The 60,948-nt window shown below is 37.8% G+C and overlaps 3 protein-coding genes and 1 pseudogene across 3 annotated transcripts; all 4 read right to left on the bottom strand.

Annotated features, from left to right (window-relative positions):
- Positions 1 to 12,797: 12,797 nt before the first annotated feature.
- LOC149028531 (mavicyanin-like) lies at positions 12,798 to 15,508 on the bottom strand. Its single transcript, XM_089137437.1, has 2 exons — positions 15,175 to 15,508; positions 12,798 to 13,801 (listed from the first exon to the last, which is right to left on the bottom strand). Exons 1-2 carry the CDS (start codon positions 15,428 to 15,430, stop codon positions 13,428 to 13,430), a joined length of 630 nt encoding a protein of 209 aa, XP_088993563.1. The 5' UTR covers positions 15,431 to 15,508; the 3' UTR covers positions 12,798 to 13,427.
- A 7,779-nt stretch (positions 15,509 to 23,287) lies between these two features.
- On the bottom strand, positions 23,288 to 26,215 carry LOC149028532 (sugar transport protein 13-like). Its single transcript, XM_089148659.1, has 5 exons — positions 26,009 to 26,215; positions 25,487 to 25,812; positions 24,616 to 24,740; positions 24,235 to 24,526; positions 23,288 to 24,151 (listed from the first exon to the last, which is right to left on the bottom strand). Exons 1-5 carry the CDS (start codon positions 26,142 to 26,144, stop codon positions 23,447 to 23,449), a joined length of 1,584 nt encoding a protein of 527 aa, XP_089004785.1. The 5' UTR covers positions 26,145 to 26,215; the 3' UTR covers positions 23,288 to 23,446.
- Positions 26,216 to 32,395: 6,180 nt separating this feature from the next.
- Positions 32,396 to 38,820, bottom strand: LOC149028533 ((-)-germacrene D synthase-like; annotated as a pseudogene).
- Positions 38,821 to 40,522: 1,702 nt separating this feature from the next.
- Positions 40,523 to 43,240, bottom strand: LOC149028534 ((-)-germacrene D synthase-like). The gene is made up of 7 exons (XM_089148669.1): positions 43,097 to 43,240; positions 42,616 to 42,880; positions 42,128 to 42,503; positions 41,724 to 41,942; positions 41,502 to 41,640; positions 41,147 to 41,395; positions 40,523 to 40,810 (listed from the first exon to the last, which is right to left on the bottom strand). Exons 1-7 carry the CDS (start codon positions 43,238 to 43,240, stop codon positions 40,523 to 40,525), a joined length of 1,680 nt encoding a protein of 559 aa, XP_089004795.1.
- Positions 43,241 to 60,948: the final 17,708 nt, after the last annotated feature.

Genomic DNA, 60,948 nt, shown 5'->3' on the forward strand with positions numbered 1-60,948 from the left:
AACCAAAGGTTGAAAATGGTGTTTCTATGCAAAAATTACTATCCATTTCTTTTCCCAATTGAATCACAAGAGAAACCGTATTAATGAACAATCACATTTTTATGAACTCACAGGGTGGGTTAGGTTTTAAGAAAATAAAGGATTACAACTTAGCACTACTACTGAAATAGGGATGGAGACTTCTCACTAATCCATAAGCATTGTGGCTAGAATCTTCAAACAAAGACACTTTAAGGGTAAATCTCTTTTTTATCCCAAAGTCTCCACAAGGAAGGGATCCTGGATATGGAATAACCTTACTAGCATTCTCCCCAAGTTTAAGGCGATGGTCGTCCGAAAAGTAGGGAATGGGAAATAAACATCTTTCTGGTTCGATTCTGGATACTCGCAATAGGAACTAGGTTGACCACTCTACAAGATTTTTCACTACGGCCAAGAAAAGCAATGGTGGCTGAGGTTATACCTACCTTTCAAGAACTTAACAGGGAGTTATCTTCAACTTCCTCTACTTCCCACCCTCTAATCTCCTTACTCAATTTCACTCTCTAACCAACCTGATTCTTGGTCATCCTTCTATTAATAATCATTAATTTAATTTCAATTTTAAAAGTAATTAAATATAATTTATTTTTTAATAAATAAAAATCCCATCTTGGAGATTATACGTTATTTTGAAAGACAAACACATAAAAGTTCCAATCAATTAAGGGCTCCCTCTCCTTGTTTTTGATGTCAATTATCTTCTCATTTTTTCATTACATAAATCTAGGGATTTGAAATGAAATGCAATTTCAAATCTAAGGATTCATTGTTCAAAAAAAATTAATTGTTTGGTTAGCCGCAAATCTATCGAAGTTTATAGAGTTCCATCAGATTATTCAACGTGAATCCATAAATTTCATCCATTTTATATTTAAGGTAGAATCCATGGATTTCACCCAATACCCAAGAATGACTTAATTCACATTTTTAGGGGAAAAAGAGAGAGAGTAAAATCCCTGGTTTTCATGAATCCAAGGATGTTTTACAACCAAACAGGTATAAATCTTTGATTCATGAATCCAAGGACTTCAAATCCTTGGATTCAGATAACCAAACAAGGCCTAAAATAACCACCTCATTATTTGTTTTTGTGACTTTAATCATTAAAATAATTTATCCAATTTTTGATAAAATAATTTTTATTAATAATTTAGTGAAGAATTAGGGACAGATCTAAGACAACCTTTGAGAGAAGGAACTGATGTCTTATTGAAGAAACATAGGCCCCAATTTGTTTTCCTTTCCGAAGTTAAATCTGTTTCAGTTAATGTTAGTAAGCTATGTCACACCCCAACCAACCGGATCCGGTCATACCCGAATACCCGTGGGGCTAATACACCGCAAGATCTAGGTTCAGTGATAATTCCACACAATATATGATATAGTAAAATCAAATGGACAAGAACAAATCAAGTTTCAAATATAAAGTTATCAAAACATAAATAATGAATACAATCATCCATTACTTCAAAACAAAAAGTATAATATCAGAGTTTTGAAAAGAAAAAGGATAATTTTCAATGCAGCGGAAAACTAAACTAAACTAAGTTTCTAATAGAATCCAACCCCATAAGGTCAGTTTTAACACTGACATGAAGCTCCATGTGCATCCACTTCTTCTTCGGTCACTCCTTTAAGAAGATATGCCAGCAAGGAATCCTCCATTTGGAAGAAGTTCTCATAACCTGCAGTATAATTTAATAGAAAAAGACATATAAAAATGAATTGAACTTAGTGAGGTCAACTCAACATCATATCACACATTCATTCACAAGATTTCTACACCACACATATAACATGAGTATCAATACTATAAATAATGATAATGATATGATATATGAATGATTATGATATTATGCTCCTAACTCTATCATGAAGTATCTATGGTAGACACACATTAAGTCATACGCCAGTCTTCTTTGGGCGATCTCAGTCACTCTACCCTCACGGCACTCAAGCACTTCTGTTGGGTTCTTCGCGGTTGTTGGGTAAAGTCCTGCCAAGCCATGGTTGGGGATTAGATCACCACTCTCTCACATCACCATTGGTATAAGATCTGGTGCGTGTCAAAGATAATCCTAGGCCCAATGCAAAGTCATATAGTCCCGTACTACATATGGTCCGGATACTTCCCCTCACTAGTGCTCTGTTGGTTCAATACCTTCCCACCTACGAATGGAATCCTCAACGGGAGGCATCTGTTAGATCACATTCCTTAACCCAGTGGTCATCCACATATAATGGACAGGATAATCTCCATGTCCTCTCACGGGTTGGTTACCGATCTTGAGCGCCCATAAACCCCTTATCTATTATATGCAACCCTACATCTCTATAATGATAGTGGGCCTTCTTAACACACAGGACTCAGCCATTAACATCACAGGTTAATCAACTTCAATATCCCTGCTGAAAGGGTAGTAGTACTCATGAGGTCACCTAACCCAACATTTCTAGACATGCCCTAGGTATGTCAATCGGAATCAAGGGAAAGCGCCAAGGGCACCATAGGAATGCGTCACATACCACATCCTCTGGTATCCTATGGCAGAAATGCCAAAAGGACATTCCCCATTCCCCAATCACAACCTAAGCAATCATATAAAGTCACTAGAGCAATGGGCGAACCCACAACCCTCATAAGCAGCATAAAATAAAATGAGTAATTTAATTCAACATCATCTATATATTTCATATCAATAATTTAGGATTCAACAAGAAAAACTCAATCCATTCAATCTCATCCATCTCATCCATTCTCATATCACCATTCAAAGTTATTAAAAAATAGAAGACATAATAACAAGATAATACTAAAGCAAATCAAGATATCAATTATAAAAAAAACTAATTAACATAATTAAACATGCAAGATAAAGTTAAGTATATTCCTCACCTTCCAACTATATTCTTTTCTCCAAAGTTCAGTAATTCCTTCCCACAGCTTGGTGACTAAAGATATAAGATACATAAACTTATTTATGCAAAAGAAATAATTATCACAAAATAGAGTCAATTTGGGTTTCAAAGGATATCCCAAAATCTTCCCACAAAAATTCAAATCTGAAAACTAGGTTAAAAAGGGTAGTTCTCAACCTTACTAGTGAATGATCTCTAATTCGCCACAAATTCGAAGTCTATATCAAAACAAAACTTTAGGAAAGTCTAATTGGCAGCAAAAGGATCCTACGGGTTCCTTCAATTCGATCCAATTTAATTTATATCAAAAAGCCCTAAGTTGGTTCTCCTAAATCACCCGTGGGTGACCCGGAGAGTCAAATTTCGAAATCTTTTACAAGGGAACATACTATTACTCCCATACTCCAGGGAAACATTAATACAAGAAAACAAAAGCATCCAAGATACCTAACACCCTTCCCTTTCAAAATCTCCACGAAATAAGAGAAGATAAAACTCCCACCAATTGTAATTAAAGAAAAGGGTTTAAGAATTTTCACTTCCTTCAACGTTCCCGCAATGATCTGAGTCGCAGAGCACCTTTGAAAGGATGGAAACCACTCTTCTCCTTGGTTTCTCCTCTTCCCATAGCCACAAACTCGTTCTTGCATAAAGAAATGTGGTTACGGATAAATTAAAACATAAAATAGGGCTTAAAACCCGAAATTCCATTTTTGCCCCTAAACAAAAAATGGGGGTGGAGGTTGGTTCACCCAAACGGCCCAACTTACCGTCCGTGGTTGGACCCCCAAACGGACTCCAAATTCAGTGATATTTGGCTAGTTGGAAAGGTCTTTCGATGATCTTCGATTTGATACCTTATTCGTGTCAATTGGATTCTTCATCGCCAATCTATGAATGTTCTAAAATCACCTTTTTTACCCCAACATGATTAAACTTCTCTCTTCACTTAAACTCTAGGAGAGTTGTTGAGTCATCACAAGGGTCATCCACCAACATTGGTTCCATTTCCAATCCTTCGGGCTAGACTTGAATGGCCCACAGTTGTCGTCAACTCGAGGCCCGGGTTCTCGGTCTTGAAACCACGGGTTAAAGAGGTAGAAATCCAGGGGATTTCCCAAGCTATGTACTCAATGGGATTGTAGTCAGTTTGTTTTGGTCCCGCCAATAGGCAAAGCGGGAGGTCTAATGTTTTGTTGGTGTGCATCTATGAAAGTTGATGTGATTTGGTGTTCGTCTTGGTGTGTGCACCTATTGTGTGGAGATTCTAACAATTTATGGTATTTATATTGGTGTGTATTTGAGCTCTGTTCTATCTATCCAGAAATATCAGTGGCAAACTTTAGAAAACTTGGCTTCTTTCATTGATAAACTTTGGATTATCGAAGGAGACTGGAATTCATATCTATCATCATCGGACAAAAATGGAGGTAGGCCTATTCCAGATGCGCTTCTCTGTCCTATGCAAAAGTTCTTATGTGATTTTAATATGCTCAGTCTCCCAACTATTGGATCCAAATTCACTTGGACAAACAAATAGAAAGGAACGAATCGCATTGAAGGCTTATTGGACAGGTTTCTTTGCAATTTGGAATAGTTTTCTAAATTCCCATAAGCTAGTGTGAAACATCTTACTATGGCCCATTTTGGCCACAAAGCATTGCTTCTCAATATGGAAAAATTGCCAAGTATATATCATTGTCCTTTCAAATTTGAAAATTTTTGGACACAAGAGGAATCATATGAATAGCTACTTCACAATTCTTGGAGTTCTCACATCACTGGATCTCCCTCTTATTCTTTGACAAGAAAACTGGAATCTTTCTCCTAGAGTTTAAAGCATTGGAATAATACTGTGAAATCCCCCAGATTTCTACCCCTTTAACCCGTGGTTTTAAGACCGAGAACCTGGGCCTTGATTCGGCGACAATTGTGGACCATTCAATTCGAGCCCGAAGGATTGGAAATTGAACAAATGTTGGTAGATGACCCTTATAATGACTCAAAAACTCTCCTAAAGTTTAAGTGAAGAGAGAAGATTAGTCTCGATAGTGTAAAAAGGGTAATTTTGGAATATCTTTAGATCAGTGATGGAGAATCTGATTGACGCAAATAATGTACCAAATCGAAGATCGTCGAAAGACCTTTCCAACGAGCCAAAGATCATCAAAATCGGAGTTCGTTTGGGGGTCAACGGACCGAAGTTTGAGCGAGGTGAACCAACCACCCTATCATAGGGGCAAAATGGAAATCGGATAAACCTAAGACTCACCGAAACTCAGAGGCTAGAAAGAGGCGGAGGCGGAGAAAAGGAGAAACGAAAGAGAGGAGCGAATCTGAAGGGGGAGAACGCAAAATCAAGAAAGGTTAGAAGTACAAAGGAGTATTCCCGAGGAATCGAAAGGGAAGGGAGGCAGGGCAGATGTCCCAGTGGGGAGTGATATCCGAGGGATCGGAAAGGGAAAAGATAGGACCCTAGATGAAAAAAGTCCGAGGGGTAAGACCCGCAAAGAAGAAGACCAGGCACCCGGGGGAAAGAGAGCCAAAGGGGCAGAGGTCAAATAATAAAATTGAAGGAGAGGATCCGCAAAGACCAAAGGCATATAAAGAGTTGGGAAAAGGACCAACAGTGAGGTGAAAACACAAACAGAGAGGGGGGGAAGAAGGATAATGAAACCAAATGGCAAGGATAAATGCAGAAAGGTTAAATATCTAGTCACAAGGAGAATGAAATGATCATTGGAGGAAGAATAAAGAAAAGGTGAGGAAAACTAACAAACAGTGTAAGAGGAGACAAGAAGAGCAGAAGGGAATGCGTAAAATGAAGCAAAAGAAACGAGGTCGCGAAAAAGTGATGAAAGGAAGGAGGGAGAGGAGAAAAAACACCGAACAGGGGGGGACAGCCAGGACAATACAGAGGGTGGGAAGGGAAGAAGGGGAAGCCCGGGCAGAAGGAACCAAAGGAGGCGGAGGGAGACAGGGCGGCCGAACAAACAAAGGGCAGCTAGAAGGGGAGAGACCAGAGACACACGGGGGAAAGCGAAGGAGAGTGGGGGAGCAAGAGGCCCAACACAAAGAGGAGGGGAAAAAGAAAGGGCCAGGAACCAAGACCGGGAAAGACCCGGAGAGGACAGGAGAACGCAAAGGGAGAAGGGAAGAAGGGGCCAAAGAGCCCAGAGGACCACAAGGGGGAAGGAGAACAACAGAGCACAGGCGGAGGGGAAAACGGACAAGAGACGAGAAAGACGACAAGAACAAGGAAACAAGGGAGGAGAGAGGGGACCAACCCCAACAGGAAGACACAAAAAGAGAACAAAGAGGAGAGGGAGGGAAGAGGAGAGACGCCAAAGAAGAGGAGAAAGGGCACAAGAGACAGAAGAGAGGAGAAAAAAAAAAGAAAAAAGAAAGAAGGGGGGGAAGAGAAGAAGGGAAGAGGAGGACAGAGGGAAAAAGAAGAAGAGGAGAGGACAAAGGAGGAGGAGAAAAAAGAAAGAAGAAGGGAGAAGAGAGAAGGAAGAGGGGGGACCAAGAGAAAGCAGAGGGGAAAATAATCAAAAGAGAATAAAGAAGGAGATAAATATGGTAAACAGAGAAAAATTATCATAATAGCTAACAGTTGTAGGATTGCACGAACCAGATGGGAACCCAGGATTCGGGATGACGGATCGGTGGGTGGAGTGTGACAAATACTATAGTGAAGAATCTAGATTTTAAAGAAGAAAGGCTAAGACAAGAAATATCCCAGCATGAGCAATTACCCACTAAACTTAGGACAGAGCAGTGGTTCGTAGAAGAAAATCACTTGTTGGCAAAATTAAAACTGGTGCTTCATCAGCAAGCAGAAAAATGGCAACAAAAAGCATGCCTAAACTAGAAACTCCTTGGAGATAGAATACAAGATTCTTTTATCAAAGCATGTTGGTAAGAAGGGCTCGAAATCGAATTAGATCCATCAAACAAAATGGTCTCCAATTATTAGCTTTTCAGAATATTGTGAAAGCCTTCAAAATGCACTTAAAAAGTCTGTATACCTCTTCTTCACCAAGAAGGAATTCTGATTATTCCAACCCAATCAAAAACAGACTTTCAGACTCAGATCGGCAATGGATGTTACATCCACCCAATGAAGAAGAGATTAGGACCGCCGTCTTTAATGCTAATGGCCTTAATTCTCCAGGACCAGATGGTTTCCCAGGAATCTTTTACCAAAAGGGATGGGAAACGATTAAATCTGATGTACAAGCCATGGTTTTTTGCTTCTTCGACACCGGTGCCTTCTCCAAGATTCACAACTCTTACCTTTTTGTCCTTGATACCAAAAGTAGACTCTCTAGAAACAGTAGGAGACTTCAGACCTATAAGCCTGTGCAACATGACTCACAAAATTATCTCCAAAATCATGGTCAATCGCCTGAAGAAGATCCTCCCCAACCTAATCTCCTTTCAACAAAATGGGTTCGTCAAAGGAAAACACATCCAAGATAATATTCTGATTGCTCGTGAATTAATAAACAAAATACACTGATGCAAACATAAGAAAAAAGGAATCATGGCGGTCAAACTGGATATGAGCAAGGCATATGACATGCTAGAATGGAGTTTTCTTGAACAGACATTGAAGGCAATATGGTTTTCCGGATAAATGGATCCAATGGGTCATGTTCTGTGTCACAATTGTGACCTACACCCCTCTGGTCAATGGTTCACCCACTTAGTCTTTCAAACCCTCACGAGGACTAAGACAAGGCGATCCTTTATCTTCTTATTTATTTGTGTTATGTGCGGAGCTCCTGACTTCTCACATGGAATTGCACATCCAAAACAAGAAGTTAAAAGGCATACAACTTAACAAAGGAGGGGAGAGACTCTCACATCTAGTCTTTGTGGATGATATAATTTTGTTTGGACAAGCTACAAAAAAGGAAGCAAAAACTTTTGTTCAGGTCATCAGTGAATATTGTGAGCTCTCAGGTCAAGAACTGAATACTAGAAAAACAAGAACACATTATAGTCCAAACACACCAACAGTGGTGAAAAGAGATTTGTTAACACAGTTTCATATTTCCCCAACATCCATTGATGATATCTATTTGGGGATTCTTCTCTTTCCAGGAAAATTGAAATGAAAACATTGTATAACTCTCCTTGAACGAGTCAATGATCAGCTACAAGGTGGAAATCCAAATATCTGGCTTCTTCGGGGAAATCATTTTTAATCTAGCAGCACTGCCTTCTCACTATATGTCCTACTTTCACCTGCCACTCTCTATCATAGAAGATTTGGAGAAGAAAATGAGAGCATTCTTTTTGCGCAATGAAGAAAAACAACAAAGATCTGTTAACACAGTTTCATATTTCCCCAACATCCATTGATGATATCTATTTGGGGATTCTTCTCTTTCTAGGAAAATTGAAACGAAAACATTGTACAACTCTCCTTGAACGAGTCAACAATCGGATGTAAGATTGGAAATCCAAGTGTCTGGCTTCTCCAGGAAAATCTTTTTTAATCTAGCAGCACTGCCTTCTCACTATATGTCCTGCTTTCACCTGCCACTCTCTATCATAAAAGATTTGGAGAAGAAAATGAGAGCGTTCTTTTGGCGCAATGGAGAAAAGCAATAGATACACACTATTGACTAGCATATTGTCTGCTCACCAAAAGATGTAGGGGGTGTGAACCTCCGAAATCTAAATGATTTTAACCGAGCTCTTCTGTCTCGGAAGGCATGGGATCTACTTCAAAATCCTTAATCACTGTGGGGTCATTTGTTGTTAATACCAATTTCTCCTTCTTGGATGTTCTCCCAACTAAATCAGATTCCTGGGGATGGAAATCACTGTTGATGGGATGAGATCTACCAAAAAAAGGAATCATGTGGCAAATAGGAGATGGACAAGCAATCAATCCATGGAAAAATCACTGGATTCCAAATACAGATCTAGACATTGGCTATAACCCCTTTGCCCACCTCACCCCAACAAAGGTGGAACAACTCATCGATTCTTGTATTCATTCTTGGAATAGAACTATATTGCATCAGTGGTGGCCACCAGACATGGTCAACAAGATTCTCACAATACCAATTCCCCTAACATCACAAGTAGACAGTCTAACTTGGCATGGAACCACTTCTGGAAAATTCACAGTCAAATCGGCATGGCCAATCACTCATCATCTAACACAAAAGTATGTCGTCTGGAACACACTCCGAAAATTGCCACTAATTCAAAGAGCCATTCATTTTCTATGGAAAGTTTTGCATAACAAATTACCAACTATTTCATTGTTACTTCTGAGAGGTTGCTCATGCTTACCTCTATGTCTTCAATGTGGAGAGGGAAACACAACACCTGATCACATCTTCATCCAATGTCCGGTCGCGAAAGTCGTTTGGCAAAATTTTCCCTCCTCTATTATGGCAACTGAAGGAATTCTAGTGGATAAAGTAATGCAATTGGTCAATCAATGGCATGAAGGCACAGAAACAGAGAGTACACTTTCTAGTTTAACCGCTCTTTGGTTACTTTGGAAAGCTTACACCAAATTGATAGACTCAACTGATCAGCCATCTACATATTAGACAATCTTCCAAATCTGGAAAGGAATTCAATTCTACTGTCAGAAAACTCATACAAATCTTCCGAAGAAAAGCGATAAACCCATTAAGTGGGAGGCATCCATTCCTTCCCAAATAAAGTTAAATGTTGATGGCTCTCTTTTCTAGGCTCAAAAAGTTGCGGGATATGGGGGTATAGCCAGAGATCACCAAGGTCATATGCTTTTCTATTTCGGTCACAGCATTGAAGCCCAAGACATCCTAAAAGTTGAAGCTCTAGCCATTCGACAAGCCTTAATCTGGGCAATTGACTTCAAATTGCCCAAGATAGAGGTAGAGTCAAATAATCAACCCATCATTTGTATCTTACAAAATCACCTATTAGATGCACCCTGGAAGGTTTATCCAATCATTGCTGATGTCCTTCACCTCAAGGAATCTTTCGAGACTATCTCCTTCAGACACGTCCTACGTGAAGCAAACATGGTGGCGGATTCTTTAGCTAAAGAAAGCGCTCTCACCCAAGAAGCCTTCTTAACGATCAACACCCCTCCCCCCTTATTTACAAGCTTTTACTTTTTGATACGTTAGGATTTGTAATAGAAGTTTTTCTTTTCAATAAAGAAATTTACTTCCTACCAAAAAAAAAAGGGAGAAATCATAATATAAACCTTGTGCCTAACATGGCCTCAAAGAACTAATTAGAAGGCAAATATCTATATAGCCAACTGGCCCAACCCCATTTAGTTGGAAAACTAGCCCAACAAAATTTTACCTAATCTTTATTTTAATGTCTATCATTTCTTTTTTTTTTGGTAAACAATGTCTATCATTTCAACCTAACAAAAAATTTGATCAAAATTTCCGAAATTATACTTTTGTAGCTTTTTTCTTTATAATTTACTCCCAAAAGTTAGTAGCCATTACTCATATTTTCAGGAAAAATTTGTTAGGAATTTACTCTAAAATTTTAATCCTTGTGCTTCTTTAATCCTTCTTTTAATAATTTTGGTACAAAAAACGGGATCAGTGACCCAAAGGAAAACGAGAAAGCTCAAGCATCATAGTCTACCTAAAGAATCTCCTCGAAACCCGAAAAACAAGAACCTCCACGTGTAATCAGGGTCAAGCGACATCTTGAAAATCCAATCCAAAGCCTTATTAGCAGCACGCCCAATGTGACCACACTTAATATGATTCTCGCTTCAAAGATAAGAAATAAGCTCTAATCTCCTCCACAATTTGACCAAACCTTCTACACTCCCCACACAATGAGGATCCAACAAACCAATTGCCTTGAGGTTTTTTTTTTGGGTAGAAACCTTGAGCTATTTACTTTTCCAACTTTGTTACTAATCCTCATGTTTTTATAATTTATTCTTAAATTCCAAAAAAGGTAAAAAAAAAAAAAATGGTTGCGATAAATTCAAATTGGATTCTAAAGAGACATTTAAAAGCTGATGATTGGCGAATCATAATGTAAGAATAAATTATTTTAAAAAAAATAATAAAATAGGTATTAGGTAAATAGTTCTAAAATTAAAATCTAACCATATATAATCTCTTTTAAGTAAAGTCATCAAGTAGTTTTTTTTTTAAAATACCATAAAATCAAGGAATTTGTCCTAAAAAAAGTAATGATCATGCACTAATTGACAAGTCTGGATCATCTTCATGTATTGCAAGGTGAAAATTATAGTTTATTGTTTCGTGAAGATTTTCTTTTAACGCATTACGTTTCATAAATAATGTTGTGCATTAGACTCCTCCAGTTCACGTTCTTAATCTCATGGAGTTGGTGTTTGGTTTACATTACCAATTAGTGCTATGATTTCTCTTTTTAAACCCTAAAGATGGAGACACGTCCATCAATTAGTGCTATGATCTTTTTCCACCAAAAGAAAATCTCAAAATGTGTGTAAGAACAAGAACCCCACAATGAGTGATGTTTTATCCGTCATTTTTGTTTTATGGAGCCCTACAAATCAAGAGACTCCCTTAATATCTTAACATTTTCACAGTCACATACGTCTCCTAAAATCACCTAACTAGTATGATATGATACTTAAACCTTTTGTATCAAATGCTGATAAATATTCCTTCCACATGTGATAAAGAGATATGAGTGAGTGAAAACCCAAATCAATGAATTAAAAAACTTAGGAAACGTGAACCCAATAACATTTTTTTGTAAGTTTTAGGTACATAAATGGGGTCATAGACCAGAAGAAAAAGAACAACCACTCATTGGAAAAGTCTAAGGAAGTTGCTTGAAGGATCCAAAAAGAACACCAAAGACTCTTTTACCCTTAAAAGGGACCTTCTACATCCAATAAGTGATTGTACTAATGTTCATATGAACATCATTGATCAAGCAGCTCTCAATCGAGTGCAATAACTTAATTGTGAGTAAACTTTTTTTTTTTTTGGTAATCAATTATGAGTAAACTTAACTACAGGTAAGAACCCATTAATACTGAATTTAGCAATGTCCATTACAACAGTCATATAATTGGATGATTGACCCAGTGATAATGTCTTTTAGAACTTTAGCGGTGATCAAATAGATCCGAGTCGAGATCATCTCAAAAATGTGTTTTTTACCTGTGGGCCCCACTATTTTTGTGGTTGGGAAGCCGTCAGGTAGCACTCTGTGCTCCCCCTGATGGGGAGATGATCCCGACTCCTTACGAAAGCTACCCAAGGTGAAACACTAGGGTTAACGAACACTTTTTTCAATCTACCTTGAAGCTAGATTTATAGCTCTTTCAATTCGGTCGATGCTATTCAATAGGGGGGCTTTAGATACAAGTGTTAACCCATGCTTAGCAAAAGGGAAATTATAATATTGCAAATGTCCATGCTATAATATAATATGTTTTTATCATCTTTCAAACAGTTGGGTTTGATAAATCACAAGTGCTTGGATTTTGACGGTTGCATATGTCTCTTAAAATTACCTTAGTACAATACTTGATACCGATATTTTAATCTTTTTATCCAATGCTGATAAATATCTCTTTCTACAAGTTATAAAAGAGACATAACGGGAGTGAAAACCCAAATCAACGAATTAAACAACTTAGGAGACTCACCCCCAGTAACTTTTTTTTTTATTGGGTACATAGACAGGATTTATAGACCCATAGCAAAAGAACAACTCATTGGAAAAGCCTGAGGAATCTGCTTGGAGGATCTCCTCCACCTCAAGAGGAGGATCCAAAAAGAACACCAAGGACTCCATTGGCATTAAAGGGTACCCTCGGCATATTGTGTCCATAGAGACATGATTAATCGAATGCGTCTCAGTTGAGCCCAATAACTTAATTATGAGTAATTAATCTTAACAATACTTACGAACTTACTAATACTGAATTTAAGTAGCTTAGGCCCATTAGCAGAACCAGCCTACTACTCTGGTTTTATGCTGCCCCATTACAAGAGTCATTATAATTGAATGACTGGCCGGGTTACGTCTTTCGGAACTTTGCCTAAACCCGACCGTGTGGTTGGGCTGTCTTCGACCGGGGTCAAATACTGAACCGACGGTGGACCCGGTTGGTACCAATTTTCCCGTATCAATAGGAATCCATGGTATAATGTATGTCATATGCTCTTAAATCATCTTTCGGAAGGTTAGGTTTGATAAATCAGAGGAGCTTATGAATGAAACAAACACAATAATAACACCAAGTCACGGATTACTGAACTAGAAAGTAAAGATTCTGTCAAACCCAATTCACTAACCGGTAAAGTTGGAACAAGAACTCTGCTATTATTTTTCACTATAATAACAATCACATAAAGCAACAGAATGATCACCCCAAAAAAAAAAAACAAACAAGGGGGGAAGAAATGTACTCGAATAGAAACCCAAATAGGTTAACAGAATATTTCCAAACTATCCTAGTAAACAAACACAGAAAGACACAAGCATAATTCCAACACAGCCATCCCAAACTTACCCAAAAGTCCCTTGGATGGATAAGGAGCACTGCTCTTAGGAGTGGACCCTGGAGGTGATTCGGATGGAGAAGCAGCAGGAGAACCATAGGGAGACGAGGCTATAGAAGATTTATTAGGGATGTGGATATCAACCTTCTGTCCTAGCAAACAATGTTGAGGATAGCCACAAAGGAAGTAGTGATGACCAGTCTTGTTGAAGAGGATAGAGTCATTGCCAGAATGGTAGGTTACTAGTGGAGATGAAGCATTGCAATTTTGATAGCTTGCTTGTGTCACTCGCAATACGTTGTGCCTATCCTTGTGATACTCGAAAACTGTAAATGCATCCTCATCATCATCATACACCAAATTGCACTACCATTAAAAAAAAACAATAGAGAAACCACAAGAGTTCCACAGAGACTGAAGAATTACTGAAAATCATGTGAAGTTCACTATGCAAATCCACTTTTCAGTCTAATAATAAATCAATCTTTATCCATCCCAAAAATAAATAAATAAATCAATCAACCTTCAAACAACATTCTGTCCTTGCGGTAGAAAGGTCAGTGTCATCAAATACTATGAGAATTATTAAGATGGATGAACTAAGGTGTTACTTTAAAAGTCCGAAACCAAGCATAAAACATATATATATTCAGAAACAATAATTAGTTTATATAAATGGCACCGAGTGTACTTCCACCAGGAGAGAAATATAAAGCCCCAAAAGGAATGGTGAGTGAAGTAACCCACCTGATAGAACAGTGTCAAAACACCAAGGCAGAAGGCTTAGGACTTGAGCACCTTAAAGATGGTTTCTTCCTTACTCTCCACAAACAAACAAGAATGAAACATAAAACATTGCCACTTCTGGGTGACAAGTGCCATGGGTTCATAGGTTGTGGTGGTGGTGGAAGACAACAAGATACTTTTTGTGAAAAGAGCGGAAGTTGGGGATGGAGACTTCAGCCATGGACACACTAGGAAATTATACATTTTAACCAACAAATACATGTTATAAAGAGAGTAGACTGTAAACTCTACAATTGGAATAGCCAGGTCCATGAGAAAGCCACTAGATATAATTACCGGTTATAGTACCGAATAGTCTTTTTCTTACCTTTTTCCCCTCTTTTGTCTTAAAGAGGAAGAAAAAGTAGAACCACAGCCACTCAAAAGCGACTTTCATCTCAGAAGGGAAAAGAAAGGGGATATGTCGGTGAGAGAATCTGAACAGCAAATGTTTGCAAGAAGATCTGAACAAGACTACTTTTCCACAGAGAAGGGATAAATCAAGAAACAAAAGACTCGAAATCAATACCAAAGACATAATTAAATAAACATTAAAACAAACCAAGTTCCAATTCCCTCGGAAGATTAATTATAAAGCATAGAATTCATCCAAAAAAGTCAAGAAATCATAGAAGAATAAATAAATAAAAACATCTGCAAAAAGCTTAATAGGGCATAGGCAAACAGAGTAGAGAAGCCAAGAAACCAATGCCAGAACACGACTGGGAAGGGAACATACAAAGAGATACTTGAAGAAGAACAGAGAACTATGATTCCACAAAAATTATGAAAAACAAGATAGAAGAAAAAGAACCCAAATCATGAGTTTCTCAGGGAAAAATCCCTTTTCACGTATACAAATAAAACAACAAAACAAATTCCTCAGAGAACATTTCAAGTATGCAAAGCTTACCGACGATATCCCCAACACGGAAGGTCTTACTCTCGGCCCAGGCGGTGTAGTTGTAATTTCCAAGAGTTGTCCAGCCAGTAGATTCCCCAACCTTATATACAGTAGCCAAGGAGACTTTCATGGAAGCCAGAACCAAGAAGAACACAACCATAGCTTTCTGAGCTGAAGCCATGGCTCTGAAACGCAGAGAGACAATTCGTGGCAGCGAGAGACAGTGAGTGAGCTTTTCAAGGAAGGTTCTAGCAGCGAGGGACATCAACTAATACTGATTAGGATTGAGAGGAGAGAAAAAGGAATTAAAATGTTGAACAGAGCTTTCCCACGAGAATTTCTCGGACAACCGCCAACTCTTGATTTTTTGGATTTCCACACCACCGACAGTGGACAGTAATGCCCTTAATGTTTTGCAATATTGACCTATTCCTGTACCAGAGACGACAAAAGTCACGAGACTCGTGTTTAATGATCTGTTGAACCGTTCAAACTACTTATTGATGATCCAACTAATCACACTCTGTCCAATAGTAATCCTAGATAAGGCATTAGAGGGGCTAAGAAGTAAGAACAGCTGATCACTAAAAACCATCCATTAATGGAAATTCTATTTATTACTTTTAAACTAATTTGTGGATTTATGGATATATTTTTAACACAATTATGAGAGACCCTAATAAGTCTGTTATGTAGAGGTGGTAAGAGACTTCTTGGGCTTCACACCTTCCCTAATATATCAAAACTAAATTATCAAGAAAGTAACTCTTAACCATCCAGGATATGGAAAGAGTTCAAAACAGGCACTTTGTGACATGGAGTTTTAATCCCAAGGGGGATTGAGTCAGTGAATAAATTGGAATCTTGTATAAAATAATTATTTCTCTTATATAAAAGAAGGGAAAAATAAATCATGGGTTTTTTTAATGGAGCATAAATTATTGTTTGACTCTTTTAGTGCAATAAATTACGTTTAAGTCATATAGCAACTTACTCCATTATCTAACATTACCTTAATTCAAATTTAAAATCTAGAAGTACCTAAATATCCTTTAGGTTATTTAATAAATGTGATATGACTAAAATACTCCCATACGTTGTTATTATCAACCATATAAATGGATGAAGGAATTAACAATCCGAAGAAAAAAAAAATACCAAAAACCACACTTTACCCCACCCTTGTAACCAAAACCCTAAATTTGAAATCCAAATTCTGCAACTGAGGGGTGATAGCTATGTGAGACAATCCATATTCAATTGCATGGTGGCTATTCCATACCAATTTTTTTCTAGAACAAATTAGCTTACGAGCAGTACAAATGGTTCTTGCTTGATAAACCTACAAGTTACTCAGTGTTTATCGATAGTAACAAAGTGAATAACGAAAGTTCCATTAAAAGGGTTTTTCAGACGTTTAGTAGGGAGGAAGTGAGGAGAATGAGAGATACGATAATTGATTCCATAGTGAAAATTCATATATGTTGAGTTGAAGGAGGGGTTGGATGGTATTAAGGATGCGGCTGATGTTTCCATTGGTGGATCCTCTTAGTAACTAATTTCAATTTCAAATCTAGGTTTTGGTGGTGGTGGTTTTTTCTCTTTTGTGGGTTGAATTTTTACAATGGTTCTGACAGGGAGAAGGCAGAACGTAAAAAAATCCCTTTATCCACCTATATAGTTGATAACAATAAGGTATGAGACTATTTTATTCATATCACCTGTATTAAACAAGCTGAGTTACATTTTGATTCTTTGAAGTTTAAAATTTGAAAGTTGACGATTGGAGATGGCATTAATTGCTATAGTACCTAAATGTTATTTATTCCACCAAAGGGAACAACGAAGTTTATGTACTTAAGAATATCCATGCATAAATTTCTTTTTAAATAAAAAATTTGTCACTCTCAAAAGGAAGATACAGAATCTTATGAATTCCTCTTGTCTTCAACTCCCATCGGTCCCAACTCCCATAACTTCCAAATCCCTCCAATCACACACATGCAAGATAAAATCTCCATCTATCTTTTGTTCGAACTTCGAACATCCCACTCCTGGTGAGGCCTACCCCAACCTATATGAAGAGTTGAAAGAGGGTATAAATTGTGTGATATGCTATTTTGAGGTCCCTTCTGTTCATCATTTTTTATTTCTCTTGTTTGTCTTAGCAGTTTCATTCAATTCTGCCCTGTCTACGGTCGGTATCGAAAATTTTACCATCGACTATCTATTTCACTTTTCATCCACCTGCAAAATTAATGATGTTGATCGAAATTTCAATCTTGACAGTACGCAGCAGGTGCTACGTAACATTCAAGTTCATTTGCTATCTCAGCTCCCTTCTCACATTTTTGTCATCTCTCCCCCTTCACCCATCTTTATCATCCACCATTTACTCCTGTCTCATTTGCTACTACATATCCCCAGTCTATCGTCTCAACTCTGTTCTTTTGTCTTCATGTCAAGTGACATAGCTTTCGGTGCCCTACGTAATTTTCACTAAAAATCAATCCCTATCCAGCTGTTCCAGCTCGCATGACCTAAGCTTAATTAGGTCGGTTAAATTTGTTGCTTCAGTTTGTTAGTTTGTGCATATCTAGCATAGGCTAAACTTTTGATTCTTTGTGTTTTCTCTCTGGTCGTGTTAAAGCGAGCTTAAACCTCAGTTTCCGAATGCTTTGCACCATTTTCTTGACACAATCTGTACGTTAACCAGCCATGCATGTCTCAGTTTTCGAGCTTCTTGTACTTGTCATTAATTTGTATGTGTCACCTTAGCTTCGATTTGCGTCTTTTGCATGCAAGTCTTGTTTGTATGAGAACTCTTTTCACGAGTAGGATATTTGTAAGGTTCACAGTGTAAAGAATGAGGCCTACTTGTAAGTTAGGTTACTTTCCATGGGTTGCATATGAAAACCCCACCATATATGCTGTATAGAATATAGAAGGAGAATGTTCTTGAACTAAATCGGACCACCCTCAATGTACCTTGCTTCAATCCTGCGAGATTTCGAATTTCTTAATGGTTGAGATTGAAATTTGAACCGAATTCTCCATTCGTCGACGGTCTCCCAAATCTCGCAGAAGCTCATCGACCTCGGATACCGATGAAGACATGGGTCTTTTCTTTCCGTGGGGTGGTTTCCAGCATGCGGTTTTTGGTAATGATTCAAGCAAGGTGAAGGAAAAACAGTGGAAAAAAGAGGAATTCGATGAGTTATGTGAAATATGTTATTTATTTGAGTTCCCTTCCTTCTCTCTATGACACTTTTATCATTTTTTTGTATCCCTCTCCAGTCTGTCTCAGATCCTCTTTCACATTTTTGTTATCTCTCCCGCTAGCTTCACCCATCTCTATCATCCACCATTTCCTCCTGTCTCATTTGCTGCATGCTGTGTATCCCCACTCTATCGTCTCCATCTCTCTTCTTTCATCTTCTTGTTAAGTGACAGCTTTCAGGGCCCTACGTAATCTTCATTAAATTCACTCCCTATCCAGCTGTTCCAGCTTGCATGATTTAGGTTAATTAGGTCGGTTAAGTTTGTTACTTCAGTTCGTTAGTAATAGTCTCTATGTCTATAGCGTAGACTAAAGTTTTGATTCTTTGTGATGTGTCTCAGGTCATGTTAAAGCGAGCTCTTTTTTTTTTTGGGTAGATGTTAAAGCGAGCTTAGACCTCAGTCTCAGTTTCAGATAGACAATCTCTTTAACCAGCCAGGTCTCATTTGGCTAGCTCCTTATGCGTCTCATTTGTACGTGCCACCTTAGCTCAAGTTATTTTATTTGAAACAATACCCATCATTAACGAAAAAAACACCCAACACAAGACCACAAGGGATGGGCCAAGCCCAAAACCCCCAGAAAAAAGCGCAACAAACAGGACCAAAAAGCACGGCACCACAGGGGAACAAAATACACGCCCAAAGGTGGACACATAAACACGCCACAACGGACAACACGCCCAAGGGCGGACACAAAGCGTTGGTTGCGCGTGGTTACATCAAAAGTGCCGAGGAGAGTGCGAACGACCTAAGCATCAAGCTGCGAAAAACTGTATCCCCCAGCACAATCGTGCAACCAAATAAATTATTGTTATTTAAAACCAAAAAAGGGAAAAAAAATGCCGCAACCAAAGAGAGAAAGCGGCCGGAAAAACAAACAGACGGCACCCGGCCGAACAAAAAGAAAGAGGCGGAGAAGGAGCAGGAGATCAGCGACGGAGAGGCGAAAGAGGAGAAAGAGATCGAAGCGAGGAGCGGCGGAAGAGGAGACGGGCGAGGCGGGAGGCGGAGACGGAGACGGAAAGACGGGGGGGAAGAGATCGGAAAGGCGGGAGGCGGGAGCGGAGACGGAGACGGGAGGCGGAGGCGGAAGAGGAGATGGAGATGGAGAGGCGGAAAGGAACGGAAGAGGAACAAGGGCGGGAGGTGGAGAGGAGACAAAGACCGGAGGAGACGGGGGAGAAGAGGCAAGGAGATCGAGGAATGGAAGAGACAAGCCCTCCGCCTCAAGCTTTCCACGACCTGGAGATGTTGCAGAGCGGCGAGTGGAGATGTTGTTGAGCGACAAAGCTTTCCTTTTGATATTAGTTCCAAAATACCTTAGCTTCAAGTTGCATCTCTGCAAATGTTGATTATATGAAAACTATTTTTCACGAATAGGATGTTTGATTGAAAGAAAAAAAAACGAATAGGATATTTGTAAGGGGGTTCAAATCCTATGTAACGACCTAAGGAGCTATATACAGCTATAAATATCTAATAGTGTATTTTTTTGTGCATGTGATGCCAAAAATGATAAAGAAACAAGGCCAAACAAAAGATTTGATAGAAAAATGGAAAACTCTGTCTCTCAAAAAAAGTTCATTTAGAAACAACGTTATTCAGCTGTTTTTGTACAAAATATGATTTTATAGTACCAAGAAACTTTAAAATGAAAAAAAAAAAAAAACAGAAAATTTCTAAAATGCCATTGAAAATAGTATAGTGCCTAAAATGCCTTCAAACGATCCCGAAACATGAAAAAATGACATTCATCACTACCAAGCAATGTATCCTTCTCACAAGCTCGTTTCAGATCAACGAGATGAATTTCAATTCATTTCGAGTATGGGACCTCAAGATACCCCATGAGTCACCCCACATGCATTAGTATGCCACGTGTTTTATTTATGCTGCATACTGTTGGATTCATGCTATGTCAAGGATTAAACTTAAACCCCTCAACCATGGTTTGTTTTATGAATCAACCCAAACCCACAAATGATCGAGATTTTTCTTTCCCTTATGCTGCATTTGTTTGTTAGAATAAACGTGAGGTGGGAAAAAAAAGGATGAGAAAATTATTGAAAAAAATGTATTTTTCCATTAAATCATAAATGTGTGGTTTTTTTTGTTGCTTTGGATGGAAAAGTTAACTTGTGCGGGGGTGGCAACCTAAGTTTTCCACGGAAAAAAATTTGTACAGTGAGGTGGCAACACAAGTAAAATTTTTAATCAAGGCCCGATTAAAAAATTGAGTTTTAAACTGCAAAATACCCACGTTTATGCCGTTTTAGCAGACCCCACCCTTTGCTGAAAAAATGGGAAAACCGATCAAAGACCTCACGTGCCATTTCAACTCCACTTCTCTCAGCAAACGCCAGAAAAGACAGCCGAGAAGCAGGCCCGCGAGAGTGAATGTAAATACGAGAGATGAAAAAGCAAAATTCACCTAAAACGAAAAAAAAACGAAGGACCGAAGAAAAAACAGAGGAAAAACAAATAAAGAAATTGCAAATCCTAAAAACCAAAAATTTCTCCTCCTCACTCCAACTACCAGCAATCAAAGAAGCCCACATGTTTTCTATTTCATCACAAAAGAGGGGGAGGGGGGGGGTTTTTCCTTCAACCCACCTGGTGGCTGTGAGGAAGAGGACCATAACGAAACAAAGCCCATAGATATTGAAGAGACCATGGAAGAAGGCGTGAGAGGAGGGAAGAAGATGGAGGAAATGCAAACAGGAAAATCAGGGGGTTCTCTTCGAACGGTAGGGTGGCAACGGTTATACTAGGATTTTTCATTAAACTAGCTTTTAATCAAGCCATAATTAAGAATTTTACCGTGTCAAACTATGGTGCCGCACCACGACAATCATCTGATCCCCCCCCAGACAGAAAATTATGGGATTTTGTGAAAGCAGAGTAATGAAACAACTCCGGATCTCGAATCCTTTCTCCCTGCTTAAGAGTCAAACCTGGTTTTGGTCTAAGGACCTGATCAGGTTCTCCATTTTCCAAACAATATCCTTTATTAAAAAAAAATCCCAGTTTTTATGTCCCACATGAGAAACTTGGTTTGATTAACGTTTATTTCTGGTTTTTCTTCTTCAACGGGATCTCCGGATCCAACTATCAATTTATCATTTTCTGCAGTGGGCAGTAGATTCAACCATTATATTCCATGAAATATTTTCACCCATCCTTCTGAACAAACCCTTGATTTTTCGGATGTCAACATCTAGCGCTCTCTAAAGCTCACCAATCATCAAGATCACAAGATGAGAAACCAAAATGTAGAATAAGGAAAATAGAGATCAAGATATCATCTGACTGTTACTTCTTCAATCCCATCCCTAATCTTGGGGTTAAAGAACATGGTTGGGACTTGGGGTGGCTGAGGTTCTGATGCACTCGAGGTCTCAGAAAGAGACGCTGGGAAAGGAAAAGAACGACTCGAATTTTTTTCCTTTGTTTTTTAGGGAAGAACCAAAATAGTTCACGGTGATTTGGTTGGGTGAGTTGATGGTTGGTTCAAGAGTGGTTTGAATGGTTCAATGAGTATTGACTGAAATAGCGTTTTTTTACCATTAGATTCACCAAGATACACTTGACACATTTTCTTGAGCTTGGACTTGAATGATGCGCATTTAATGTGCAGCACCTGCTGTCAAAAGTCGAGATAGATCTCGACAATCAGTCTTGTAGGTGGTTGAAAGTGAGATAGACGATAGTGCTACAAATTTAATGCGCAGCACTGAGATTGAACTGCATATTCCTTTAGCGGTTGCTCATTTGGTTACTGCAGAGGATTTGAACCCCACAAAGGTCCACTTTATCAACCCACCAACAATGTAAATCATAAGGATAGAGTTTAGCATTGCGCAATTAATGCGCAACACTGAGCTACATATGGTGAGAATGAAATGTGGTTGAGGTCGAAATTTGGACCACTAGTTTCATTTTTTTTTTTCAACCATCCTTACCAATAAGTCAATAACCAAAGAAAAATAATGCAAATGAGTGATCGAGATTTCGACCTCGACCACTCATTCGATCGTGGCCATACGCAGTACTGACGTTGAACCCAAGTGGTAATGGGCCTACTTGTAAGTTTTCCAAAGAGTGCATGGAAAATCTTCCACCATATATGATGTATAGAATATAGAGGGAGAATATTCCTCTGGAGTAAATGGGAGCACCCTGGATACCCGCGAAGGCAGGGGCTTAATTTGACATCTCAACCACCACCTATTTTCACTAGAAGCAATTGAAATGATCTTAGAACACTCCCAAATTACATATCCCTTGTATTACTTCATCATTTGTTTCACTCTCGAGCTCTCTTTTTTTTCTTTGTTTTCGCGTAAACATACAAAAGTAAAATGCTGATAAGCATGAATTCGTAGCTCTTGTTGTAGTTTTATTTAAAAATTCAAAAATCTCGTTTTGATTAATCAGTTGTATTTTTTCTCAAACGTTAAAGGAAGAGATGTGTTTCTTGGAGACAACCCTTAATTGGTGTCTTTTACTTTCTTATATAAAGGTGAAAGGGGTTGTTTATTCTATAGTAGACATTGCTTTGAAATTATTTTTAAAATTTTGTCGATAATGGATTGGTGAATATAACTTTCGGATCCCTTAGTTCGTCGTTATGGAGTGCACCGTATACGATGGAGGGGTTGATTGATCTTGAGGGTGAAAACGCGCTTAGAACCCGTGTGCACTATTTGGGGCGTTTAAATACCTTAAAGAAAGTGTCGAATACCACCAACACGTCTCAACTCCGCCAACTTTGTTCGCGTATCACTTGATGGATGTGCGCTAGTGTTTTTTACAAGAAGACTATTCATGCCATTCGAAATAAGATAAGTTTTCATTCTTATGATTATGTTTCATTTGTCTTGTACGATTGCCCATGTGGTAATGTATTTTCCAACATCTATGTACCTACTAGCTAACTCTAGCCTGACTAGCCAGAGTCTTGGGTTGGGTTTGTTTTGAATCATGTTTCCACAAATATCTACAACTGCGAAGAAGGATTAAAACCATTGCTGTTACCATCCTTGTTAACGTCGTCTATGTAATTGTTCTCATCGCCGTCTTCCATGTACCTCTTCCAGAACCAGTGTTGTCTCCAAACTCGTTCTGTCATCTCCTCAATTGGGATGTTCTTGGTTTCCGGAAGTAGAAAGAAAACGAAGAAGGACATGATGAACACCCATCCAGAGAAGAAGAAGAAAATACCGAACTTGAAGTTGCAAAGCATGGAGAGGAAGGCCTGTGCAATCACAAAGGTAAAGAGCAAGTTGACACAAACCGTCACACTCTGCCCAGCCGAACGAGTCTCTAATGGGAATGTCTCACTAGGTATCAACCACCCAAGTGGCCCCCATGACCATGCAAAGGAAGAGACGAAGGTGCACACCATCACAACCACCAGCACTGCATATCCTTTCCCAAGGTTGTCTGAGTGATCCGTGACCTTGAGCCCTAATATTATTGCGATAATCACCTGAGATATGAACATCTGAACACCAGCTTCCAGTAAGAGCAAACGGCGACCAACCTTGTCGACAGAGTAGATGGAGACCAATGTAGACAGGACATTTACAGCCCCTGTAATGACCGCCGAGTACAGGGATGCATCGCTGCCGAAACCAAATGTGTTGAAAAGAACTGGTGCATAGAACATAATGGCATTGATACCAGTGAATTGCTGGAAAACCTGTTTAAGAGAGAGATATATATATCTTAGGTATATACTTGATGGAAACCATTATAAGGGAACTAGTGAATGATAAATATTACCTGCAAAGCTATGGCGATGATCAGCTGGGGACGGTTTTTTCTGTTGAGGAGGTTTCTGAAGGGGTGTTTGACTTGTTTAGCTACACGGCTGGCCTCAACTAGCTCCAAGAATTCTGGTTCAATCTTGTCAGTGCCACGAATCTTCCTGAGAACTGCTTTACCTTCTTCCAGGCGACCGCGCTCTATGAGACTATTTGGAGTGTCGACCACCATTAAAGCACCAACAGTAAGGAGGACAGCCGGGATTCCGGCAAGCCCAAGTGATAGCCTCCATCCCCACCCACCTTGGATTCTACACAGTTCAGCAAATACAATTAAAGCAAATTAAAGAATCATCACAGACTAATGAAGAGGTTTATATATGGCTAGCTCGTTAATTACTTGGCGGTTCCGTAATTGACGAGATTGGCAAAGAGGATTCCAATGGTGACATTGAACTGGAATAGTATATTTAATCCTCCACGTATTCTTGTAGGTGCTATCTCTGATAGAAACAGAGGAACTGCCTGTTGAATTTCAACATTTACAGATAATTAATTTAAGAGGAAAATATCAAATTAGTAGATAAAATTAAGAACGGTCACTACCTATTACTAGAAAGACAACGCAGAGAACATCATGTTAAGGAAAAACCCAATAAAAATATCCAAATCAAAACAAAATTTCGGATAACTTTTTAGGGCCAAGGGTTGGGAATTGGAAGAGTCTGGTCTGTTCACAAAGGATTTCCACTTTCACCAAATGGATAAGATTTCTTTTTTTTGACAGTTAAGAAAGACCTAGAGAAATAGCTTCTTGGTGAAGTGAGAACAGGTATGAACTTTCTTCAAAAAGGTCTAATGGTCAGGTGGAAAGTGAAACCCTAATAAATAAATGAAAAGGGTATTGCCTGACATTCTCGAAATCAAATGGTCCTAACCTCAAGCCATGGAGCATGAAAGCAATGCATGCATGATCCAAGTTGACAGGACTCAAATCAACTCCCATCAGCTTTTTTTTTCTAAATAATATTAATTAAATAAATAATTAATTTAATTATTTTCTTCACCTACTAATAAGGGTTGAATTCACGACTTCTCCACTGAGAAGTATAGGTCTTTATTACTCAACCAACCATGCATTAGCACCAGAAAGGAATTAATTTGATTGATTTGATTTGGTGACCTAGATTTAAACAAATAATCTAGCAATTAATGAAGAAGGAAGAATAGAAGAGTAGTTTGATGGCATAGAATGAGAATAAATGGAGTACCTGATTAGCAAAACCGACACCACAGCCAAGAAGGATTCTTCCTACGATGAGCATTGCAAGGTTTTGGGCGGTCGTGTTTAAGACCACTCCAACTATGAAAAATAACCCAGCGATAAGCATCGTCAACCTCCTTCCGAGCTTTCTTGTAGTGTAAGACGCGAAGAAGGTCGCTGTCAAACCGGCAAGGTATAGAGACGAAGTGAATAACTGCAATCCTTGATTATCGTATTTGCAGTAGTTGCTGTTAATTCCTGTTGTTTCCTGTGTTCTTTGATACACCACCGGGAAGAATTTTTGAAGGAAAGGACCCATGGATGTAACGCCTCCTGCAACAAAACAAGAGAGATTCAATTTAATCCAGAAAGAACGAGTTTTGGAGAAGAAGAATAGTCATTTATCAACAATTTTGCTTTACTCGATATATAGTGGTCTTTCAACCATCGAAAATCCAGAAAATGACTAAACAAACTCCTAAGGAGGATCAAGCAAATTAGAAGAGTTCCAAAATGAAAGAAACAAAACCTGAAACTCCGACGTCGTAGCCGAACATCAAACCTCCGGTAGCTGCCGTTATAGATGAAATGATGACGATCGGTGTAATCCGAGCTTCAAACTCATTACCGGCTGTCGCCGGAGCGTGGAAAGCCCCACCAGGCATGATTGCAGATATTACAGAAGATATCTCAGAAGAAAATAAGGAACGGAGTTGGAGAGAACAGAAGAGCGATGCTCTCTTTGTAATCCGTAATCCATCACACACACACGAGTACTGATGCTTTTATAGATAAACGAAGGGGATAAAACCAGACTATGACAGTTCGCATTTTATTTTGATATATTTTATTATCCAGGGAGGTCATGACCCAGACGGGCACGCACGGCTTGCTGAGTCAACAGAAGGCTCTCTCTCTCCTTTTTTCTTTTTTTTTTTCTATAAGGTTTTAAATCCGGATCTTCCAACTCCAGGCATGTTTAGGTGACACCTAAGAGTGCAAGTTTGACTTTGATGATTTGAACTATAGTAGTTTTTTTTTGCAAAATAGGCATTCATTGAAATGCCTCTAGATTAAATCTAGAGGAAATAACAGAAGGATTAACAATACACATAGGAGGCAAATCATTCCAAACTCTACTTAACTGAAGAGCCCTAGTCCCTTTGGCAAGAAAATCAGCATGATGATTTCTAGATCTATTCATAAAAACAAAACAGACAAAATCAAAGCAACTTGACAGCCTTTTAATTTCTTGAACCAGCCCACAACTAACTCAGTCTAAAGACTGAGTTTGGCCATTTAAGGCCTTAATGGCTGGAAGGCAATCAGAGTGAAAGATGCTTTTGCCCAAATAAACTGGCCTGTAGGGCTTCATATAATGCAACTTCTCCCCGCCATTTGAGAGAGTCGATCCCACGATGCATCCGTAAAAACTTTGAAGCTAGACCGAATAGGACTATCGTCTTCATCCAAATCGTTTGCATAACTTGAAAATAGGGGCTGCACCACAACCTACTCTTGGCTACTTACATTTTCCTAAAGCCACAGAATTTCATTTAATAATCTGTACATCCAATTAATAGAATGGGTAAGAGAATGATTTTTCCCATGAAATAACATTTCATTTCGGTCATTCCATATCACCCAACATAAAATACTGCAAATAGTAAAGACAATATCACGTTAATTACATCCATGGAATTTGTAGTCCAAAAAATCTAACCAATCATGCATACTATTTCCCACAAATTCTGATGTATCAATTCGTAGCGGGGAAGCCCTCCAACAAGCTTTTGCATGGTCACAATGAAATAAAACATGCATTACACTTTCAACCTGGGATGTACATAACAAGCATATTGGCGTCAAGCTACTATTTCTTTCAAATAAAGCTTGTTGGGTAGCTATTCCCTCATGTGCAGCTTTCCACATGAATGTTTTAATCTTGGGTAATGTCTTAATTTTCCAAATTCTACCCCAGTTTATTCTTGAAATTGAAGAGTTGGAAAGACCCATAGCAGTGGTGGTATTTTGAATACAATGATATGTTGTTTTAACTTGAAATTCACCATTTTTTGAAAAAACCCACACCCAATGGTCCTCTTTGTCCTGTGTCATAATTGGGATTGTTAATATAGCTTTCTTTTCCTCTTGACTAAATAGTGAGTCTAAAAGATTGATTTTCCAACTTCTGTTGGACCAATCAATCAGTTCATTGACAAGTAATGATCCAGGTAGATGTAAGGGTGTCAATTTGGTAAAAACCGAAACCGCACCGCACCGAACCGAAACACCGAGCGCGCCAAATTGACGGCCCGAGCGAATTGGTAACGCAGACGCGGAAAGCAACCGCGAAAACCGACCGACCGACAGACCAACCGAAAGAATAACCCAAAGTAAACCCTAAACATCCGAGAGTCACACCACGAAGAACGAGGACAAGAGCACAAAGATAGAGAACATGCCAGTGGGAGCAAGAGAGTGATATTATATAATGCTTGAGGTAAGTAACTAATCAAATGTATAGATCTAAAAATACACCCCTATTTTGTTTGAAAACGGGACAAGACCGAGTCAAGAAATGAAGTAGACCAACGAAGGGGCAATGGAATAGACAACTAGTGAATGAATTGGAAGTCTGAGAGAAGAACCCTCCCTTGGATGACAAGCAAAGACGAAAAATGGATAGATTTAAGATTGCTCTTTATGGGTTTTTGTAGATCATGGCAAGTGCGAGCCAAGCACGCCTAGCAAGCAACGCATATGTGGCCTCCACCATCACATATCTAGACTAAAAAGCAAGAATTGTTCCCATATAAAAACCCATTACAAGTGACAAAACAAGAAGAAGAGGGCCGAGAGCAAGACAACCGACAAACGACCATATACCGACCGTGCTTTCATCCGATTTTACCGTTCTACCGACCGTTTTAAATTACCGCACCGACCGAAAATATGGGGACGGTTATGGTTTGAGGTTTTCAAATTCAATACCGTACCATACCGTACCGAATTACCGTTACCGTACCGAATCGACACCCTTAGGTAGATGTGGAGTTTGCACCGGGTAATGGGAATTCACGAGTGGAATCCAAGGATCACTATAAATCCTCGTTGATAAACCATTTTCAATGCTCCTTAGAAGTCCCCTTTTTAAGACATCCCTTCCTGCTATGATGCTTTTCCAATCCCAAGAGGCTTTTTTTGGAATCTGTGCTTCAAGGAAAGTAGAATCCTTAAAGTATTTGGCCCTCATAGTTCGTGCCCATAATGTATTTGGTTGGGTTAGTAATCTCCATCCGTGTTTGGCCAATAAAGCTTTATTGAAAGAATGGAGATCACGAAAGCCCATTCCTCCATGATTCTTTGAACGGCACAGAGTTTCCCAGTTTATCCAGTTTATGCCTGAATTTTCTTTGTTTTTCCACCAAAAGTCTCGAATTTGCCTAGATAATTTATTGCTCATGTCTTTTGGTAGGAGGAAATTTGACATTGTGTAAGTGGGAATAGCATTTGCTACTGCTTTAATTAAAATTTCTTTTCCCGCTTGTGAAAGTAATTTTTCCTTCCAACCTTCTAGTTTTGATTTCAATCTCTCATATAGAAAAGAAAATACTTGTGATTTAGACTTCCCAATACTTGAGGGAAGTCCTAAGTATACTCCATGAGAGTTGACTTCCTTAATGTTGAGAAATTGAGCAATCTGACTCTTTGTCTGATCAGAAACCCCTTTACTGAAGAGAATTGAAGATTTAGTAGATTGGTTTATGTGTTGTCCAGATGCTTCTTCATATTCTTTCAGAATTTGTTTAATGAGCTGTACATTTTCAATTTTTGCATGTGTGAAAAGCATACAATCATTTGCAAAGAACAAATGATTTATTTCTGAGGCGGATCTAGCCACCCTGATACCTGGGAGCCTAGGGATCCCAGTTGAAAAAGAGAGCCGTTTTGATAACACATCATGACAAAGAATGAAAATGTAGGGGCTCAAGGGGCAACCTTGTCTAAGACCTCTAGAAGGAGTGAGCATGTGAGTTAATTGGCCATTGATTTTGATTTGATATGTCACCGTGGATATACATTGAAATATCCAATTAACCCATTTTTCCTCAAAGCCTAAACTTCTTAAAGAATCTTTAACAAAACCCCACTCCATTTTATCATACACTTTACAGAGATCTAATTTCAGAGCCATATAACCCACTTTTGATCCTGAGTGTTTCATATAATGAAGACACTCATGAGCAAGATATATATTGTCCGAAATAGATCTACCAGGAACAAAGGCACTCTGAGTTTCACTTATCAGGGATTGTAAAAGGGGCTTTAGTCGGTTTGCCAAACACTTTGCAATAACTTTGTAAGGAATTGTACATTTGGACCATAATGATAGCGAGTTAAGAATATGAACTATAGTAATCTATCATTCTATTCAAAATCCAGAGGAAAATGAGGATTTCTTTCTCAAAAATTAACCTACTAAAATTCCCTTTACACCATTCAGTTCCCTCATTTCTTTTTTCTTTCAAATTCTATCTAAATCTACTGTCCATAACTTGTAGTTGGCAACCCCTTGTAATTGCTTCAGCCAACCACATTGTACTTGGGTCGGTTTCTTGTTTGGATCTTCATTTGTTCTTGACTGATTGACCTCATTTGACGGCCCAAATGAACTATTTGAAATATCATTGAATTGTTTCGTTATTTATTGATGAAAAATTCGGGTTTTAGAAAGTTCAAGCCAAGCAATTTGTAGCCCTATTAGAAACCATGCTTTTGTAACGAATGAATCACAAAAACACTTGGTGAGCTTCACTTACATATTCTCTTGAAAGCATTTAAGAGAACGCCAAAGTAAAATTATTTCACTAGTTTCATAGTTTTAATATTGGTACATTTGTACAATATATAAATAAGTTTGTACCACGATCAGTTGTATTAAACAAGCTTATTCTAAGTTCTTGTATATCAGTTAATCATTATAACTAAGGATCTAATAAGAGTTGCAATATAAGGGCAGGTTTAATATGACTTTTAAAAACTATAAACTAATGTTGAGTCATTTTAGAGTAATATATGTGTGGGTCCTAATTAGACTAACATTTGTTAGCCACAGTTATAATGTATCTTCAAATTTTAAATCTAGATAGACCAAAATACCCCACACATTATCTAATATAATGTATTATGACTAGAAAAACATTTACTGGTCCAAATCACATATATATATATATATATATATATATATATATATATATATATATATATATATATATATATATATATATAAATGTATAGTTTTAAAAAAAGATTATGAATAAGTAAAGAATATTTAAGTCATAGCACATTATATTAGAGTCATTTGGCCCCCCCAGATAAAAAAAAAAAAAAAAAAAAGGGGGGCAAAAGGGTTATAATGGTGGGGGCCCCCAAAAAAAAAATAGGGAGGAGGGGAGCACCAAAAAATATTGTCCGCCCCTAAGAGAATTCACACGTTAAAAACTCTTTAAAAAAATGGAAAAAGAAAGAAAAAGAAACACACAAAAACAAAAGAAAACTGGGAGACAACTTCTTGCCTGGTTTAGTTCATACTCATAGGTCATAAAGTTCATTACACAAGAGCCAAAGGCAAGATTCGGATTGATGTTCAAATGGTTTACTCATCCATCCACTTTAAAAAATATGCAAAACAGTGAGATTATTCACATGTGAAAATGAAAAATCTCTCTGGCCCTCTTATTCTTTTATTATTTATTGTAGTTGAAAATGTGGTTCCTAACTCACTATATTAATCTAAATGGTCTTGCCTTAAAATAAAATTAATATAAATGATTGATATTCAGGAGTTGGAGATTCCGATTTCATGTGCAAAAGCTCAATCCTTTTAATATATAAAATAAGTAATTAAAAATTTGTTTAAAACTATAAATAAAGGTTCTATAATTAGTTTCTTTTGGGAATTTAAAATTTGTTCATTAAAACTTATGAAGCATGTGAAATAACTCTAAGGTAATATAATTATATTAGAGCGACAAAAAAAATATATAATTCTATTAGAATAACCTTCATTAAACCAATTTTAAGCTTTTGTATGGTATTATGAATAATGTGGAAGAAGCATGCATTTAGTTGAGTGTATATCACGATCAAACTGTTCAAATATATATGTCATTCATGTTATAATATAATCAAATTTTATTTATTCATTTTAATTTCGTCAATGTCTTTCATTTTTTACAACAAAATCTAGTTCTCTACCCAAGTGGGTATAGCTGAAAACATATTATTTTTATCTTTCATCATGTGTGTGACCCATCTCCGAATGTGGAATTCATGCTTTCTGATGTCTTTAGGTCCTGTTTGGTTACCTGAATCCAAAAGAGAAGTGAGAGTGGGCCGCCTCTTAGGATGGGAAGCTACCTCCAATGATTTAGTCTTTGAGGAAAAACTGTGGATTCCTCCTTGAAAAGTAAATGTTCAAGAAGAGTGAAAGAGAATGATGAAGAGAATGTTTTTCGTGAATTTATGAAGGAGAATAATGGCTGGAGAGCTCTCTTTTACCTGCGTAGTAACCCCTTATTTATATAGCGAACTCCGATTCGTTTTGGCCCTTCGATTGGGATGATTTTTGGGAGTGGTTGATATGACTTCATGAGGTGGCATGCCAGTTTCTTCAGACGGTTTCACCACAAGAATGTCTCGTCAACGAGTGGTAGGTCTATGTTACCCTACTGCTGACGTGACCGAAGCTCAAAAAGGATGGATCAATCGAGTCGTCAGCACTGGGCTCAAGAGAAGTTTTGAGTGCATTAGAAGCTTTGCTATCCGCAGAGGGATGATGGGGATCTTTGGAGCATTTAATGCTGGCCTACTACGTGGAAAGCTTTTCCCTCATCCTCCTCTCCGAAAAGTCTCATGTGATCAGGAGGTAGCCAAGCTCATATCGCTCTTCATGTGACTTCTCAGGAAATGGATCGTGGCTGAGTGTCTGAGCCGAGAAGTGCCTCTCGAATGTCCTTGATCCAGATGCAATTCGTAAGGGCTGGTTCGGAAGCCAATCCTCCAGTCCAAGGATTGTAGGCTGAATGCTGATAAAAATATCCAACTGAAAACATGATAAAACAAAAAAGACAAAGTCTGGGTAAACTACTTCCAACCCATAATAGAGAAAAAGCTGGATTGAATCAGTTCCAATTGCAGAAAGGAAGTTCCAGTCAGACTTCTGTCTCTACAGGAAATGCAGCTTGCCACAAATCTTCCTACAAACGGAAAACCAACATTGGGATTGGGATCAATAAAAGAGTAAACAAAATCAATGTCCAACTAATTTAACTATATAACAGGTAAATATGCCATCTGCACAGCTAATCTGATGTAGTTGAGGACCGGCTGCAACTAAAACTGAAGAAACATCAGATTGGGAAGATTAAAAAAAAAAAAAAATTAAGGGGAGCATTATAACATCCCTGCACAACATAGCAAAGTAGAAAGGGAAAGGGAAAGGGAAAGTGAAACCTTAGCAGCATGAAGCAAAGCCCTAATAATTTCAACCTGTAGAATCATTGTTCCAGAAAAAGGAGTGAAGAAAGAGAAAGGAAAATGGCAAACCATGCCCCACAAAAGATTGAGGCACCGGCTTCAGCGAAAATATTTTTTCCCCTAAACCAAACGACTTCAACGTTCAAACCAGAACAATCGACAAGAGAAGTGGTTTCAATTCCACCATAATCACCAAAACCTACAACAGCTCGAACTCCATATTGGTCTTTTCTGGCGTCCGCGTTTCTCCATGAAATGAGAGAGCGATTCAGAGCAGTACTAGAAGAAATGGGATTTGAGAAGAAGAAGAAAAATGGATTGAGAAACAAGAGAGAGTGCTTTATCTTCCATTCCAAGTGAAAAAAGGGCAGCAGGATTGCGGGGCAGGACTGTGGATTTTTTAAAATTTTAGCGATATTCCCTTATTACTAGTTTTTTCGTTTTTTCGGTAATGTGAAAAACGCCAATATTTGAACATTTTTAACATTTTGAGGCGTTCTTAATAAAAAAACAATCTCAATCCCTATTTTTCTCCTATTTGGCAGCCCTAATAAGGAAAAACTAATTCATCACAGCACCGAATTAAAAAAACCGCCACTCAAACATCCTAACATTTGGTCGTGCTTTTACAAACGATTGCCACTAGGAAAACAATGTTTAGAAGCGATTAAAAATTCAAAAGTTAAACCAATAAAAACTAACTCTTGAATCCCTATTTATTCTCTTATCTCCTCTCCAGTATCAGACTTTGTTTCGCGATTGGTTGTCTTCCCTGTCTTTTAGTGAAAATTTACAAAAAATCTACGCCACAATATAAGTCTATGCTCTTTTTCAATAGTTATGTATTGTTTATTATTTTATCATGAACTTGGGTTATTCTTATTAATTGTGATTTTATATTCTATGTGTGTCATTTGTTGCCTCGTGGTGGCAATTTCTGTTATTTGATTTTGTACACAGAGCAGTAAAAAGGATCCATGGTTAGTGGGAACTAATACCATTGATTTGCTTTCTACCTAAAAAAAAATCATGATATACATCTTTTCCATTTATTTTGTTTGATTTTAACTTTTAGGGTTGAAGCATTGTATATATTTTATATATTTTGCTTTGATGTTACCAATATTTTGTCAAAAATAAATATCATTATCGATAGTTTATCAGAATTTTTCAAATAGTGTGGGCCACGCATAATAAGAGGATTTCGAACAATTTAATAAATGAGGTAGCGCTGGTACAACAGAACTAAGGAGCTACCTTGGTTCATTATGCACAGATGGTGACGTCTAAGATGTTGCTTGGAAAATATTGAATGGAAAATCTCACATTGTTACAGAGATAAAACGACCTAACCTTTTCTTCCTATTTATTCACAGAAAGCAAGCAAATGCCTTGAGTGACCTGCATTACAAAAGGAGGAACTACCAAGAGATGTAGAGGGTAGATCTCATTTCAGATTCCTTGAGATCAGTTGGTCATGATTATGCCATTTAGCATTCATAGTAATCAAATGAATTGGGCCTACAGTCTTGTAAATTTGACTGATTTGTTCGATCTGTGTCTTTGTGAATTTACATAAGGGTTGCCTATAATGTATGTTTATTGCATTCGTGGTTCCAACTATTTAAACATTAAAATGCTACCAATTGTGCCTTTTCTTGTAGTAGTCTTCAATTGGAACTTGGCCTATCAGAATTCAATAGAACAGCCAGCCAAACAAGAACAATGATCCATGAGGTATCCAATTTAAACAAAATCTGAATTTCTATTGAAACTCACCCATAACTTGCATGTTATTTAAATTCCATCTAAATGCATTATGGGGCTCATCGGCATTTGCTATTTTCAGATACATTGATCCAATCCCAGTGAAACAATGTTAAATCAGAGTAGATCAATTTGAGCAACATGGGTTGCTATTTGTTGGATTGCATTCTTGGGCCCACTATTCTTCAATCGACATCATTTTGGTTGTCTTCAATAAATGGAACATGGCCATCAGACGTGCAATAGAGACAGTCAGCGTAATAAGAACAATGATCCATGAGATCCAAATAACCAAAATCTTTTCTATTGATATCACTTTACCTACAGAAATTACAATCAATTCCATCTAAATGCATTATGGGGCTCATCGGCATTTTCTATTTTCAGGTATATGGATCCAATCCAAGTGAAACAATGTTAAATCATAGTAGATCAATGAACAATAAGGTGATGGAGTCTTTCAATATATAATCCAATTCCTCTTTCTTGCTCCATCTTCAATTCAAAAGAATATTAATATCATCTGGTTGGCTAACAAAAGAAAAGTCAGATTTATACAGGTGAAATGCATTGTGGATGGAACCAACAATGAACGATACTGTATATACTAGAGCCATGTTGTGCTCTATGTAAGAAATGGTGAATTAAACCTGGTGCCGAAGGCCTTCCATACAAGTGGAATTTGGAAGTGGAGGGGGGTGGGGAGCAATTTTCTTATGCATGCAGCCTTACCCCAAACAAGTCTTTTTGCCATAATGTGTGCATCAGGTTTTATATACCTTGCAGGACACGAAGTCAGTGATAAGTCAACATATTATTGCCGAGGCCTAAACAAGTTTAGGATTATCGATTGCCCAATATAATGCCTCCTTTGTCATAACATCTCTCCCATGCAAAGAAGGATGTGATCACTGTATGCATAGGGTAACCACAAGAGGGCAACACAATTCTCAGATACTCTTCGAATGTTGGAATATATCCTTCCATAGACCATTTGGCTTCTATGAAGTAAACTTGGACCTGTCTCTTCATCTGGAATAAAACCAAACAAACATGATTTAGGGTTTTAACTTTCTAGGTAGATTTACTAGAATATGTAAGATCAACAAGTTAATATAATTGTTAGTGAAACACTCACTGTTGCAATTGCATAATTAAGCTGATAAGGCGTTCCTTCTTTCTCAGAATTCCTCCAATTTTATCATAAAGATCTAGGAGTGCAAAATAGAGCACTTTTGGGTTTCTGGAAGTTGTTCTAGTGCACTTATATCCCAACTGAAAATTTGAGCATTCCATTAAAAGCCTGAAGTAATTCACATCAATCAAATGAGAAAATTGCACATGTGTAAGTATCAAACCTTTCAACTGCATCTTTGAAGAGCTCGAGTTCTTCTAATGTGCCATACACATCATAGGTGTCATCTATCGCTGAAGTCATGGCCATAACTTTGTTTAAGGTCATTCTAGACAGAGAGCAATGTGTTGCAAAATACACTCCTAGTATCCATTGGCTTAGCTCATGCAAATGAATTGACCAAAGTGAATTAAAATCCAAGTTTGCAAGCTTCAGCAAAGTCTCATTCCCCATCTCCAATTCTTGATAAATGGAGATGTAATGCCTTAGTCTTGGCATCCCTTTTGGAGGGGTTGTCTCAATACATTCTTCACTCCTGTTGCCAGTGAAGTGTTTAAGTCATGAGCAACCATCGATTCAAGTTTGAGTGGTTTTGAATTCCAATGCTTGATCCAGGATGTCTTTTCCATGCCATGAACCTTCAGAAATGTAGCTTAATACAAGCATAGCAGGGAGGCACATCTTTAATCATCTTTTCCTTGAAGCTACCTTTGCTGTCTTTAAACCTATTGAAAACACCTGCATGGTGGTCGGATGCTTGATCATGGTCAATTAGTATTAAAGTGGATGGTTATCTACTTAATTTTCAAACAATCAAGGGATGCTTAAGGAGTATATATAGTACTTAATTACCACAATGGACATTATAGCCTTGTTGTCTCATTAGTTGAAACAACAAAGCAATGATACAAAGATGGTTTCCATCAAATCCATCAGGCAGGGTTTCTTGCATTTGCTGTAGCACCTCCTCTATCTCGCCTTCAAAGTGGTATGCCACACCAAGCCATTGCGATGAATCGATCAAGTTTAGCTTCTTCACAGGATCATTGGCATCGGTCCTTGGCATCCTCCTTATCTCTCTTCTTTCAACTCTATCATTTTGAGAAGTATCATAAACCTGCAAAATGCTTCTTCTTTATTAATTTCCACACTAATACAAAGAGAAAAAAGAAAAAGAAAAAGTTATAATTTACATGAAGTTTTTCTAGTGGTAGAAATTTACCTGAGGTTGATGTTTTAAATGAAGGTTACATATCTCCGTCAACCCTAAAATTAAGAACTAAATCTAATAATCCCTAAAATTAAGCCTCAAGAAAATAGAAGAAATGAAATTGGGAGAAATTTTAGGGATTCATTACATTAAATTTATTGTTGGGTTTTAATTGTGACAATTGGATAATTAATTGCCACATGTCAGAATCCTAGATGCAAATTGCAAGGAATTGTAGGGGGTGGGAATTGCAGAAGATGTGAATCCACACATTGCATATGCAACAAGCCATTAAGTTTTCACTAATTAACCTTGAGGCGTTACTTATTTGGTAAAACCGCGCGGTTACTCATAATTTTAGGTCGAGATTTCGAATCCCCCGGGATCAAGGGTGGAGGAGCTTCACCTTAAATTTATGTAAAAAACTACCTCTTGAGGGTGTGGTCAAGGTGTGCCTAAGTTGGCCCATATGAACCTCAGTTCCAACAAGAAGTTTTTACTAATTAACGCTCGTGGTCACTTCTTCTAGGTAAACCAGTTACAGAAAAAGCAAGTCTATGGTTGAATTGCATTTCAAGAAACTTTGTAAGATAATTTTAACATGCTTTTTGGTAGAATTAATTTTAATAAGTCTATTATTCAAATTATAACTGGATCATTATAATAAATAGTAGATGAAGTGCCTATAAGAAAAAAAAAGGTAATTTTCATTTGGACCCTTTGAGGTTTGATCCAAGTCACTTTTAAACCAAAAATACTTCGCATCCACCTCCCTGTGATACCCAAAAAGGCCAACAAAGCAACATATTAATTTTTTGAGTTTTTTACAGGTTGCACACTTTAGTGGGGCTCAAAACTAGGTTGCACAATAGTGCATTAAATTACAAATTGCACACTTCCAAAATTACAAGTTGCACACTCTTAACATTCCATCCAAGATTCTGTTAATTCATGAGTCGAATGACTATATTACCCTCATTAAAGTCAAATGACATAACTACTGCCATTTAAATCCTCATACCGTTGTTATGTCATTTGACTCTATTTTGTGGATATTTTTATTTAATAGTGGTTAATAAAATATTGATGTCTATCGGAATGTTATGCAAATATGTGGTACAATTTGAATTATTTCCGAAAAATTATTCTATTTTAATTCTCTTACCTAGGCACATTTAATATGCAACCTTCGAGGCCTACAGCACGCACATAATTGGAATGATTATCCATTAACTCTAAAGATTCTATTACAAGATTCATTAATAATTTAAATTGTTCCCTATAAATTATTTCATTTCTACATTCTTCCCTAATCACATTTGGCACTGTTGACTTTCGATAATTTTTGCACAACATACACAAATTTTAGTGCAATTGGTCATTCTAAAACCAAATATGTATGCCTATCCTAATTATGATGCAATTTTGTTGTAAATTTAAACATTCAAGAGTTTCATTTAATTCTTTAAATTTAACCAAAATCAACGGTTCCCTTCTTAGGCTTGAAACCAAATGGCATAGCCTTGGAATGATTAACCGGAAAAGACAAAATCCCTTGAGAATGTAAATTGTTTCCATAAATTATTTGATGAATAGGGTGTTCCCTAACCACATTTGGCATGTTGACTTTTGATGACTAGATTACTTGAATATAGTTGGTAAGATTGATCATTAATTTTGAAGCCATTTTGCTAAAAGATGTCTTCCTATTTATAAATTATTCTATGTGTATTGTCCTCCTATTTACATTTAGTACATTAAATTTTGAGTCTTGAAATGCATTGGGATAGAAAATGGTAAGATTGTGATAGAACCTCGATGCGCGATTTCACAAAACGCAAAATGTTAAAGAACATAAAATCACAAATAATAAAATAACGTTAACGATTAAGATTTCAAGACTTAAGAGTTAAGAGTTATCAATTAAGACTTTTAAATTTTAAAATAATAAAACTAAATGAAATTTGAAAATTAAAAAGTTAACAATTAATATTAAGACTTAAGAGTTAAATGAGCTATCAATTAAGACTCTTTAAATTTTAAAATAATAAAACTAAATGCAATTTGAAAATCCTAAAAAGTTAACGATTATGTCATTAAGACTCTAAGAGTTAAGAGTCTATCAATTAAGACTTTTAAATTTTAAAATGAATAAAACTAAATGACAATTTGAAAATTAAAAAGTGTAAAATCTAAAATTTAAGGCAACTCTCAACTACTCAAACTCGAGTCTCAACGTCTCAAACATCTAAATTCATGGATCATTAATTACATTTAAACAATTCCAAACAAAATTTAATTACATTTAATATTTTAATTTTATTTATGTAAAGACTAACGGGCTGATGGGGCACAACATACACAAATTCTAGTCCAATGCTCCTAAAAACAAATAAGTATGCTTATAATTATGATTTTTTTCTTTTTTTAAACATTCAAGAGTTTCTTAATTTTTAAATTTACAAAATCAATCCGGTTCGGGCTATAACCAAATGGCAAGCCTTCAATGTTAAAAAAAGAAAAACTGGGGAAGGACATTGCTTACCCCTAGTTGAGAATAAGGGATTGATACTAGTTGTTAAGAAACACAAAGTAAAAACACAAACACACAAGACAAAGAATTTATGTGGTTCTCTCGAAGGCTATGTCTACGGCTGAACAGATTCAATATCTCTTCATGAGGAAGAAGAAGATTTTACCTCCTAACCAATTTTTCTCTACCTACTCTCTACATCTTTCAACCCAAATTAAGCGACTATAAATGGTTACAAAAAAAATGGTAACGATAGATTTACCCCTATACTCAAAAGAATTGCTCAAAAATAAATACAACAATTTACATAGTCTTGAAGGCTCATTGCAACAACTTGTGTGCACCATCTATTCATGGAATCCAAAGTCAATACAATCTTTGCAATTGTGCTAAGTCCCTCAAAACGAGACCAAATTCATTTCATCACATGCATATCAAATCTTGGCAATATTGGACTTTCCAAAATTTTATTTTGCCAAAATTATACTTTCTTTAATTTGTCGAGACACCTCAACGTTTGCATCTTTTGACAAATGATTCAAATTCGAATATTTGAATTTAAAATTTAAACCAATTTTCACAAGTCACAGATGATGAAAATTATTCTCCACCACAGCACTTCGACCCACTAGTCTTTTGACTGCCATTTTTTGATCTTCAATTGGAACTTGGCTTATCAAAATTCAATAGAACAATCAGCAAAACAAGAACAATGATCAATGAGATCCAAATAACCAAAATCCTTTCTATTGAAATCACTTTACCTACAGACATTACAATTCCATCTAAATGCATAATGGGGCTCATCAGAAATTTCTATTTTTAAATATATTGATTCAAGTGAAACAATGTTAAATCATAGTGGATCAATGAACAACAAGGTGATGGACTCTTTCAATAATCCAATGGAATCACTGTATCCGTCTTTATGCTTATAAATGACATCCATCATACGTGCAAAATTGAGAATCCGTAATAGAAATGGCATTGGGACATCGGTAGGTTTCATAAATCCTTGATTTATATCTTTCCATGCTTTCTCCACTCTTCTTTGAAGCTCATCGCATGCCTCTTCTTCAGTGACGTTGTATTGTTTCATGTAACACTCAACACCTGAACAAACAATTCCTCTCTCTTGTTCCATCTTCAATTCAAAAAATATTAGAAATCAATGTTAGATATATATCAACTAGTTGATTAACGAAAGAAAAGTCAGATTTATACAAGTGAAATGCATGGTGTTAGTACCAACACTCAAGTGATATTGTTTAGACTAGAGCCATGCCTTGCTCTATGTTAATAATAAAATAATAATAATAATAATAATAATAAATAAATAAATAAAAGCAAATTTAACTAATTAAAGGATTCCGCACAAGTAGAGTCGAGAAGGGGAGGGAGTCGGGGAGCAATTTTCTTATACATGCAGCCTTACCCCCAACAAATCTTTTTGCCATGTTGTGTGTTAGGTTTTACATACCTTGCGAGACACGAGGTCATTCATAAGTCGACATATTATTGCTGAAGCCTGAACAAGCTTAGGATCATTGATTGCCCAATCTAATGCCTCCTTTGTTGTAATATCAGTCATGCCAAGGAAGGATGTCACTGTAAGCATAGGGTAACCACAAGAGGGCAACGCAATTCTTAGATACTCGTCAAATGTTGGAATATATCCTTCCTTAGACCATTTGGCTTCTATGAAGTAAACTTGGACTTGTCTCTTCATCTGGAATAAAACCAGACAAACATGATTTTAGGGTTTAAACTTTTTAGGTAGATTTACTAGAATATGTAAGATCAACAAGTTAATTAAGTGTTGGTGATACACTCACTGCTGCAATTGCATAATTAAGCTGATAAGGTACTTCTTCTTTTCTCAGAATTCCTCCAATTTCATCGTAAACATCTAGGAGTGCAGAATAAAGCACTTTCATGTATTCTGGAAGTTGTTCCACTACACTTATATCCCACCTGAAACTTTGTGCATTTCATTAAAATCCTAAAGTGAATCACTTCAATTAAACCAGAAAGTTGTACCTATATAAGTATCAAACCTGTCAATGGCATCTTGGAAGAGCTCGAGTTCTTCTAATGTGCCATACACATCATAGGTGTCATCTATCACTGAAGTCAAGGCCATAACTTTGGTTAAGATCGTTCTAGACAAAGAGTAATGTGCTTCGAAATACACTCCTATTATCCAAAGATAGTTTTCCACCAGTCGGTCTCTAGCATATGGGAGCTTAGTTGCAAAGTTGAGCTCTCTCCACCATCTACAATAATAGGTACAGGAACACCCACAAATGCTCATAATAACAAATATATGTGTGGAAGAAAGAAAAAAAAAGCGTGTATCAAACCATACAAATAAAAATAAAAAGTTCCACCAATAAAACCACAAATAAGAGGGGGGGGGGGGGGGAAAGATTTAACTAAAAAAAGTAATAAATCCATCTACCTTGAGAGTTGGCTTAGCTCCTGCAAATGAATTGACTGAAGTGAATTAAAATCCAACTTTGCAAGCTTCAACAGTGTCTCATTCCTCGTCTCCAATTCTTGATAAATGGAAATGTAATGCCTATTTTGTAGTCTTGGCATGCCCTTGTGGAGGGGTTGTCTCAATGCATGCTTCACTTGTGTTGCCAGTGAAGGCTTCAAGTCACAAGCAACTATAGACTCAAGTTGAGTGGTTGTAAATGCCAAGGCTTGATCTAGGATGTCTTCTCCATGTACCCTGAGAAACGTAGCTTCATACAAGCATAGCAAGGCAGGCACATCTTTAGTTATCTCCTCCTTGAAGCTACCTTTGCCATCTATAAATCTATTGAAAACACCTGCACGGTGGTCCGACGCTTAATCATAGTTAAGTAGTATTGAAGCAGATGGTTGTCTACTTAATTCCAAACAATCAAAGGATGCTTAAGGAGTATATAATATAGTACTTACTACAAGGGACATTATAGCCTTGTTGTCTCATTAGTCGAAACCACAAAGAAATTGTATAAAGATGGTTTCCATCACAACCATCAGGTGGTGTGTCTTGCATTTGTTGTAACACCTCCTCTATCTCGCCTTCAAAATGGTATGCCACACCCAGCCGTTGCAGTGAATCAATCAAGTTTAACTTCTTCGCTAGATCATTGGCATCAGCCCTTAGCATCCTTCTTACCTCTTCTTTCAAGTCTCTATCAGTTTGAGAAGCACCATAAACCTGCAAAATGCTTCTTCTTTGTTAACTTCCATACTAATACAAAGAAAAAAAAAGAAAAAGAAAAAGCTATAACATAGATCCCATACATGGCTTCGGTCCTCTCTTTGTTTTAACACACAAACACTTAGTTTTGATCTACGCACACATGTCGCAACCAAAAAACTTGTTGTGAGCTTAACGCATAGCACCACACAGTTTTGGCGATTTGCAACTCACCATATGATCTTTAGGAGCATATTTGACGAATCGATCTCCCCAAATGGTTGGATGGTAATTTGCTGACTGGCGAGTGATATCTGTTTTAATATTTTGAATCAAATGCTGGTGGGCAGCAGGAGCAGAAGAAGGAAGATCAGACATCTTCCTAATGACGCAAAAAAATATATAAGACAGGCGAGAAGAAGGGAGGAAGATCAATGATACATATGATGCTTGAGATAGAAAATTCTCGTGTAGTCTGATATTTATAGCCACGGATCCATTAGAATATATAGCAGCTGGAGCCTGGAGTAGGAAATAAAAGGCTAGCATGCATGATAAACACGAAAATAAAGCAAGTATGGCTTGGACCTTGTAAGTACGCCCTCGATTACCACAAAAAACCAAAAAGGAATAAAAGGACGCCCATGCCCTCAATGGCTCACGGTGCTTCTCTGTGGAAGTGGTAATGACATGCATTAAATATTACTGTAGAAGAAGAAGAGAAACAAGAGGCTGGCATGCATGAAAGACGCATATGACTTTTACCGTTTTAACTAGGTTATCATAGAGCGTCTCTTCCAGGGATGCATGTGACATGTTCTAGTCATAATTTCATAGTAATTTTTGTTCGCTAGAAATTTACCTGAGGTTGATTTATTGGCTTACTTTACCTGAAATTTTTGTTCCATACAAGAGGCTGGCATTGCATGAAGGACACATGGCTTTTACCGTTTTACGTAAGTTCTCATAGAGCATCTCTCGCCAAGGATGCATGTGACATGTTCTAGTCATAATTTCACTGAATTTTTTGTTCCGCAGAAATTTACCTAAGGTTGACATATATCGCTTACTTTACGCATGAATGACATATATGGCTTTTACCGTTTTACGTAAGTTTTCATAGAGCGTCTCTAGCCAGGGATGCATGTGACTTGTTCTAATCATAATTTCATTGAAATTTTTGTTCAATACAACTGTACAAAGAGGCTGGCATGCATGAAGGACATATATGGCTTTTACCGTTTTAAGTAAGTTCATTCTCATAGTGCTTCTCTGCTAGGGATGCATGTGACATGTTCTAGTCATAATTTCATTGAAAATTTTGTTTGGTAGAAATTTACATGAGATTGACATATATGGCTTACTTATGACTATCACTTCATGAGTCTTTTTAACATATATTATAACTTTAATAGAACAAAAAGACCAAAACCCCACTTGTAAGAGATACTACTCACAACACTAACATATATCAAATAATTGGTAAGATGAATTACTATTTGCTGCCCAATTATCAAAGTCAAAATTAGAAAAAGATGCAAGTTTGATGATGACAAATCTCTACGAATGAAAACGCATAATGACACGTCTCTATGAATGAAAACCTCAAGAGGGGGGGGGGAATCCTGTAATGTGCATAGCAGTGCACTTACATATTAAAATAGAAGGTTGAGATTAAAAGTTTGATTTTAAATTGAAAAATCCTCAATAGCTTTCTATTTGGTGTATAAGTGTACTACTAAGCACAACAGAGAAATGTGATGTGCATAGCAAATGATCTTTATCCATCTGAGAGGATTTTTATTATTTTTTTAATTTTTTATTTATAAAAGACATGAAAATGATATATTAGATATTAGCTACAATTTTATAGCTTCTTGATATCCATGACCTTCTTACTACCTTTGGAGAATACTATATGCTATGTTTAGTGAACCAAATTTTGAATGTGAGGGATTTGAAGAAACAAAAAGTAATATTCCTAGTTTCTACACATAAATTTACCAAAAAAGGAATTGATTTGAATGATCATGCACTTCTTTATGGTTGATGAAGTAGATCATGAATTTCTTCCATATTACACCAAACTTCATTCAGCTGGTTGGTAGAAAGTTGAGTGTGATCTATTCCCTCGTGTAGCCCATAGAGCATTGCCTCTATATCATTCCCAGATTCTAATCCTCTTGTGCTTAAGTGCAGGATTTGGTCTTCCCTAGCGAGCCCCACACTCCACCTTACTTTGTTTATATGTTCTTTAAATATTGTCGCACACATTAAGATGAATGAATCTATAGTAGTATAATTGAAACAAATTTGCATATACAAGGGTTGGGGTGATTATAAGTTTTTTCCACCTGCCAACTATGGTCAGTATTTTGGAACTCACTTGGCACTAAGCTTAATTCCCTAATCCTTTTTGAAACATTAGACAGCACTTATTGGTTTGAGGGTTGATTATTAAACACTACATTCTTCATTTCTAGCCACAAAAAAGTAACAAGTTGTTATAAAAACATAAACAAACTATCTTGTGGTTGTTTTATCCTGATTAAGGCCTGAACTAACAAATTTGCAAAGATGAAGTATGGTACTCTGCATGAAGGTTTCCCATTCTCAATCTTAGGGGTCTCGCAGCCCATGTCTTCCTAGTCTAGTCACTAGAAATAAAAAGGTGACAGCGCAGCTTGATTTCTCATGATAGCCACATAATACACTGCATCAATGGAATAATACGGCCTTAACTAATAACCTTGTATTCAAGAGACGCCAAAATAAAGATTTAAATTTGGGATGAAAGGATAATTTTCAAAAAAAAAATTCCACCAAGTTGAGAAGTCACCTTGCATGGTAGAAAACCGTGTTTTAGCCAATGCTTGCCTCACCCTTTTGGTAGAGAACTTGCCATTATACATAGTTAGTGACAACCATGAGTCATTAGAGGATGAGAGGTTTATAGAACAAATAAATGAGTACGAATTCAGCAGATTAGAGGTAGAGAATAACTCCCTATTATTGCCTTCAAATAACCCTATCACCTATGCCACCAAGGCTCCCCTTGGCCATAAGTCAAAGTTCTCGCGCGAAGACAGCTTGGCATTTACAACACTTGACAATTCTCCTGGATATAGTAAGAAAACTGAAAGAAACCACATGCTCAACATTTCAATCCCCTACTCTTTCAAACTTTTTTGTTAAATTGGCGGACATGGAAGTAAACAAAGCCAATGGACATGTTAGGACTAACTTAGAATCTCTTAGATATGAATTCTAGTAGATTCCCTTGACTGGTAGGTGTAACTCTTATGATGTCCTTTAATTTAACTTTTGTTTTCTTCTCATCCAAAAATAAGAAAAGAAAAAGAACATTAACATGTGACCAGCGATGAAGAGAAACAAAAGGCTGGCATGCATGAAAGACCTATATGGCTTACTGAATCGATCCATTATGGTGTTGTCTATCTTGGAACTGCCTTTGATGTCCGAAATGCTCTTGCTGCAACTTACACTTCCACCTCACAAGCTCGCATCATGCAGTTGCGAATGCAACTTCATTCGATCAAGAAAAGCCCGGATCTATGCAAGATTATCTTCTGAAGGTCAATCAATTCGGAAATTCCCTTGCGTTGGCTTCGTCCCCAATTTCTAATGTAGGTCTTGTACTTTTTGTTCTTGGAGGTCTTAGGAGTGAATACCAGGCATTTCTGACTTCTGTATTGAACAGAGAAACTCCAATTAAGTTTCAAGATTTGAGCAGTCTTATTCTGTACGAGGAAATCCGTCAAGCCAATGTTTTGCAAGATATTAGTAATATCACTCCTCAGTTTGCCTCTACCACTATCTCCTGTAATTCTAGTGGTTGTCATCCTTGTTCCAACTATTCTGGATCTGGCTCTGATGTTCGCCCCAATTTTGGTTCTCTTTTGTAGGCCGTGGTGGTAGGCAATCTGGTGGGCGTTTTGGTGATTGCTGACGTCAATTCAGTGGTGTGCTTGTCTTGGTCACTTGGCCAAGTTGTTATCAGCATCTTGGATTTGCCATGAATTTGCCTCAGCCTTGTGCACATCCATCTTAGTTTGCTACTGCTTTACCTTAATTTGGTGCTCGCCCTCAGGCTTACATTGCCACGCTCCCCGTCTCTGGTGTTACTCAACTATGTCAATGGTTTCCTGATACAGGGGCGTCTCACCACATTATGCCTGATATTGGCTCTCTTTGCAATCCAACAGAGCATCTTGGTGCTGAATCTGTGGCGATTGGAGATGGATCAGGTTTGGATATTACTCATGTTGGTAATTCTGTGGTGCTAATTTCAGTTTTGATTTGAATCAAGTTCTATGTGTGCCAAGTGTGTCTCGTAATCTACTTTCAGTATGCTAGTTCACTACTACTTACCCTGCGTTTTTTGAATTTCATGGCCATCATTTCTTTGTTAAGGATTGCTCCTAAAGCCAGGTCCTCCTGCAAGGCAGTCTTGAAGATGGTGTTTATCATTTTCCCAAGATGGTTTCAAAGTTTGCTACTGAAGGTTTTGTTCCTGCTGCTAATGGTGTATGCCCTTTCTGCAGTTCAGGTTTCTCCTATTCTCTGGCATTCCCGTCTAAGTCATGCGAATTACAAACTTGAAGGGAATCGCCTCTATGTGTCCTTCGTTGATGACTACGTTTGTTGTAAATATGTTTAAAATTTATTAATGTTATTTTATATAAATATTTGTTTTAATCGTATCTTTTATCCATGGTTTTATTTAATCCCACATCGGGTTGAGAGGATCAGATTATATGGTTTATATATAGTAAGGGCCCATGTATTATTAATTTAGGCGACATGAACCGAGCCTGAATCCTGTTGTGACTCTACCATGATTATATAGATGTATATAAATATTATTAAATCTATATGTCATGGGCTCTATTACGTGGAGATGCCATTAGAAAGGCATTCTCCTGCAGGGAGGTCAACTGGATAGGTAACTTCCTGAAGGGAGTTGAGCTGAAAGGTACCCTCACAAAGAGAGATGACCTTACCCTTATATAAACTCATTTTCGTGTTCATTCCGAACAAATTTCCTCCTCCTCTTTCTTTCTCTCTCTCTCTCTCTGCAGGGAGGTCAACTGGATAGATACCTTCCTGAAGGGAGTTGAGCTGAAAGGTACCCTCACAAAGAGAGATGACCTTACCCTTATATAAACTCATTTTCGTGTTCATTCCGAACAAATTTCCTCCTCCTCTTTCTTTCTCTCTCTCTCCCTGTTGTTGTTTTGTCAAGCAATGAACATTACCTGATACACCTTAAGTAACATTTCTGGGGTGCAACCTTAAAGGTTGAGCTGACTGATCTTGGAGTGAAAACATTGTAGAACCCGTATTGTACAAATCGAGGTGTCTAAATACCTTAAAGAAAGTACCTTTGATACGTTTCAGCTCTCAAGAAGAATTGTAAGATCAAGTGTATTTGCAGATTCCTCAACAACGTTTCAACACATTTACTTGGATTTACTTGATATCTCACAAGTCGACACATTGGGCTGTCTTTCAAATTTTTAAGAGAATGGTTGAGAATTTGTTTTCCTCCACTCTAAAACAATTCCAATCTAACTGGGGTGGAGAATACGTATCAGTCATTTTCTAAGTTTTTGCAAACTTGTGGGGTTGTTCATTTATTGACTTGCCCTCAAACTTCGGAAAAAAATAGGCGTGTCGAACGCTGACATCGGCAAATGTTGAGACGGGCTTGGGGTTGTTGGCCAATGCGGGTATGCCTTTGAGGCATTGGGGGGAAGCCTTCACTACGATTTTTTTATTATTATGAATCATTTGCCTTCAAGTGCCATCAATTATGTGTCCCCTTACTTTCGAGTTTACAAGCATGAGCCTGACTACAAATTTTGCAAGCCTTTGGCTTTCACTGTTATCTTTTGCTTTGCCCCTTTAATAACCACAAATTGGATTATCGGTCAACACCTTGTGTTTTCACAAGGTACAATCCTCATCATCATGGGTATTGATTCCTCAATTTGGCAAATGGGAAGACCATTATTTCTAGGCACGTTGTATTTGATGAAGCCTATTTTCCCTTTCATGACATTAGTTCTCCCACTCCATAATTACATCCTACAGAGGGTGTTTCTTTACTTATGCCATCTGACTCCTCCTTACCCACCTTTGGTATTTCCACCAGCCCATCCAATTATGAGCCTTTAATACTTAATACTAGTACATTCATTACCTAGGTTTCAGGTCCAAGAACCCAGAGTACTAGTAAAAGGCAACTTTGGACCATTTGAGTTGAGCCCGAGAATTCGGAAAGTGAACCTATGGACGTAGATGAACTAGGAGATGACCCAACCACCTTAATGGATTTTAAGAGGAGAGAGAAAGTCACTCTAGAAGGCTTAAAAAGGCAACTTTGGCAGGTGCAAAAATCAATGCAAAAGAACCCCAAATGCCAAGATAAAGTACACCATTGAGTCAAGCATGTTTAAAGGTTTCTATCCTCCAAAGCCTATGAGAAACTGCAATTGTATGAGGAAGTTATGGGGGCGGTTGATCAAATTGACTGCCTACCACGTACCCAGAAAAGGGTAATTTTGGGTTTTTAAGTCTAAAACCCCTATTTTGTTATTCTCTAGCCTCGTAAACGAATTGTTTATGTTCTTTGGAGGCTAAGAGCTTGGGAGAGAGGAAAAGTTTGGTGTTGAGTCAAATTATTTTGAAATATGCCGAAGCACAAAAAGCAGAATTGAGTGTTAAGGTAAGAAGACTTCTAAAACCCTCTTTGCAACTATTCTTTTTTGGTATTTAAGTTGAATGTTCAAAATAATGACGTTGGTTGTGGTACTTGGTTGAAATGAATAGTTCTTTTATGTTTCTCATTGTGTCTCCTAACCCCAATGGGTGATTGGATTGTGTTATTTCTTCCATTTGAGACAGATTCAACATCTCAGAGATGCTCGCGGGCAAGACTTTGTCAACCAAATTGGGGCTTTAGTTGGAGACTTGTTTGGGTGTTTTGAAGGTGTTTTTGGGACAATACTACTGATCCATTGAAATCCCAAAATACTCCAAAAGATTGGATTTTGGAATGAGGTTGAGATTGACCACTTTGGTTCGCAGCCTAGGGGCGGTCTGGTCGATTGGACCTGGTAAGCTATGATCAACCGCCTCATATGGGTGGTGTGATATTGGTTAGTTTGATGCTCAGTTTGGTCTCCAACTTGAACCTAATTTAATCTACATATTTTCTAGGGTTCTTGTAGCTTGATAGTTGATAACTGTGAAACCCAGCCCTGACCCTAATCCGGAAACTTTGTTATTTGTAGGTCCAGTGACCCGAAGTAAGGCAATAAGTCATCTTTGGGCCATTTCTGTTGAAGACTTGATGGCTGGATTGAAATCCATGAGTGTTGATACCAGTGTTCCAATGGTGGAAACTGCACCCTGATGAAGATTGGATTAGTTGATGGTCTTGGAGTGGTCTCTGTATTGATTCAAAGGCATTTCTAACTCCTAGGTATGTCACTCTAGGTGTGTGCAAAACCCCTTGATGTTTGGACTTGATCTGAGCCTTCAATTCCCTGTTTTGAAGTTGTTGTCTTGATTGGTCGACTCATTGGTCGATTGGACCAATCGACCAATCAATCGACCAATTGATTCTGTTTTGAAATTTGAATCCTGTCTCTTCTATTTAAATCTAATCTCGGGAATACTCCGCCTCATCTGCCTCCTAAGCCTCTGGAACGAGTTAGAACCCTAATCTAACCCATTCCCTTGCATTCCTTGGTGATCTCTCACAAAGACTTGAAGAATTCCTCATCCTCCTACAGCAAAGGTATGATTTCACTCACTCTTTCTTCTATCTCTGATTTTCTTTCTTTAATTCTGTTCTTCGTTGAGATCAGGAAGAAGATGATGCACTCTTGTAACCATCTATTCCATGATCTCATCATGTTCTTTAAGATCCATGATCATCATCATGAACTTAACCTCAGCCAGTAGAATCTTCAAAACCCTAACCCTAATTCTTTGAAACCCTAACTTGTGTGATCATTTGGAGAACTTTTTGGTAACCTCCCTTGTGAAAAGAAACCTCATGGGTAATGTGGAGGTTGATCTAAATTCAATATTCTTTAATTCTTCTTGTTATAATTGACCCATCATCAATTCCCTCCCTCCTGTGATCTCAACCTTTTTCATGGGAACCAAAAAGGGTGAAACCCTCATTTCTTGGGTAAGATCAAGAACCCCTAGTTTGATCATGGTAACCCAATCAATGTGTTTTCTTTACTATATCTGTAATCTTCACATCCTAGTTCTTTAATCTTTGATTATAATATTTTTCCCTCATAATCTATGTTTAACCTAGTAGGTTAACCTTTTTGTTCCTAGGTTACAACTTGGGAACTTGATTTGATTTATGATTTGATATTCTCTATACCCTAGAATACTACCATGATAATTTCCCTCTGATTTGTACCCTTTTGAACCATCATCAAATTCGGTTCTTGATTCTCAAAATTCGGATTCTTGTAGGCCACTGTCTGCATTGGTCGACTCATTGGTCGACTGGTCCAGCAGACCAATCAATCGACCAATGAGTACAGCAACCTCATTCTTGGTCTGTTTCGATTGATTTATGATCGTTTCCTTTATGCATCTTTCCTAACATGTTGTATGCACTTGTTTAGGACTGTCTTCTCAGGTTTAGTCAAGATCATACTTGATTCTTTAAGATCCTATCCAAGTTAGAAGGTAAGGACAGTTAATTCCTTAACTACATAGATTGCTTGTTCTCTGGTTTCTACTTCATGAAACTATGAGATTACCTATTGTTGTCGTATTTTAATTCTGATCTCCTACCGTGGGTACAGTAGCCCTTGTTTATAATGTCTTTTTATTATTCATGATATATGAATTATTTATTATTGCCTAATCTAATTTTTGCTTTTACATTCTATTGTATATGATGAACTACTGGTTGTGTATGTCATGACTGTTCTGAGAATGTGTTTGCTTAAGTTTGGTTTGGGATTGGGGAGTATCCTTTTGATGCTTCTGTCCTTGGACATCAGAGGGAATAGTATGGGATATTCTCCAAAGATGCCCATCGACACTTTCCCGAATCATTGGTTGTCATACCTAGGGATGTCTAGCAGTGTTCGGCTAGGATATACCCCTGTTATATCAGACCCGATTCGGAAGGGTATTGAGACCAAACGACCTGTGGTAGCAATGGGGATTCACGGGCGCTCAAGACCGGTAACCAACCCGTGAGAGGACGGGAATCACATTGTGGGGGCCATTTATTGGAGGGTTGCATATGGCTAGACTTGGGCTCATGGGCGCTCAAGACTGGTGAAATGATCCATGAGGGGACATGAGAGCTTCCCATTTACCATATGTGGATAACCAATAGGGTTGATGAGTCCAATGAGTAATATCCGTGACTCTAGTGGAAAGGATACCGGAAAGGATCGCCCGAGGCGAGGAATGGAAGTATCTGGACCTGAGTTGATGTAACTTACTAGATGACTTGCATTGGGCTAGGCTTTTCCCTGACATGCGCCGGTACTTATGCCAAATGGTTGTGAGAGAGTGTGTTGACTTAACCCCCTACCATGGTTTGTCCTGAGGGATGCAGGACCCATTACCAACCGGCTGCCCAAGATATCTTAAATGGTTGAGGGAACCCAAGATATCTTATATGGTTGAGGGTGTGAGCGGACTTTCCCTAAGAAGTACGGTGCTATGACTTAAAGCATGTCTGTCATAGAGACCAGCATACATAGAGTTTAGATGCATTCATACGTTATCTGTTTCATACTGCATTGCATCATGCTATGTTTTGCCACATGTTATCTATGATGTTATGGATTAAATACCTTATTGAATTTCTTCAAAACTCATTCCTTTTTGTATATTCTTTGTTTAGATTATCCTTTAGGTACAGATTATTATGACGAGCAGTACAGTGAAGCGCAAGCCGATGAAGCGTATTACACGCAAGGTGCTGGCGATGATCAAGATTACTCTGATGATCCCCCGGCAGATCAAGCTACGTACTACTTTTGAAAACAGCATAGAGTTAGAACGGATTCATTGGATTGACGAAGTCCATACTTATGAAGACGTTATCTATAAACTAGAAGACGCTTGATCTTAGTTTATTTCTTAGTACATTTGTTTCAGTTGTAATTCCTTTTGACTTTCATACTGCGTTCCGCTATATTGGTGGAGTGAGTTTCCGCCTCACTTTACTCTTTTTGATATCATTGGATATCTGGTATTCCTCCGCACTCTGATTATACTGATTATTCATTATTGTTTTGAACCTTTGTTTATAATATTAAACCTTGATTATTTTCTGTTTATGATTATGTTATTGTATATGTGGGAGGATGATTTCCTCGATACTTGATCTTCGGGGCTGTGGATCACACTCTCGGGTATGCCAGTTAGGGTACCGGCTGGGAGGATGTGACAATAACTCAATGAAATAGAGTTCATTCTAATAATTTTATACCTGAGATAGTTTGATTCAAGAGTATCTTCTCTTTGTTTTAGTATTAATTCTCATTAAATTTTGTTTTAGTGAGTATTAGTGTCACATCCACCCTAAATCCACCAAAGGGTACCCTATCTGGATTACCTGGGGGAGTGATTCACGGTCCTGCCGATCAAGTTTAGGAACGATCATAGCCACTTAGCACAATAATATAATCAAAGCAAGAACAAATCTTTGTATTCAATTACTTTAATAATAAAAGTCAAGAAAGGACCTCAGAAGGATCACAAAAGAAAATCAGAGTGCAAAAAAGATACCAATAAAAAAAACATAGTCAACATGTGGAACTGAGGTGGAAATTCCCACTACAACATTAGCGGAAGGTAGATTGAATAAAAATAACGGTTACAACCGGTTCCCAAATAAAAGGGGAACAACTAAACTACAGTCTCAACGAATCAAATAAAAGGTCAAAAGAGAAAAGGACGATATCCCATCGCTGTCACACAAGTGTAAAAGCCGGACTGTTCCAGATAAGTACCAATCTCATACTGATAGTCTTCATCAACTTAGTCACCATAACCAGTATTGTGTGAGTCACCAACTTGGTCTTCAGAGTGTTGACCATCATAGTCAACAGTAGTACCTGCAGGAAGAGCTAACAAAATGTGTTGCAAAAAGGAGTGAGTTCAAAAGAACTCAACAAGGTAGTTATTCCATAAAACATAAGCCATATGATACAAAACATAACATGATGCAATATGATATGAAACACATGATGCAATTATGATTCTAACTCTATGTATGCTGGTCTCTATGATAGGCATGCTTTAAATCATAGCACCATACTTCTTTGGGTAGGTCCGCTCACACCCTCAACCATTGAAGATATCTTGGGTTCTCTCAACCATTTAAGATATCTTGGGCAGCCGGTTGGTAATGGGTCTTGCATCCCTCTCGGACATTCCTTGGTTGGGGATTTGGTCACCACTCTCTCACATCACCATTTGATATAAGTATTGGCGCATGTCACGGTAAAGCCTAGCCCAATGCAAGTCATCTACTCATTCGTATCAAGTCAGATCCCGATACGTCCATTCCTCCTCAACCATTTAAGATATCTTGGATCCTTTCCGGTATCCTTCACACTAGAGTCACGGATATTACTCACCGAACTCATCAACCCTAGTGGTCATCCACAAATAGTAGATGGGAAGCTCTCACGTCCTCTCAAGGATATGACTCACCGATCTCGAGTGCCCGTGAGCCCAAGTCTAGCTATTTGCAACCCTACCAATAAATGGCCCCTTTTGGGTATCCGTAGTATGATTTACGTCCTCTCACGGGTTGGTTACCGATTTTGAGCGCTCATCAAACCATACACTACCACGGGTCGTTCGGTCTCAATGCCCTTCCGATTCGGGTTTGATACGACAGGGACATCCTAGCCAAACACCACTAGACAAGTCCTATGTATGTCATCCAATAATCCGGGAAAGCGTCGATGGGCATCTTCGGAGAACATCCCATACTATTCCCTCTGATGTCCAAGGACAGAAGTACCAGTAGGGCACTCCCCATTCCCAAATTATATCTAAGCAATCACATACTCAAGTCCATCATACCATACACAAATGATACATCATCATAATAGAAGTTAAGTCAACGTCGCAATGATTCATCATATATATAAGTAACAAGAATGACTAATCATTATAACAAGAATATATATAAACACAATACTACTGTTCTAAAGTATGTATAGCAGTCCTATGATGTCCAAAAGCAATAAAGAAACTATGTTCACTAAGTTATGAACATCAAGACATAATCACATAGCCTATGTATTTATGGCAATAACCGTCCTTACCTCGAGTCGTGATGATGATAATCCAATAATCTCAAGAGAATGATCAAAATATGGTATTAAGACCCTAGACAAACATAGATGAAAGATTAGAGAAGAAATCGGGAAAATCGGAGGTCGAACGAGTCAAAACGGCAAAAAACAAAGTTCAGCAGCATGCTTGGTTGATGCTCCGTGGTTGATGGGATCGACCAAGCACGATCGACCAAGGAACAATATCGGGCTGCAAGGTGTATTTTGGTGATTTGGTCCGAAATCGGTCTTCCGAGGCTCGGATCGATCCGAAACTTGGAGGGATGATTAATAACAATATAAGGACACTATACAACAAGAATTAACACAATCTAATGGCCCAATTGAAAACCCCTAATTCGAAACCCTATGTTCTAAATACAAGAACATAGCAAGAAGTGAAATCAAATGAAGAAGCAATGAAAATAGAGGAATTAGCTAGGGGAACTGATGGGGAATGGATTAGAATCATATGCTAGCATAGAAAATAGACTTAGAATGCTATACAATTAAGTTTAGGAGCTGAAATAATGTTGCAATGAAGAGAATGATGGAAATGTATAGATAAGAATCGAAATGGGGAGCATAGCATCAATGGTTGAGAGGGGTTTAAGAAAATGAAAGGGGGAAACACATGAAGTGGTGTTTGCAAGGTTGCAGCACCAACTCCATGGTTACAACAGCAAGGAGAAGAGGAGGGTAGAGTAAAATAGAGAGCAAGGGAGAGAAATCATACCTTGGGGAAGAGATTTGAGAAGAGAGATTATGATTCTTGTAAAAGATCATCACCCAAGCCAAGGAGGAGCCTAAGAGGAGCTTTCCCAAGTTCCAAGAGAGTCCCAACAATAGAATGGGGTGAAAACCACGAAGTCCCCTTTAAATAGAAACCAAAATGACTAAAAAACCCAAAATCCTCGGACTTAAAAATGCAGCAGACTGCTTGGTTGATGAGATCGACCAAGCAGGATTGGCCAGACATAGTTCAGCAACTTCGGACAGGGATTCAGAGGGCTATATGGGGTCAAATTGAGTGGGGTTTTCTCTTACAAGTCAATCAAGAAGTCTAGTTTCCAGAAATACCTTCGGATTGAGCATGGGGGTTCATTAGGTATTTCAACTAATTCATCCATTTTAGATGTGCAGAATTTCACTAAACACTGACAATGTACTCAAGCAAGGGGCATCATCGTCAATGTCCATGTGTTTCGGGTCAAACACCATGTCTTCTATAGAGAGGGCCCACAAAGACAACTTCCATCACTTTGGGACATGGATCTACACTAAGGGAAAGGTCGGACATGACTTCCTAAGGCTTTCAAAGATAAAAACACTGAAATCAAGGTCCAACTTCAAGGTCTAACATCAAACAAGTCTTTCTTCACCCAAAACAAATAGGGTGTCCCGGCTAGGTTTGGGCCGGATTTCACACTTAGTGTTTTAAATCTTGTAAAGGTCTTTCATGTCATTTATGCATGAATTTCCCTTGAATTAATGGATGGAATTGATTAGTCCTCTTTTTCTTGGCATTGTAGGAAAAGAACTATAAAGGATAAATAAATTACATGAGGCACAGAAGAGGAACAAAGAACAAGTCTTCTCAGTTTGCTGTAGAGATACTGCAGTATTGCAGTAGCATGATTTTCCCAAATTGGACACACATGGCATCATCTCGTGAAATTACTGAAAAGGGCTAACTAATTGGATGTTCCTCTTGTCATTACATGATGGATCTCAACCGTTGATATCAAAAGAGAAGGTTCTAATCCTACAATCCAATTTTACCCTATCACTTTGGGGAAAAATTAGGGAAAATAAAGAGGCGGATAAAAGCTACTAAATGAGAGAAGAAATAGGAGAACCAGAGATGGAGAGGGAGCTCATGCATGAGGAAGACCTGCTGGAGATAGGGAGCTAGAGTATTGTGGAAGCATTCTCCTAGTTCTCTATTTGGTTTTATAGTTCTTACTTCTTCATATTCTAGTTGAACTCTGTTAATGGCTACATTTATTTCTCTGTGTTTGAACTTTAATATGAGCTAATTTCTTATTTTATTGGGATGATAAGAGTACTCAAACCTATGATTTGGGCTGTAATTATCCACTTTGTTGTAGCTCTGTTGTAGCATAGTCTATCATCAATGTATTCAGCATGCATGTTTTTGAGTAATTTCATTTATTGATTGACCATCCATGAGTGAATGTTGTGGTTTTAGTTAATTGGAAAGTTAATTAGAGCTAGATAAATGTTGAATAGCGTGAGTTAGCTTAATCCTTATGTGGGTTTAGCTAATTAGTAGGTAGGGTAGGAATACTCACTGTCTCACATAACCACTATTGGAACTCGGGCGTAATTCACATCCTCAGATCAATTCTCCATAGGAATATGAGGGTGTTAAAATAGGATGTTAATGCATACGTGGATTGGAAGATACTTGTGTGCAATTGTGTTCCAGGTTCTTTGATATACCTTGTGCTGCAGCATTGTTGTAGCGTTCACAGCCCAAATTCAGGGGAGGAGAAATTAATTCCCAACATTCATACCACTTATTATAGTTCCTTCTATTGCGTGCTCTCCATTTAGGATCTCTAGTTTAATTCAATTGTCTTTCTTTTATTTAGTTCATTAATCATAAAGTAATTTTTGTCAATTTTGTTTAAATTAGTCTTCCTTTTACATTGAGAGTTAAAGATAAAATTCTCGATAGGATCGATACTCTACTTACTATACACTACTTGATTGCGACATATGCACTTGCGTAGCATTTTTAGACACAAGCAAACAATAGCATCCTTGATTTGTGGATTTCCTTGGACTCTTGGAGATCATTTTGTCTTTGATAGGTGAAGAATACATTATCATGTATTTATGTATTTGATTTATAGTCTATTTCATTCCATTATAAATGTCGTATGTATTTTTATGTTGATGTGGTGAGACTTTGCACACGTAGATGGTAACAAGACTTTATATGTTTATGTTATTTATTGTTCAAGTCTTTTCAAATCGTGGTTGTGAATGTGATGCGTTGGGAATTGGATAATAAGTGATTACTTATATCAACCCAGGGTTGTGGGTTCACCCATTACCCCTAGCGCCTATGCATTCACTTATATAACTACATACATTGTCAATAGGTGTTTAGATGCATTGGCTAGTTAACCCTTGATGCATGCTACTACCCATTTGGCATGAGTATTGAAGCCTAGTGACCCGTGATAGCAGTAGCTGGGTCTTGTGGGCGTCCAACATGATGTGTTATTTCGTGGAAAGACACAGGCCCACTACTATCATGCATTGGGTAGGTTGCATATATGGAGTGTTAGGGCTCGTGGGCGTCCAACACAATGTGTGATTTATGTGGGGAGACATGAGAGCGCCGCTGAAGCATAGGTGGACAACCATAGGGTTACAAAATGTCAATTTAGTACGATGTGTGATTTTCATGGGGATTAACATTCCTAGGTGAGAACGATACGCAAACCAAAAGGGCACTAGGCATAAGGGAAGGTATCAGATCACATATAGTATGGAAAGTAGTTGATTTTACACTAGGCTAGGTTTATCTTAAAATACACTAGCACTCCTACTAAATGGTGTGGTGAGAGAGTGGTGATCTAATCCTTAGCTACGGTGTTATATGGTCAAAAACCATTGCCGTGGGTTCCCAAAAGTGGTAACAAATCCGTGAAGGAGACTAATGAGACTTCACAAAAGGCTGGTGTTGTTGGTGTTGTGACTTAATGCATGTCCACCATAGAGATTACACTTGTCAGAGTCAGGAGCATACTTGCATAATCATACATTATATATATTGTTTCATTTGTCGGATGCACGATATGTGAGTATGTCGACCTCACTAAGTTCTATGGAACTCACTCATCAAATATATTTTTTCTTTATATTTTATTACAGGTTATGAGGACCCCATGTACTTGGAGAGTTCATTGCCAATAGAGTCATATGAGGGACCGGCGGGAGAGGACACCGAGACACACGGCGAGTTGTGTCCCTGCTCGAACTGCTCTTATGGAGTCCAACCATTTTAAGGCCTTAGAAATATCGTTTGGAGGCGTAGTTGCCTTGGTTATAATTATTTATATTATTTATTTATCTGTTTGACAAGGGCACTACTTGTACTCTTAAACCTTTTGAAAATAGTTAAGACTTCTGCTATTAAACATTAATTTTTCTTGTAAACTCTGATTATAACTTTAATTATCTTTTGAGGATGGCTATAATAACTTTGATAATTTGATACCTTTTTATTCCTTTTCTCTTGGATTATACTATGTTGTATTTTGTGGTTATGGACTGGTCGTAAACCTAGATCATGTAGTATGTATCACCCCCATGGGTATTTGAATAAGTTCGAATCCGGTTGGGTGGGGTGTGACAACTAGTTTCTAGCTCACCATCTCCTATTGCTTTATTGCCTCATAGTGTTTCATCACCTCATGTTACTTCATCACCACATAATGCTTTACCTCCTCATGGGTGACCTTCTTTACATGGGCCTATGCTCGTTCCTACTAGGCCTTCTCTTTCCTCTTCACCACCTACTATGCCTTTACCATTATGTTCTTCTGCTTCCTCTCCTACAACCCATATTGTTATTTCACTTATTCCCCATGAGTCTAGCTCACTAGGCCTTATTAGTGGTGCTTTGGTGCCACCTACTCGGACCCATACTATGGTGACACGTTTTGTTGATGGTACATGCAAACCAAAGATCCCTAAGTTTTATTTTTCTACCAAACATCATCTTCCAGTTGCTTTGCTTGCCTCGAGTCCCACCAACATTGAGCTGACATCTTTTAGTGAAGATCACAAATATGATGTTTGGCATCAAGTAATAGATAGTGAATTTAATGCCCTTCTTCATAATCATACATTAGTTCTCACTACTTCTCTAGCTGATCGTTGGATATTGTTTGGAAGTGGTTGTTTTGTATCAGAAGAAAATCCAATGGCACAATTGAGAGATATAAAGTGTGTTCGGTTGCTAAAGGGTATACATAGGAGTATGGGTTGTATTATGAGGAAACTTTTAGTCCAGTTGTCAAGCCCACAATCATTCGGATTATTCTTTCCTTGGTTGTTTCCTCTAATTGGCATGTTCAACAACTTGATCTCAACAATGTTTTTCTTAATAGGACTATTTCTGAGTATGTTTACATGGAACAACCTCCAAGGTATGTTGGTGCTCAATTCCCAACACATGTCTACAAGTTACAACACTCCTTATATGGCATCAAACAGGCACCATGGGTATGGTTTTAGCGATTGAGTTCTTATTTACTTTGCCCTGGTTTTGCGGCTTTGAAGATAGATTCTTCACTTTTCTTTTGACTACATCCTTTTGAGGGTCTATATATTTTGGTACATGTTGATGACATATTGATTACTAGTCCATCTACCACAGATATTGATGCTTTACTCCACTCTTTGTCTAGTGAGTTTGCCCTTGAAGAACTTGGTCCTACACGATTCTTTCTTGGTATTGAGTTGATAACCATGGATTCGGGGGTGCTTCCGTCTCAACAACACTATATTAGTGGTCTCCTTGAGTAGGCTGCCTTGACTAATCTAAATCCCATTTCCACTCCTTTGGCTTTCTCTATCCATTTGTCTGAGGGGGTGGCACACCTTTTTTTATCCAACTTTATATAGGAGTCTCATGGCCCTCTACAATATGTGATTTTGACA

The sequence above is a fragment of the Hakea prostrata genome, chromosome 1, assembly GCF_041222555.1.
Source record: "Hakea prostrata isolate BN-2017 chromosome 1, UWA_Hpros_2, whole genome shotgun sequence".
NCBI lineage: Eukaryota > Viridiplantae > Streptophyta > Magnoliopsida > Proteales > Proteaceae > Hakea > Hakea prostrata.

Excerpts from the sequence above, each read along its gene's own strand:
- LOC149028531 (XM_089137437.1), bottom strand. The coding sequence starts at position 15,430 with ATGTCCCTCGCTGCTAGAACCTTCCTTGAAAAGCTCACTCACTGTCTC. Across the intron at positions 13,802-15,174 it reads CCGTGTTGGGGATATCGTCG|TTTTCGAGTATCACAAGGAT; the intron begins GTAAGCTTTGCA and ends ATGCATTTACAG.
- LOC149028532 (XM_089148659.1), bottom strand. The coding sequence starts at position 26,144 with ATGCCTGGTGGGGCTTTCCACGCTCCGGCGACAGCCGGTAATGAGTTT. Across the intron at positions 25,813-26,008 it reads CTACGACGTCGGAGTTTCAG|GAGGCGTTACATCCATGGGT; the intron begins GTTTTGTTTCTT and ends GTTTTGTTGCAG. Across the intron at positions 24,152-24,234 it reads TCATCGCCATAGCTTTGCAG|GTTTTCCAGCAATTCACTGG; the intron begins GTAATATTTATC and ends TCTCTTAAACAG.
- LOC149028534 (XM_089148669.1), bottom strand. The coding sequence starts at position 43,240 with ATGTCTGATCTTCCTTCTTCTGCTCCTGCTGCCCACCAGCATTTGATT. Across the intron at positions 42,881-43,096 it reads ATGCTCCTAAAGATCATATG|GTTTATGGTGCTTCTCAAAC; the intron begins GTGAGTTGCAAA and ends AGCATTTTGCAG. Across the intron at positions 41,641-41,723 it reads TTCCAAGATGCCATTGACAG|GTGGGATATAAGTGTAGTGG; the intron begins GTTTGATACTTA and ends ACAAAGTTTCAG.